Raw genomic sequence first — 72089 nt, forward strand, 5'->3', positions numbered from 1 at the left:
GTGTTCACATATATTGTAACATTAATTCTGCTCAATGGGGCATTGCTTTGGAAATTCCTCCTTTTCCAGATTAGATTAGATTAGATAAAACTTTATTGATCCCTTTGGGAGGATTCTCTCAGGGGAATTAGTAAGATTCCAGTAAGAAATCTAGTTGACAGGTTTTTTTCCCCCCTCCCTTCAGGAGATCATTTAAATGTTAAGGAGAATGTATGTTGATTTCTATAATAAAGAACCTAACAGGTGCGCTGAAGAGAACAGTCCTCCTCATTCACTAACTACCAGTAACCACTTTATCCTGATCTGGGTCTTGGAGGATCTGAAGCTTATCCTGGGAACGTTGCATGAAGCCGGAATACACTCTGGATGGCACACCAGTCTATTGCAAGATGCTGTTCACACACGCTCACACATACTAAGAAGCAATTTCCTTTAGCCAATACACCTAATGGTATTTATGGGAGAAAACCCAGGAACCCAGAAGAAATCCAGGCAAACATGGAGTGAATGTTCACGGAGCCTCCACACAGTCTTAACGCAAGCTTAAACCCAGGATCCTGGAGCTGTGAGGTAGCAGTACTCCCCAATGAGCCACTACCATCGTCTTCCAAATCACTCATCTCATCTCATCTCATTATCTCTAGCCGCTTTATCCTGTTCTACAGGGTCGCAGGCAAGCTGGAGCCTATCCCAGCTGACTACGGGCGAAAGGCGGGGTACACCCTGGACAAGTTGCCAGGTCATCACAGGGCTGACACATAGACACAGACAACCATTCACACTCACATTCACACCTACGGTCAATTTAGAGTCACCAGTTAACCTAACCTGCATGTCTTTGGACTGTGGGGGAAACCGGAGCACCCGGAGGAAACCCACGCGGACACGGGGAGAACATGCAAACTCCGCACAGAAAGGCCCTCGCCGGCCCCGGGGCTCGAACCCAGGACCTTCTTGCTGTGAGGCGACAGCGCTAACCACTACACCACCGTACCGCCCCCTTCCAAATCACTGTTTTTGTAATATGATTTGTCATTATCTGTCTTTGCATTATTTGGAGGATACAGACTGTTCTAAATTTGTTGAGCGTTCCAGTGACACTATACAGCTCAAGATGAAACCTAAAATAAAATTCAATAGTAGTGTTCACGTTGTCAGCAAATTCTCTGCATATCTGTTTTGTTGCCATCAGGATACTAGTTATTTCTTGATGACAAGGCTACTGCCAGAACTCACTCTCAGTTTCCAAAAGTGGAATAAAAGCGCAGGTGTTTAAATGAACTGTCTGTCTCCACCTCGCCCTGTGCTTACTGTAACTATTAGAGCGGGAATTTTTAATGAATCTGCTGAGAGATTTACTGAGCGATGCAGTGCGTATGCATGTGTCTATGTTTAAGTGTGGGAGGTTGGGAGAGAAGCAGGTGCTGCATTGTTGTGGAAGTGCCAGTTCTGTATGTATCTTTATCCAATGTGACGACCTAACCTTTTAGAAACCATGATATCTCTTAGATGACTTGCCAATACACAATACAGGAAAGTGTCATCAGAGAAGCCCCAATTCTCCAGCTGTGTGTGTGCATGCATGTGCGCATGTGTGGTTAAATAACAAAAATCCTTTCTTGTCTCAAGGTCTTAAATGAAGCATGTAGTCTAAAACTGACAGACAAGTGTGTGTGTGTGTGTACATTGGGCAAGTGCTAGTCTGGATATTTCATTCCCAGCAGGATACAAGCTCAGGGGTCATTTACAGTAAATGCAGCCAACAGTCTTTTAATATTTTGGCCATGTGTCAGCAATCCTGCATTTTAAACAGTATGATTTTATATAAGTAACTAAAGGTAAAAGCATTTCTCAACCGTATAACCATACATGTAGACACGGTACTGACATTGAATGCATGGATCTCAATAGTTTTTTTCATTCCAGGTTTCTGTTTATATATTTTCTGACCTTGAGCCATATAAGAGCCCTCACAGCTCTGCAGTTTTATTTGACTTATTATCTAATGAATATTTGCTTTAGCCCTAGGGTAAGAGGGTCTGTCCGTTGTTCATGCAAGTTTTATTTACTTTTATTGCAATTATTTCCTAAATTATAAGGAAACTTAGAAGGTTATTATTAGGATTTTACAGGGGTTTTTTTGTCCCCCCCTCCCTTCTTATTACCTCGAAGGACATGCTTGCTGTGCTGTGTTGATTTCTAAGAGCAGTTCTAGTTATGAGAAGAGATTGTGAACTCATGTCACACCTGTGCTTGTCCGTTCTCTAGGAAGACCTCTTCCTTTTCCGCAGTGGCTTATGTTTATTTTCATTTGGGAAATGTACTGCATGCAGGGGCGAGGCTAGACGTACTGAGCTCCTGAGAAGCTTACAGGCCCTTCCTCATGGCACACTCTTTCGGCTCATGCTGCTGGGCCCTTGATCAAGTCCTATCCCCTTTATGGTATGCTGTCATGTTTGAATAGAAACATTATGACCTTGCCTGTATCATTTGATGCATGTTAGAAGCTCTGTTTCTCACTCGCACACAGTAAAGAAGTGGTGTCATCACTAGCTCTTTTGAAGCTTCTGAGACTCTGAGGGGATAATGATCATATCTTCCAGTCAATGATTTCATATTTCTGTCCTCCTTTGCACAATTTCAGGGCATGCTGCAAATGCACTCATGGGTTTCCGTGATGTGTAAGAAAAGTGGGGGTTGAGAGACATACAGCTCTTGCAACTCCTCATCTAACAGGTGTTTGGGGTTTGGCGGCTACCACCTTGTGTGCTTGATGTTTGCAATGTGTTTTTAGGTGCACTGCAACTTTTCCATGCACATTTTCTTTTTACAATTCTTACAACAGTACCACACAAACTTCTGAAAATGAACTGATACAGTATTACATTAGACCGGGTGTGTTGAGAGCAAACACTGAACAGTGTGAATGCAGTTCACTCGGGCAAACCTTGTGCTCCACCAGCACTCTCGTTTGTTCATTTCTTTCACTCTTCCGTTTCCTTTTGCTTGACAGGTGCATTCAAGTGTGCATGGTTTCGTTCTATGGTGTGTGTGTGTGTGTGTGTGTGTGTGTGTGTGTGTGTGTGTTTATTAGGGAGTGTTGAAAGCTCAGGCGCTTAAAAACGCTGTCGCAAACAGAACAAACTCGGGCAGCTCACTTCCTCAAGCTGTCATTCCCGGTAAGCCCCTCAGCCCTGCAGTGCTCCTGACTCCTGAATCGACACTCTTTCTTCACAAATCCCACACGGTAAGCAAAGTCTGGGTGTTTTCTGAATATTTTGGCTTTTAGTTGATTTGATTGACTGACTGTTCAGATTACATCAAGGAAACATGACATTTTATCTTACGACATTTTAATCCTCATTCACTGAACGGATTCATTAAAATGATGCCAAAGTATGCTACTAATCCCAGATCAGTACCTGATCTCGCTCATATTCAACGTTAGATGACAGAAACAAGCATAACTAATTGGCCATCAGTTTAGATCTTGCGTTTTAATAGATTTCAAGTAGACCTGCTGTTATTATAATCATCATTATATCAGATCAGGAATAAAAAGAGCAATAAATGGTTAATATTTCAGTATTTTTGGATTATTTTCAGGATGCTACACTGATCATAAAGGAGTCTTTTTTTTTCTTTCCACTCTCCTAAAAAGCTCTTGTATTATTCTTTCCTGAGTTGTTGGAAGGTAACTTGAACTGGTGTGTATACAGTAAGTGAAGTGGTCACGTGGGAAAGGAGCTGTGAGTTTATCAGTCACTCTTTTAGTAGTTAAGCTTTCTTCATGAGCCTATCTGTAGATCCAGTTATTTGTTAGTAGTCTGTAAAGTGAGTGAAGTGACTTCACTATGGAGACTGGCTCGTCTTGTGTCCTTGTTAAACAGCAGCTCAGTCAGAGGCCGGGTCTTTGGGTTGCTTTTTACAGCGTGCAGCTGCTCGGCTCCGTGTGCGTCACAGACACACAAATATAGCATGCGCCGGCAGCCAGAAAGCGGAATGTGACTCCATTTCAATTCATTAGCTCCAGTGTGACCGGAGCCGCGGTCCCCAGTCCCGCAGTCCCACAGCCCCCCACCCCACACTGGGCTACACTTCAAACACACCGGTCTGACGGGTCTGTGCGCGGTGTAAACAGTCTCTTCCCTTTTTCTGAGATCACACGTTTGGATGGTGATCATATCTTTCACAAGATCTCTCAGCAAATTCTGCTGGCTGTGGCACCTGTTCACTTCCCAGAGAGAGAGAGAGAGAGAGAGTGGGTATGTTATGAGATATCAGAGACGTAACGGAGGTCAAATTCATTCTCCATATGACTTCCTAGCAGTCCCATGTTAGGTGAGGGGCGAAGAGCTCATCTGTGCTTCTGAGGTTTTTAAAACGAAAAGACAAAACGCAGCATGTTTAGATTTGTGAGATGACTCATTTCAAGTGATGTAGGCTCTTAGGTCTAGAGGTGGACAAGGTACCCAAGTTTATTATTTAAGTCAAAGTACAGATCCCACTGGTTAAATGTTACTCCAATACAAGTGAAAGTTGTCCAGTCAAATTTTTACTCAAGTTAAAGTACTGAAGTACTTGCTTTTAAAAATACTTAAGTATTAAAAGTACATTTTCTGTCAACGCACTGTTGTATTATTGCCACAACGCTTACAAAACCTAATGCTTCTGAAGCAACCGACTGGATTTACTGACTAGTTTGTAGAACCTGTAGAGCTGAAGCTTCACCTGACATGCTACACTGAAAAAAGTAACCTATAGAATTTACCCAATAAATCTGAGGTAACAATTTGCATTGACTTGTTTGGGGTAGATTTAATTCCATATATATTGAGTATAAAATAACTGAAATAAAAAGCTATGAAATACTTAAATAAATTGGGTACAATTTACCTCACATTTATGTATCTATTCAACAGCTACTTTCTTATTGAAATTGGGTACAATTATCTCGTTTGCTAGTACCGTAGGTAATACCGTACCTGATAATTACTAATCAAAGGCCATTAATATCAGTTAGTAACCATTACTTATTCAGAGCAGGTAAGATGTACCCCCCCCCCCCCCCCAAAAAAAAAAAAAAAAAGACTTTCAGATGGTTTATCATCTCCTCAATGTTTTTAATCCATAAAATCATCAAAAAAAAACAACACAGAATAAAGTGCAGTACAACAGCTTCACACAACATTTCAAGTAATCAACCTGTTTTATAACTCACTAACTAACAGCTTCAAATGTTGTTTCTGGACTGACCAAATCTGCAGTCCAGGTGCATTTATACAACAAATAACTGAACCGCCCTGTTTATATGCAGCAGTGATGCACCAAATGATCAAAAAACACAAAATAAAGTGCAGTACAACAGCTTCACACTACATTTCAAGTAATGAACCTGTTTTACGGTATAACTCACTAACTAACAGCCAGAGAGAGGAAGATGGCAGTCCGAGAGTTCCCTGTCCCGCTCACTCAAACGCATGGTCTGACGCATGCGCAATTTGGAGCACAGGCCTCACGGCTTTGGGGTATATTTTACCGTATTTTTCCATGTAACGGTTGTTACTGTTAACGAATAGGTAGCATATGTATAATTTACCCATTACTTTATAATTCCTTGGCTGACTGCAATAATCGAGTACATTTTATATGGTTTGCATAGATTATATTTACCACTCTCCAAAATCACTTCTTACAGTGTAGCAAACTCTTTTCACACTTTGAAATCATACTGGGTAGCTAATGTTACGAGAAAAGAAAGATTTCTACATTCTGTTTATTTGGCAAGATTATGCTAAAGTTAACGTTATTCATGTTAGTGTAACTCAGTGTTTACATGCTAACTAACAGTGTCCAAGTTAACTAGCTATGTGTTAACGTTAGCCATGAACAAGGCTACAGCAACTTGGCGGGCAAATCCATAGAAAGCCATTTGACTAACCAGACTGCATAGCTATTGCAATGTTATCGCTAACACTAAAAGCACAGACAATTTTATTGCAAGCTTTCTCTTGGAATAAAATGTTTGCATACCTCAATATGCTTCCGCAGGTGGTTTGTTTCAGGCAAACAAAGCAAACGTTTAAAACGAAATGAATCTTTAACCATTTCAGAAAACTGAAACATGGGTTCTCATGGGTCACGAGGGCACTCATTCTCCAGAAAAACCGCCTCCTTCCATTCTGCCATCAACTGATCGTGTTCAAATAATACTGCTGAGAAATTGAACTTGATTTTATACAGTCTATGGACGTGACGTGACCCTAGTGATTATTAATAGGCTGTCTCAGTGTCACCTGCGAAAAAACCAATTGTGTTTTTATAAAAGAAAACAAAAAACATCCACTTTCAAAGCCACTTCGTAGTAACGAGGATCTTGATAGAAATGTAGTGGAGTGAAAAGTAGGATATTTGACTTTCAAATGTAGTGAAGTTAGTCACAAGTTTCCAAAAAAATTAATACTCAAGTAAAGTACAGATACTCAAAGTGTACTTAAGTACAGTACACAAGTAAATATACTTCGTTACTGTTCACCTCTGCTTAGGTCAATACAGAACAGTCGGAGTCTCGAAAAGAGGACAGTTAAGCCAAATTTGAGACACATCAGATTGATTTAATGGTTTATGTCAAAAGAGTGAAGTTAACAGAGATTACCTGAGTTTGGAGTCTCTGGACCGCCAGTCTTTGGGCCTCCATGGATCAGAATGAATTGGAAACTCATGCCTTGTTAATTTCAGTCATTTTGGTATTATGTAACACAATCCAGATGATATTTACTTTGAAAATATATATCTTACTAAATTCTCATGTCTTTTCAAAGATGACATATTAGGGCCATTGTAGATTTAAAAACACAGTGGGTGTAATATTCTGAAAAAAATTCAAAGATTAAAGTGTGAAATTTTCAAGATATTCTCTGAGATTATAGTGTCATAAATTTGTGAGAAAAACACTCAAATTCTGAGATGAAAAAATCAGAAATTCCAAAATTTAGAAGTCACAAATTTACAAGAAGAAAAACAAACAACCTCTCCTGCGTCCTAGCTGCAGTGCATTCTGGGAAATGTAGTAGAAAAGTTCTGGTTCCTTGAAAAAAGTACTATTTTCAAGTTTTTGTAACGTTATGACTTTTTAATCTTGGAATTTCACAGTTACCCCCTCCCTCAGCGCTGTATATTTTAACCTACAATGGCCCTAATACACAATCGTACTTTTCTGTCTCTTCAAATTCATAATAACTTTTAGTAGGACCCAAAATGTTCTTTAATAGTCCTTAATAGACTCAAGTTTCAAAAATTCAGCTGGTTTGATGAAGAATATAAGGAAGAAAAGGAGCAAAACATCTCACTGTGAGGGTAGCAAGGGGTTTTGGATGTCTCCTTTGAAATCAGACAAGCTTTGTAACTTGTTGTTCAGTAGGCTACCTGAGCAAGGAAACGCTAATCCATTATTTAATGTATTAATGTACTCGCCTGTGTTCTCAATGCTGGACTGAAAAAAATGTGCACACTAACATAAAGAGAGCAGCTGGGAGATCACTGAAACCTTGACACATTATGTACAGTTTTGTCTTTGAGCAACAATTGTATTTATTCTGTCCACATTCACTGGATATGAGCAATCGCGTGCTCTGATTGGCTACTCCACTACTAGGATATCAGCTCATATACCGTGAGTAGAGAAAAACAAAATGGCAGAGCATGTTACTGAACCAACCGAGGACAAAATAAAAATGCCCTCGAAAGCAACCCCCCCCAAAAAAAATACACAAAAACAATAAAAGTATTTGATGGTAAGAACGTATCTTTTTTTTCAAGAATTATTATTATTTCATTTTTCACAAATTGCTACTGTCATTTTGCTGGTTTGTTTACATTCTAAGCGGAAATGATTTTGTTGGATGTTTTGTATAAAGTTTTTCCCATCTCATCTCATTATCTGTAGCCGCTTTATCCTTCTACAGGGTCGCAGGCAAGCTGGAGCCTATCCCAGCTGACTACGGGCGAAAGGCGGGGTACACCCTGGACAAGTCGCCAGGTCATCACAGGGCTGACACATAGACACAGACAACCATTCACACTCACATTCACACCTACGGTCAATTTAGAGTCACCAGTTAACCTAACCTGCATGTCTTTGGACTGTGGGGGAAACCGGAGCACCCAGAGGAAACCCACGCGGACACGGGGATAACATGCAAACTCTGCACAGAAAGGCCCTCGCCAGCCCCGGGGCTCGAACCCGGACCTTCTTGCTGTGAGGCGACAGCGCTAACCACTACACCACCGTGCCGCCCGTATAAAGTTTTCATTTATTGAATTTGCAAAAAATAAAAATGCTCTATTTCTCAAAATCCAGTGAATGTGGATATAATAAAACAGTTATTCCACTCAATCTCACCGTACAACCCCAATTCCAAAAAAGTTGGGACAAAGTACAAATTGTAAATAAAAATGGAATGCAATAATTTACACATCTCAAAAACTCATATTGTATTCACAATAGAACATAGACGACATATCAAATGTCGAAAGTGAGACATTTTGAAATTTCATGCCAAATTTTGGCTCATTTGAAATTTCATGACAGCAACACATCTCAAAAAAGTTGGGACAGGGGCAATAAGAGGCTGGAAAAGTTAAAGGTACAAAAAAGGAACAGCTGGAGGACCAAATTGCAACTCATTAGGTCAACTGGCAATTGACTGGGTATAAAAAGAGCATCTTGGAGTGGCAGCGGCTCTCAGAAGTAAAGATGGGAAGAGGATCACCAATCCCCCTAATTCTGCGCCAACAAATAGTGGAGCAATATCAGAAAGGAGTTCGACAGTGTAAAATTGCAAAGAGTTTGAACATATCATCATCTACAGTGCATAATATCATCAAAAGATTCAGAGAATCTGGAAGAATTTCTGTGCGTAAGGGTCAAGGCCGGAAAACCATACTGGGTGCCTGTGATCTTCGGGCCCTTAGATGGCACTGCATCACATACAGGCATGCTTCTGTATTGGAAATCACAAAATGGGCTCAGGAATATTTCCAGAGAACATTATCTGTGAACACAATTCACCGTGCCATCCGCCGTTGCCAGCTAAAACTCTATAGTTCAAAGAAGAAGCCGTATCTAAACATGATCCAGAAGCGCAGACGTCTTCTCTGGGCCAAGGCTCATTTAAAATGGACTGTGGCAAAGTGGAAAACTGTTCTGTGGTCAGACGAATCAAAATTTGAAGTTCTTTATGGAAATCAGGGACGCCGTGTCATTCGGACTAAAGAGGAGAAGGACGACCCAAGTTATCAGCGCTCAGTTCAGAAGCCCGCATCTCTGATGGTATGGGGTTGCATTAGTGCGTGTGGCACGGGCAGCTTACACATCTGGAAAGACACCATCAATGCTGAAAGGTATATCCAGATTCTAGAGCAACATATGCTCCCATCCAGACGACGTCTCTTTCAGGGAAGACCTTGCATTTTCCAACATGACAATGCCAAACCACATACTGCATCAATTACAGCATCATGGCTGCGTAGAAGAAGGGTCCGGGTACTGAACTGGCCAGCCTGCAGTCCAGATCTTTCACCCATAGAAAACATTTGGCGCATCATAAAACGGAAGATACGACAAAAAAGACCTAAGACAGTTGAACAACTAGAATCCTACATTAGACAAGAATGGGTTAACATTCCTATCCCTAAACTTGAGCAACTTGTCTCCTCAGTCCCCAGACGTTTACAGACTGTTGTAAAGAGAAAAGGGGATGTCTCACAGTGGTAAACATGGCCTTGTTCCAACTTTTTTGAGATGTGTTGTTGTCGTGAAATTTAAAATCACCGAATTTTTCTCTTTAAATGATACATTTTCTCAGTTTAAACATTTGATATGTCATCTATGTTCTATTCTGAATAAAATATGGAATTTTGAAACTTCCACATCGTTGCATTCCGTTTTTATTTACAGTTTGTACTTTTGTCCCAACTTTTTTGGAATCGGGGTTGTACATGGCTTATAGCCAACTCCGTACCACGCACCTCTTCGGCTATCGGCTCATGTACGACTCAATTTTGTGGAATAGCTTTTAAATATTTGTTTGCTTTGCAACAGGAGTAGTATATTTGTATAGGCTTTTTACACTCATTATTTTGAGTTAGTGTTAGTTTGCTAGCACACTCAGTAGAATGCTGTTGGAAAGTCCCAAAACAGTAATTTAAAAAAAATACATATCAAAACATGCCACCATTTGTTACTTTGTACGGTGAAGAAGTGTTTAGAAGGGTAATATGCAGTCTGGCACGTAGCCTGTGTCTCACGCTGTATGTTAGTTTCAGCCATGGACCATTCATATTAATTTATAATAATGAATCTATTGCATGATGTAAACCAACTGTCATAATATAGTATATGAAATAATATCTCTCTGGGTATGAGTCTCTGTTGATTCAGTATGTCTTTTTATTTCAAAATACCATGCTATCCCAGATGTCTTTTTTCATACAGCTCTGTCAAAGGAAGGTGGGATTCCATTAATTAACTTCTGACTGAGGTGGGCAAACGGATGATGTGATCAAGTTCCACAGTCAGTTATGGGATAAATGACTGTTAGCTTTTAGAATGGGTGAACCTTTAAGTGTCAAGATGTGTGATGTCGAAACCGAAGAGAAAATGGTCCTCTCAGAGTCCATCACAGAGAAGGGGACACCACCTACATGCTGCACTGTGGAAACGAAGGAGGAGGATCGCCATGGCAGCCATTCAGTGGAGGTGCAGGTGACAAGGACTTACTTTGTCCTTATTATCCGGTGTTGTCTCTTAGCGTGGCTTTACCCTCCCTTTTTTATGCTTTCTTTCCTCTTATTAACATTAGTTTCTTCTTCTTCTTTTCTCCTAAACAGCGGAAAACAGATGCACACCAAGGGCAGCTAAAAAGAAATCACAAGGTAGGCCAAAAGTGTGAGAGGTAGTAAAATATATGATAAAATCCAGGCTTGTAGTACCCGAGTCCAGGACTCGGACTCAAGTCCGACTCGTGCCCTAATTTTAAGGACCCGTGACTTGACTGGGGCTTGAACACTGATGACTTGGACTCAGACTCATGCATTCACTGCATTCGGACTCGTAAATTGGAGACGAGGACTCAGATTTTTTCTTTATTTTTTGTAACATGCCATAATAATTTGGCACAAGATATTTATCTCTACATTCATTTTTGTACTAATTTCGTGCAAGAGTGTCACATCTGCACACCTTGGCGCGTGCATCAGATAGACTCTTGGGCGTAAACGGCTCGCATCTGCACAGGATTAAGCCACAATCAGCGCACCTATATAAAAACTGTGAAAACGCACTTACTTTGCGAAGTATTGAGCTGCGTTGCTGACACATTACTGAACCTTATTTCCTTGTTTGGTTTCCTGATCCCTGATTTCCTGTTTCTCGTCTTTGATTCTGCCTCGTCTACGATAGCCTGTTTGTGCCTCGCTGGACATATTGCCTGTTTCACTGTTTTACGATTTTGCCTGCCATTCTGGATTGTTCACCCTCTTCAGTTGTATTAATAAACACACCTTCTGCCCTATATCCGTCTGCCTTACATCCGTCTCCCAACCATCTCTGACAGAATACTTCACACTCCCTGACAAAGAGAATGCATATTCACCTGTTCATACGTCAGAAACAAACTAATGTTAATGGTGCTAAAACAGCCACCGTCAATTGGTGCAGTTGGAGTCTTGTTCTTGGACTCCGCTAGAATCAATAGTGGACTCGACTCAAATTTTTTTTAATGACTTGGACTGGGGCGGCACGGTGGTGTGGTGGTTAGCGCTGTCGCCTCACAGCAAGAAGGTCCGGGTTCGAGCCCTGTGGCCAGCGAGGGCCTTTCTGTGCAGAGTTTGCATGTTCTCCCCGTGTCCGCGTGGGTTTCCTCCGGGTGCTCCGGTTTCCCCCACAGTTCAAAGACATGCAGGTTAGGTTAACTGGTGACTCTAAATTGACCGTAGGTGTGAATGTGAGTGTGAATGGTTGTCTGTGTCTATGTGTCAACCCTGTGATGACCTGGCGACTTGTCCAGGGTGTACCCCGCCTTTCACCCGTAGTCAGCTGGGATAGGCTCCAGCTTGCCTGCGACCCTGTAAAACAGGATAAAGCAGCTAGAGATAATGAGATGAGGTGAGATGAGACTTGGACTTGAACACTGGGGACTTGAGACTGGACTCGAGGTTTAGTGACTCGACTACAGCACTGATAAAATCCTTTAAATAGAAAAGGACGTCAAGCAGAGCATAGTGTATAGCACAAATATTGCATGTTTTTTTGGATGTACAGTATGCTCTACATTTAAAATGATAAAATTGTGTGCGTCTGTGTGTGTGACTTATTGCAGAGGATAATGCTGTAGATATACCGTAATGGTGGTGAACCATCCAAAAACCAAGACCCATTTCAGAGACTTTGCGTTACATTACATTACTGCAGCACAAAATAATTACTAAAAAAAAAGAGCATATTACAATATGTAATAAAATGGTTATATGGTTTAACAACTCCCTGCCTAAGTTATTAAACTCTTCATAATATTGTTCAGGTGTGTTTGGAGTTCGAAAGTCATAAAATCATATAGGGCAGTGAGTCTGTATGAGTGGAGTTGAGAAACTGTCTTGTCAGGATCAGATTACACAAATTCAGCCTGATTTTGATATAGTTTAGTTGTGGCAAACAAATTTCCAGCATCAGGCCTGAATGTGAACGTCAGGAACGTCAGGGCCTTGTAGTGTGACATAATCAAAAAACAGTGATGTGGAGTCTGGGATGCCCCACAACAAAAAGTCTAGCATGTCAGAATTTTCTTGCCTAGTTTGTCAAGTCCTACGACGTGTTCCTTGATAACAGTAACTGACAATTTCTTGACCATCCTCCCTGACGACCTGCAAGGACGCGAACGATGATTGGTCGGGGTCAAACTTGTAGTGTTGCCAGTCTCCTGACCAGGACATGGCAAAAGTTTATGGCACTATGGTTGCCTAATCTGACATGGTGACCATCATGAAAGACAAAAATATCATGTCATCTGATCCCAGCATTAGACAATGCTGAGCACTGTGCAAATTAGTGGTTAACTCAGTTCCAGCGCCACTTTGGTGATTTAATAAATCTGTTACCTGCTGCCTATTAAACTATGCAAGATTGTCTCTGGGATTTTAATGTTTAAGTTTAATGAGTGCTTTACCAATATTACGTTTATAAGTAAACCTAAGAGTACGTAGCACTAAAGCAGTAATGTGTATTATGGAAGGTTATGGTCTTGAATGTCTAGACGTGTGTGTGCCTTATGTGCTGTTTAGTCATTGTAAGTTTTACTTCAGGTCAAAGGGAAACTAATGAGGAGTGCAGCTGTGTGTGAGGATGCTTTACCCACTGAATCAAGCAGCAAGGTAAGAGGGAAAAAAGCAACATCTCCATCACTCAGTCTAGCTTTGTGGTTGTTATGGGGTCTTGCAGGTGTACAGCCCTGACATACCAAGAATGACTGATTCATGTTTTCTGTGAAAGGTTGCACACCAGCAAACCACAAAATCTACAGCAGACAGCTGACATGCTCTCACGTTCTAGTCTTGCTTGAAGAGAAATAACCCAGAAGACTCAATACATAGAAAGTCTGTGTCCCAAATGCTACAGTTTTAAATAGTATGTTAAAATTGTACACAACCTTCCAATATTAGTATTTGTAGTGATATTAAGCAATTATTGGATGAAGCTGAACAACCTATCGTGATTTGTTAGTGGCGAGCAAGCAGCGGTTATTTGCCGATGCCGAAGGCTTGCAAGACACTAACAAATCACAATATTTTGTGAAAACCGACTTCAATAATTGTTTTATCATTTAAAATTTTTTTGGAAATACTGATTATAAAGTTTGCATGACAAGTCAAATGATAAAGAAATCGGATGCAATCACTGTTTTATTTACATCTCGGAGAACATAAAATACAAAAGTGCGAAGTAACTGCACATGCGCAGACCATTATTTGTAGGCAGTTATTTGCAGTTTGCTCAGCCAATCAAAACAGCGTAAAAATAATTTGAACGATAAAATGTCTTATGATCTAAGCTTAGGTTATTGGTCCACCAACATCACACTTGGGTGGCATGGTGGTGTAGTGGTTAGCACTATTGCCCCACAGCAAGAAGGTTTACTGGGTTTGAGCCCAGTAGCCGATGGGGGCCTTTCTGTGTGGAGTTTGCATGTTCTCCCCGTATCTGCATGGGTTTCCTCTGGGTGCTCCAGGTTCCCCCACAGTCCAAAGACATGCAGTTAGGTTAACATGGGGGGGTCTTGGGCTGAAGTGCCCTTGAGCAAGGCATCTAATCCCCAACTGCTCCCTGGATGCTGTAGCATAGCTTCCCACTGCTCTGGGTATGTGTGCTTTCACTGCTTCAGATGGGTTAAATGCAGAGAGGAATTTTACTGTGCTTAAGTGTACGTGTGATAAATAAAGTTGTTGTTGTTCTTTTGGTTTAACATGATCAACTAGTGCTAAAGATGAGTGATACATCAAACTGTGAACAGACCAGATAGTTTCTTCATTTCTGCCAGCTATGATAGTTTTTGTGAGCAGAGTGACAGACTGAATGACAACACTGAGTGTGTGGTTGTGTTCTGTAGGGTTCTGAGGGTGAAAGTTCACTGACAGCCAACACTTCAGAGTGTGAAGAAGAAGAACAAGAGAAATGCAAAGACGGCAACACCACGAAAAAACCAAGCTTATCCAAAGGTCATCAATGTGTGCATGTTTGTGCTCATGTCAGAGAGAGAGAACGGGGGGGTCATTTGGGGCGTATCACCACCAAATGAGTCCAGTGTAGCAAAAGTTTATTCCTAGATATTGCAATTTGAAATGAGAGGACATCAAAAATGACCTAGGTATTGTTTTTCTAATTTTGCTGAAAATACATTCCTTTATCTAAAATGTATCTGTTACCAAAATATTATACTTCAAAACAACTTATACCTACAGTACTGTGCAAAAGTCTTAGTCACATGTAAAGAAATACTGTAGACCAAAAATGGCTTAAAAATAATGAAATGAAATGTTTCAGCATAAAAAAAAAATACTATAAACAGCAGTAAGCCATAATAAATTAAACAAAGTCAATATTTGGTGTGAGACGACCCTTTGCTTTAAAAAAAAAAGTAGTCTCAGGTACAATGAGTGCAGTTTTACAAGGAAATGATCTGTAGGTTTTACTGAGCATCTTGCAGAACCAGCCACAGTTCTCCTGGACACTCTGAATGTCACGCTTGCTTCTTAATTTTGCAGTAAAACCCAGTAGCCTTCATTATGTTTTCTTTTTTAATCTGAAAAGTGCTCTCTTATGTAATATGCTGCTCAGACACTTTTTTTTCCAGTAGCGTTTAATTTTGTGGTGGAAAATCAACATTTGGAATAGAAATCTATAACAAATTTTGTATAAAAAAAACAGGTTGCCTAAGGCTTTTGCACAGTACTGTATAACTTTGTAAACCAAATAAATGTGTGCTATGCATTAATTTCAATTTATACATCACACTTGGACAGCATGGTGGTGTAGTGGTTAGCACCTTTGCCTCACAGCAAGAAGGTTCTGGGTTTGAGCCCAGTGGCTGACTGGGGCCTTTCCTTGTAGAGCAGGGGTGTCCAAACTGATCCATAAAGGGCCGTCTGGCTGCAGGTTTTCATTCCAGCCATGCAGCAGCACACCTGATTTGGCTTATTCAATCAACTGACACACCCACCCTTTAATCAAGGGTGGGTGTGGCTGCAAGTATTTGACTGTGAAGACAGTTCAGTTGATTGAATGAGCCAAGTCAGGTGTGCTGCTGCATGGCTGGAATGAAAACCTGCAGCCACACGGCCCTTTATGGATCAGTTTGGACACCCCTGTTGTAGAGTTTGCATGTTCTCCCCATATCTGTGTGTGTTTCCTCCGGGTGCTCCGGTTTCCCCCACAGTCCAAAGACATGCAGGTTAGGCTAATTGGTGACTCTAAATTGACCGTAGGTGTGAATGGTTGTTTGTCTCTATGTGTCGGTCCTGCTGTGACCTGGCGACTTGTCCAGGGTGTACCCCGCCTTTCGCCTGTAGTCAGCTGGGATAGGCTCCAGCTTGCCTGCAACCATGCACAGGATAAGTGGTTATGGATAATGGATGGACATCAAACTTGATTTTCTGTTAAGATTTACTTTAATTTTGCTAATTTCTCTGCATTGGCTGCACCAAATGTAACAAATGACCCCTCATTTTAAAGATAATTAACTGTAGATTTAGAATATTCAATAAATTAGCATTCTTTTCTCCCTCAACTGGAGTCATTTTGTGGTGACGTGCCCCATTTCTGTTTATTTGGTTTCAGTTAAAAGTGTCTGGATTCAAATGGTGTCACATGAATGTAAATGAATTGTATTTGAATGTTTCAGAATCAAGTCTGGAGTACACGGACTCAACAGGCATCGATCTGGAAGAGTTTCTGATTACTACTCTAAAGAGCAGTCCCAGGTAGTGCGCGCACACGTGTGTGTGTGTGTGTGAGAGAGAGAGAGAAAAAAAATCTCCAGTGAAAGCTGACAAGAGAAGAAGCTTGTGGCTGGCCTCCGTTTTCTTTTTTCTTTTTTTTTTTCTTATTAATAAAAATACATACCTTGTCATGTTGTCTTGTTCTGGCCTACAGGGACAGATTGATGCTACTGAAACTGGAGCAAGACATGACTGACTTTATGACAGACAACTGGTAAGACTGTGCCAGTTTTCCACTAAACACTTTTCTACTAATACAACCCCGATTCCAAAAAAGTTGGGACAAAGTACAAATTGTAAATAAAAACGGAATGCAATAATTTACAAATCTCAAAAACTGGTATTGTATTCACAATAGAACACAGACAACATATCAAATGTCGAAAGTGAGACATTTTGAAATTTCATGCCAAATATTGGCTCATATGAAATTTCATGACAGCAACACATCTCAAAAAAGTTGGGACAGGGGCAATAAGAGGCTGGAAAAGTTAAAGGTACAAAAAAGGAACAGCTGGAGGACCAAATTGCAACTCATTAGGTCAATTGGCAATAGGTCATTAACATGACTGGGTATAAAAAGAGCATCTTGGAGTGGCAGCAGCTCTCAGAAGTAAAGATGGGAAGAGGATCACCAATCCCCCTAATTCTGCACCGACAAATAGTGGAGCAATATCAGAAAGGAGTTCAACAGTGTAAAATTGCAAAGAGTTTGAACATATCATCATCTACAGTGCATAATATCATCAAAAGATTCAAAGAATCTGGAAGAATCTCTGTGCGTAAGGGTCAAGGCCGAAAAACCATACCGGGTGCCCGTGATCTTCGGGCCCTTAGACGGCACTGCATCACATACAGGCATGCTTCTGTATTGGAAATCACAAAACGGGCTCAGAAATATTTCCAGAGAACATTATCTGTGAACACAATTCACCGTGCCATCCGCCGTTGCCAGCTAAAACTCTATAGTTCAAGGAAGAAGCCGTATCTAAACATGATCCAGAAGCGCAGACGTCTTCTCTGGGCCAAGGCTCATTTAAAATGGACTGTGGCAAAGTGGAAAACTGTTCTGTGGTCAGACGAATCAAAATTTGAAGTTCTTTATGGAAATCAGGGACGCCGTGTCATTCGGACTAAAGAGGAGAAGGACGACCCAAGTTGTTATCAGTGCTCAGTTCAGAAGCCTGCATCTCTGATGGTATGGGGTTGCATTAGTGCGTGTGGCATGGGTAGCTTACACATCTGGAAAGACACCATCAATGCTGAAAGGTATATCCAGGTTCTAGAGCAACACATGCTCCCATCCAGACGACGTCTCTTTCAGGGAAGACCTTGCATTTTCCAACATGACAATGCCAAACCACATACTGAATCAATTACAGCATCATGGCTGCGTAGAAGAAGGGTCCGGGTACTGAACTGGCCAGCCTGCAGTCCAGATCTTTCACCCACAGAAAACATTTGGCGCATCATAAAACGGAAGATACGACAAAAAAGACCTAAGACAGTTGAGCAACTAGAATCCTACATTAGACAAGAATGGGTTAACATTCCTATCCCTAAACTTGAGCAACTTGTCTCCTCAGTCCCCAGACGTTTACAGACTGTTGTAAAGAGAAAAGGGGATGTCTCACAGTGGTAAACATGGCCTTGTCCCAACTTTTTTGAGATGTGTTGTTGTCATGAAATTTAAAATCACCTAATTTTTCTCTTTAAATGATACATTTTCTCAGTTTAAACATTTGATATGTCATCTATGTTCTATTCTGAATAAAATATGGAATTTTGAAACTTCCACATCATTGCATTCTGTTTTTATTTACAATTTGTACTTTGTCCCAACTTTTTTGGAATCGGGGTTGTACACAGAACATCTCATCTCATCTCATTATCTCTAGCCGCTTTATCCTTCTACAGGGTCGCAGGCAAGCTGGAGCCTATCCCAGCTGACTACGGGCGAAAGGCGGGGTACACCCTGGACAAATCGCCAGGTCATCGCAGGGCTGACACATAGACACAGACAACCATTCACACTCACATTCACACCTACGGTCAATTTAGAGTCACCAGTTAACCTAACCTGCATGTCTTTGGACTGTGGGGGAAACCGGAGCACCCGGAGGAAACCCACGCGGACACGGGGAGAACATGCAAACTCCACACAGAAAGGCCCTCGCCGGCCCCGGGGCTCGAACCCAGGACCTTCTTGCTGTGAGGCGACAGCGCTAACCACTACGCCACCGTGCCGCCCCTACACAGAACATATTCATTATAAAATGTATATCCTGCTCTTCTCTTGCAGCTCTTATAAGAAGTTTCCTCAGATGTCGTCCTATCACAGGATGCTGGTTCACAGAGTTGCAGCGTATTTTGGGTTAGAACACAACGTGGATCATAGTGGAAAAGCTGTCATTATCAACAAAGCCAGCAACTCCAGGATGTGCGTTTACTACACGTGTTTGTGTTTACCAGTTTATTTTAGGGCATATGTGAGTGGATGTAATGAATGTATTTATTAATGTGTATTTTTTTCAGACCAGAGCAACGGTTTGCTGAACATGTCCAGGAGGAGGGAACTGAAGAAAAAAGGTCAATACTAAAGAGAGACAACAGCCAGGAGAAAGAGGACAGTCAGGTACACGCACGCATGTTCTTTATCAAAATGATCACAAACATTTTGTGAGAGTCCCGTACAGATGTAGAAGAACCTCGCCCCAAACAGTGCTGCCCATGTTGCCTTCTATCAGCTGTGAAAAGTTGTACTTGGACACACCACGAAGCCAGTAGTTGTTTGCTGACATGCAAATCCTGTGTGAAAGGAAATAAGTAAGGAAAAAGAGTGCAGTGCTGTTATAGGAAAACAATAAATGGTGAGGTTTTGTGATGCACCATTTCGAAGCTGATTATAATTTATTCCTTTTTTTCCTTTTATTAATGAATGACACTTCATACTCATGTCATTTTAGATTTACCTGTTGTGAATGTCCACAAACAGGCCTGTTTCAAGCTATTTGGAGGCCCTAGGCAAAGGGGGATCTGGGGCCCATAATTATTTTGTTTACACTGAGTCCCGATGATTTACCTGTGCAATATCAGTTAGAGCTGTGCCTCGTATGCCTTGTAATGTCTGTCATTCATTTGTTATACCAGACAGTTAACGTGGATTATTCAGGCTTATTCGCTGACGTTATGGTAAATCGTGAAATCATTACACAAACGTGGTTGACATGAAGATTTACAAACATGATCATAAGCATTTAAAATCCATGTCGCGGGTGTGGTTGCTTGCTGTCACCTTTCCTTGGCTCAGTTGAATATTCGAAAGGGCTCTGCATCTATGCATTACGTTCACGTTCCAGTTCAGTCATGATGCATGGAATTCTTGCAGAGGTTACTAGAATCAGAGAAAATGGCAAGGGCTGTCCTTCCTTCCCATGGAAGCAAAAACAATACAGAGACACAAGCGAAGCAAACTTGCCATGTCGTAGCCATTAGCCGTGCTGATCGCAGCAGGGCTTCCTTGCAGAAAGTTTGGGTTTCTTAGCTGAATTACTGCATTAATATCCGACCAAGGTCACAAACGTAGCCTATTTATGTAAAAAAGAGCTTTCTTGTGAGCCATCCCCTGTCCTACTCCATTCATGCTACGACACACAAGCTACTTCTGATGAAAGCCATGCAGCTCGCTGAAACTAACTCTGACTATGACATTTTGATAAACACAATAAGTTAATCTGGGAGAAGTTGACAGTCTTTCACCTATTTGTGTGGCACATATTAGAATTTTTAGCCAGTCCTTGCAAGTTTGTAAGCCTGTTGTGCGTGACAACGTTTACATCACTGTTATAAACACTGTCTACAAGATAACTACCATTAACGTAAGCTAGCTACCAAATTTGCTTGTCGACCCGCTTGGTATTAATGAGTGTGTACATTCTCACTTACCAGTGTCTTGTTTTTTTCTGTCTTCCTCTTCCCTTTTCTTCTTTCTCTTCTGGCTCCCTGAGGGGTAATTTCGCTTCATATTTGATTTTTTTTTTTTTTGCCGCGGAGCTCTGCAACCACTTGACTGGACGGAGATGGGCATTGAGGGCTTGACAACAGACTGTCATTGCACTTTTCGGCCAATGCATGTAGGGAGGCGCTGTTGTGCATTAGGGGGCCCCCCCCTTGGAACTAGGGTATTTCAACAAGTGTCATTAGGCGCTGCGCTGCCGCGCTCAAAAAGTTGTCATTGCTATTGAATACATAACCAGTCGTTCGGCAGCTGGGGCCCTAGGCAATTGCCAAGTCTGCCTACCTTGTTGCAACGGGTCTGTCCACAAACAACGTTGTAACAAACCGCAACTGCAAACCCCTCTGTCCTGAAAACTTTCCTGTGGTGGAAAACCTACTGATCGTTACAAAGCGCTGATGTTGAAGCGTCCTTTCATAAATATTAAATAAATTACCGTATCAGTGATCAATGCCAAATATCAACCTGTTTTTAATCCATTTATTATTGGGTTTAGATTGCATTGAGAGTCTACTATACTATACAAGTGCCTGTGTTTTGGGTTGTTACTAAAGAATAATGTTTTGGAACAAGTATAAGTGAGTATTTTGCCTTATTACTCTCAGAGCTGCTGTTATGGAAAAAAATATCAACACCAATCAGAATCAAGAATTTAACAGCACTGTGGTATCATAAAATATAATACCAGGAGGTGTCCGTTTATATCTGTAATAATAACAATAATAAAAAAGACAGTTGTAAAAATCAGTAGGCGGCACGGTGGTGTAGTGGTTAGCGCTGTCGCCTCACAGCAAGAAGGTCCGGGTTCGAGCCCCGTGGCCAGCAAGGGCCTTTCTGTGCGGAGTTTGCATGTTCTCCCCGTGTCCGCGTGGGTTTCCTCCGGGTGCTCCGGTTTCCCCCACAGTCCAAAGACATGCAGGTTAGGTTAACTGGTGACTCTAAATTGACCGTAGGTGTGAATGTGAGTGTGAATGGTTGTCTGTGTCTATGTGTCAGCCCTGTGATGACCTGGCGACTTGTCCAGGGTGTACCCCGCCTTTCGCCCGTAGTCAGCTGGGATAGGCTCCAGCTTGCCTGCGACCCTGTAGAACAGGATAAAGCGGCTAGAGATAATGAGATGAGATGAGAAAAACCAGTATCACAGAAAAGGTGTGCATTTCAAACCACACACAACTTTACTAAATAATGCTAAAAGTGTTTAATTTAGAATCTGTTAAGGTTCCCCAAGATGGACAATCTGAAGGGTTCTAGATTTAGCCTTTTTTATAAATAAGATTATAACATGACCTATAATGATGATTTTTAAAAACATATTTATTGTAGTAGAGTGTGATTAGCAACATAACCAATCAAATAAGCAATTTTCATACCATTGTGAATCTGTTTAGATGTCTGCTCAGAAATGAAACACTGTGCTTGGTCACGCTGTTGCAAAAAAAAAAAGTCATAGCTACAGCAAATAAGCAAATACTTAACGTTGTTCATTTGCTTTGGTTGATTTGGTTTCTTTTCTCCTGATGTGTTTGGCTAAGCAAACAACCACAAAGTTCTTTCTCCTCCTAGTCTTTGACACACTGAATTGATTTATTGGACTAGTACTAATGTGCCAAAATATCACCAGTGTTTGGCCGCCAACACTCAAAAGCATCCAGTGACCAACAGTTAGCTTGGTGTGTCACAAGTTATAGACTCTGATGGTTGTATTTTGGTGTATTTTGTAGCTGAGGATACCACGGCTGAAGGAGCAAATGAGGAGTAAGTCTTTCGAGGAGAGAGAAGAAGAGTATCAGAAGGTCCGAGAGCGAATCTTCTCTCAGGATGTGAGTGAACATAAATGTCAAATACATCCAAATGTCAAAGTGCACGCCATCCTTAAAATATCCTCTCTCCCTTTTAGTCATCCTGTCCTGCTCAGAGTGTTTATATTGAGACCAGGTAAATATTGCTTGGTACCCTCTATAAATGTTTGTTGCCATCATTGTGTTCCCATTTGGAAGAGACACGCTTGTGCCATCATTCAGTGAAATGTTTGCTCCATTATTTACAGGAACTTTATTATTAACAAGGAGGTGAAATGTTAGATGAAACCCTGCAACCGTGTCTCAGACAAAGCACAGATATCTAATGTTACACTCTCACTCTCTTCTGCTCTCGTCCTCTTTGTCTATGTCAATGTCTGCAGAGGTCCAGAGGACTGCTGTAATATGTACAGTGAGACTCAAAGGAGGAGACAGCTCTTCAGGTTAGTGTGAGAGATATAAAAGTCATTTGAACTTATGAGCCATGTTTCACAATCCACACTTTTTGGTGCAAGATGTTCAAGGACATGTGAAGAGAAAGGCATTACATGAAAATACAGTGTTAGGCTCATTTGTGTGACTCATTTGGGTGATCCGGAATAATTATTGATATCCATACACGATATGAATTCATATCCAAATTCCCATTGTGGACATGGCACTTTTGTCCTTTTAAATTTTTAGAAGATGACTTTTCAAATATCAGTATTGGGATATTAGTCTCTAAAAATTCAGGAAGTTGCAAAGTCATTGGCTATCCATGCCTCCAAGTGTACAAACTATTGTGCTCCTGACAGGAAAACAAACTTTTGAACTCTATAATGATGAGCTGTTTTTTTTTTTTTTTTGAGTTTCTGAGGTTCACTGCCTCTGTCTTTTGGATAATTTAAAAGTTTTTTGTTTTCAAGCAAGTTAGTCCTGTAACTACGCTTCTGGCAGAGTATGCGAGACTGATATTATCAGGTTGTTGCATGTTGGGCTCAAGAACCTGGTAGTGATATCAAACTTGAATTAATTGTTTATTTGAATAAATTATTTTTAATGACTCAGTCAAACCAGTTCACAAGTCCATTGGAATTGAACTTTGTGTATTCTATGCGATATTATTTTAAAGTGACCTATCTAAGAGAGTATTGTAGCTTGTATCCGTTTGTGTGCAGGGGTACCAGGGATGGGTCAGGCCGGCTGTCAGGCAGCAGACAGAGCAGCTTTGAGTTAGAGTGTCACTGGAATGACCCTCGACCCTGGAGCAGCACTGACTCGGACAGTTCCACCTGGAGCTCCAAACCCTCACACTCTGACAACAATCCCAAACTCTGCAAGCCAGGTACAAGAAATACTTTATCCACAGTTTGCCCCAATTTTGCATGAACTCTTTCAACATATAGTATTATAATTAAGCATATTTAACAGTTACTCCACGAAATTGAGTCATCCATGAGCTGATGGCGCTGAGTTGGCTATAAGCCATGTACGACGAGATTGAGTGGAATAATGGTTTTATTCTATCCACATTCACTGGATTTTGAGAAACAGCATTTTTATTTTTTGCAAATTCAATAAATAAAAACTTGATACAAAACATCTGACAAAATTATGTCTGCTTAGGCGAACTTCTTAACCTATCGATGGCTGCACGAATTGACCTTTAGTGTTGTTTTTTTGTACAAAGTGCCATCTTGCTGTTGTGCCGAGGTACAAAATAGCTTTAGACTTTTATTTAATTCTTCACTGGACCTTTCAATTATGTAATTTTCAAACTTTTTGGAGCTTTTGAACCAGTCTAAAAAAAATTCAATAAATGTTAATGCTTAAAGATGAAGATTATAAACAAACTGGCAAAATGACAGTAACAATTTATGAAAAATGCTATAATAATTATTGGGGAAAAAAGATATGTTCTTACCATCAAATACTTTTATTCCATATATTGTTGGGTTGTTTTTTTGTTTTGTTTTTTTGTGGTTTTGTTTACGAGTAGAGTTTTTATTTTGCCCTCGGTTGGTTCAGCAACACGCTTTGTTTTTCTCTACTCATGGTATACAGTGGTGCTTGAAAGTTTGTGAGCCCTTTAGAATTTTCTATATTTCTCCATAAATATGACCTAAAGCATCATCAGATTTTCACACAAGTCCTAAAAGTAGATAAAGAGAACCCAGTTAAACAAATGAGACAAAAATATTATACTTGGTCATTTATTTATTGAGAGAATTTATCCAATATTACATATCTGTGAGTGGCAAAAATATGTGAACCTCTAGGATTAGCAGTTAATTTGAAGGTCAAATTAGAGTCAGGTGTTTTCAATCAATGGGATGGCAATCAGGTGTGAGTGGGCACACTGTTTTATTTAAAGAACAGGGATCTATCAAAGTCTGATCTTCACAATACATGTTTGTAGAAGTGTATCATGGCACAAACAAAGGAGATTTCTGAGGACCTCAGAAAAAGCGTTGTTGATGCTCATCAGGCTGGAAAAGGTTACAAAACCATCTCTAAAAAGTTTGGACTCCACCAATCCACAATCAGGCAGATTGCATACAAATGGAGGTAATTCAAGACCATTGTTACCCTCCCCAGGAGTGGTCGACCAACAAAGGTCACTCCAAGAACAAGGCGTGTAATAGTCGGCGAGGCCACAAAGGACCTCAGGGTAACTTCTAAGCAACTGAAGGCCTCTCTCACATTGGCTAATGTTCATGAGTTCATCAGGAGAACACTGAACAACAATGGTGTGCATAGCAGGGTTGCAAGGAGAAAGCCACTGCTGTTCAAAAAGAACATTGCTGCTCATCTGCAGTTTGCTAAAGATCACGTGGACAAGCCAGAAGGCTATTGGAAAAATGTTTTGTGGATGGATGAGACCAAAATAGAACTTTTTGGTTTAAATGAGAAGCATTATGTTTGGAGAAAGGAAAACACTGCATTCCAGCATAAGAACCTTCTCCCATCTGTGAAACATGGTCGTGGTAGTATCATGGTTTGGGCATTTTGCTGCATCTGGGCCAGGACGGCTTGCCATCATTGATGGAACAATGAATTCTGAATTATACCAGCGAATTCTAAAGGAAAATGTCAGGACATCTGTTAGTTGTGCCCTTTATGCCTGACTGGCATGTAGGGCAGCAACAAAAGCCCTCCACTCCTGCCTGCTTTGGGCTATTCTCTGGATGGTACCCCATGTGTGTCCCCATGTTTTCAGTTTTCCCTCCACCGTTCTGCACCAGCTGTTCTTTGGCCTACTCCGTTTTCTCTTTCCCTCAGGTGTCCAATGCAGCGCTGTTTTTGCATTGTAATGCTTTTCCCTTCTGAGGACATGCCCTATCCACTTCCATCTCCTCCTCAAAAGTATAGTCCCCATGCTCTCTTGTTCGCATTTACTCAGTAGTTCTTCATTTGAGATCTTATTTGGCCAATATATTCTCAGGATTCTTCGTAAGTTCTTTGTGTGGAAGATGGATAGTTTAGTCATCTTCTGTCATTCTCCAGCATTCTGATGCATATAGAAGGGTGGAAAGGATGCAGCTCTGATACAGTTTCAGTTTGGTCTTAATACTGTATTGCTGAGACTTCCAGACATTGTTGAGCATATTGAAGGCATATCTAGCTTTACTGAGTCGGTTCTTGATATCTTTACCTGCTCCTCCCTCACTTGTAACAATGATTCCCAGATAGGTAAAGTCCTCCGTTGTTGGTAAAACTTTGCCATTTACCTTGATTGGGGGCAGGTTCTGAGTGTTTAAAGTCATAACTTCTGATTTCTTTTGGCTGATTTGTCAGGCCAATCTGTTGAGCAAAATCAATGAGGCAAGATGATTTCTCCTGCATATGTTGGTAAGTATGGGACAGTAATGCTAGATCGTCTGCAAAATCTAAGTCTTCCAGAAATGAAAAGAGAGTCCATCTTATACCTCTGTTTTGATCTTCTGTTGTTCGTTGCATCACCCAATCAATGGCAAGGTTGAAAAGTAGTGTTGACATCATGCACCCTTGTCTCACACCTGTCATCATTGCAAAACTGTAATCACTGTTCCCCACACAGCATGTAAAGTTGGTAGAAAAACTCTTGATGACAGAAACCAGGTGCTGGGGGATCCCATATGCTCGTAGTATTTGCCATAAGCTGTCCCTGTGGAGGCTGTCGAAGGCCTTCTCAAAGTTGATGAAATTGATGTAAAGTTGCCTCTGCCATTCTGTGCATTGCTCAATGATTTTACGGCGTGCAAATATCTGCTCTATACATCCTCTTCCTTTTCTAAAGCCTGTTTGCTCATTACAAAGCCGTTGGTCCACTGCACATGTTAGTTGTTGGATAATAATTTTCCCTAGTATCTTACTTGGGATTGATAAGAGCATGATTCCATGCCAGTTACTACAGTCCCTCAGGGAGCCTTTTTTCAGGAGCTTCACAATTTTTCCTTTTGTCCAGTCATCAGGAACCTTGGCTTTCTCCCAGATGATGTCAAAGAGTGGCTGTAGAAATCCAGCTGTAAGTATTGGGTTGGCCTTGAACAGCTCAGCATTAGGGTTGTCTTGACCAGGGGCTTTTCCATTCTTCAAGGTCTTTATAGCTGCTATTATCTCTCTTCTGGTTGGTGGGTCAGTACTAATGTCCAGATCAACATCAGCCTCTATTGTTGGTGGTGGTCTATTTAAAATTTCACTGAAGTGTTCTGCCCATCTAGCATCTTGCTCTGCCTCACTTGTAAGAAGTCGTCCTTGTTTGTCTGTGATTGGTGTATTGGTGGTTCCTCTATATTTGCCACACAGTAGTGATCTTATACAATTTTCCTTGTTCGCCTCTTCCAGCTGCATCCTCTGCCTCTCTTGTGAGATTGTCCATAAATGCTTGTTTGTCTGCCCTAACCTTTTTTCCTGACTTCACGGTTTGCCTCCTGGTATTGCAGCTTGTATCATTCTTTCAGACTACTGGATTTTGCATCGTTCATCTGCTTCTTTATAGCTCTTCTTCTTTCAATTAACTGCCAAGTGTCTGTTGTTATCCACTCTTCTTTTCTTCTGCTGAATTCCTAGGCATGCTTCACTTGTCTCCTGGTAGGCAGTTTTTACCTGTTCCTATTTGGTGTTAACTTCATCTATGTCAGGATGTATGTGATCTTCCATGCTTGCCAGTGCTTGAAATCTGTTCTTTAACTGTAGTACAAATGCATTCTTCACTTTTGGATCTCGTAATTTCTCTATATTATATTGTGGCCTGACTGTCTTCTTCACTCCCGTTTTCCTCAATTTCACTTTGAATACTGCTACTACAAGGTGGTGATCACTACCAACATCGGCTCCTCACTTTACCCTCACCTCAAGTAGAGATGGTCTCCAGGTCCCATTGATCAGTAGGTGGTCAATCTGATTTCGGTCTCTTCCATTCAGTGAATACCTTGTCAACTTGTGAATGTCTTTGTGTGGAAAGACAGTCCCTCCAACAACAAAATCATAGGTGGTAAGTTCCAATAGCCTTTCACCATTTTCATTCCTATTACCACAACCCTCTTTTCCCATGGCTCTTTCGTAGGTGATCTTGTTGTTCCCAACTTTTGCATTCAAGTCTCCCATTACAATTTTCAGATCATGTCTTGATACACTTTCCAATTCTGCCTGCAGGTGCTCGTAAAATTCATCTTTGACATCTTCGTCATTGTCGTTTGTTGGACCATAACACTAGATGATCATGGTGTTAACCTGTTTACCTTTCATTCTGATCTTGATGAGTATGCTATTGACTGGTTTCCATTCAATAAGGCCCTTCTCTATGCCTTTCCTCAGTATGATGGTTACTCCCTCGCAATGTTGATCGTCCTTTCCTGAATATAATACTGTTTCGCCTGTGGTGGTTCTCGTTCTTCCTGACCCTGTCCATCTGCTCTCATTTATGCCAAGGATATCCAAGCTATAATGTCTTATCTCAGATGTTACTTGTGCTAACTTCCCAGTATCGTATACTGCAATGAGCAAGGAGCTGGTCATTGACTTTGGGAGGTCCAGACCAAGGTCACGACCAGTTCTGATCGAGGGAGTCAAGGTGGAGGCTGTGGATTCCTACAAGTACCTCGGGCTGTGGCTGGACAGCAAGCTGGATTGGACTTGCAACACCAATCACTTATACAGGAAGGGACAGAGCAGGCTATACTTCCTTAGGAGGCTGCGGTCCTTTAACATCTGCAGGAAACTCCTGTGGATGTTCTATCAGTCTGTGGTCACCAGTGTCCTGTTTTACACCATGGTGTGCTGGAGGGCAGCACATCCAAGAAGGACTCATCCAGGCTGGACAAACTGATCAGGTGGGCTGGCTCTGTGGTCGGCATGAAGCTGGACTCTCTGGTGATGGTGGCAGAGGAGAGGTCTATGGACAAACTATTGAACATCATGGACAATGCCAGTCACCCTCTGCACACAGTCATCAGCAACCAGAGGAGCCTGTTCAGTGACAGAATGCTCCTTCTCAAGTGCAGGACGAACAGACTCAAAAACTCCTTTGTCCCTCACGCCATCAGACTATACAACTCCTCTCTGGGGGGGAGGAGGGGTAACAGGAGGACAGGAAGGAGCAGTAGCCTAGCCTAACAATAAGCAATACCGGACAATGTGCAATATAAAGTGCAATATCTCTCTTGCTGCCCCCCCTTACCCTTTTCCCCCCTCTTCTCTCTCCCCCTTCCTCTCTTCCCCATATCTTATTCTTTTTAAAGATTTTTTTGGGGGCTTTTTCACCTTTATTGGATAGGATAGTGTAGAGACAGGAAATGAGCAGGAGAGAGAGATGGGGAGGGATCGGATTTGTATATGTAAATACTTAATTTAATTTATCTAGAAGTTTTTCTCTATTTCTTTTCTCTGTTTATCTGTAATGATGCTGCTGGAATCTTAATTTCCCTGAAGGAACCCTCCCAAAGGGATCAATAAAGTTTTATCTAATCTAATCTAATTGTCCTTACATTCCAAAAACCAATCTTGGTCTTCATTTTGGCACTCAGAACTCCCATCTCCCTGCTAGTGGCTTCATCATAGCTTTCACCACAAGTAATCATGAGCCTCTTGTGACTCTGGAAGCCCATCGCACCCAGTAGTAGTAGGTCTATTTTTTACTGTTTCCGTAAAGTTTGGGTTTTTATGGGATGGGGTTGTAAGCTAGAGGTCTGTGCGGGACAGAATTTTCAGTCCCGCTCCTGCCCACTCCTGCATTGTGCAGTCCCGCTCCCGCAAAGAATTATGATTTTCAGTCCCGCTCCCGCCCTCACCTGCCATATTTTGTCCCGCTCCCGCCCGCAAATCCCGCATGATGCAGACGTTCGCGTTATTTCTCACGAAAGTTCTTGTCATTGGCTTGGGAAATTAAACATGCTGAGCTTAGCTGAGCTCTCCACTGACTGATCCTTCACCTAGCGCACGTAGCGAGGGTGCGCGTTGCCAGGCGGCATGCACAGCTGAGGCTTTACAGAGATACCCAACACACCTACCAAAATCTACAGTGGATATTAAGAATATTGTACATTGCACATAGCTTATATGTCACTCCTCACATTTACATTCTAGGAAATACAAGTAGGCCTATAAGAAATTAATATAATTTAAAGACACAGCGTGATGGTGCCCCGCCCCCTACTTTGAGTGGATTTGAGCATAAATATCTACAGCTCACGTTCAGGGGTGCGTTTCAAGCAATGTACCTCTTTTTAAAGCAGCACTTACTTCTGAAGCACTGTGAGCTTCACTAGAGGAGCTCTGCTCTTCTGCCATGATCGGAGATCTCAAACACGGAAGAGCGGAAAGGAATCGGAAACGTACGCGAGATTAGACCACATCTGCAAATTTAGGCATCTTAAAATGTTTTTATTAATGCCAAATAAAATATCCAGCACAAATTATATATGATAGACATAAATTAATAATTTATAAATTTTATTTTAAACACGTTTTTAGTTAGCGGGACTGCAGCTTATCACCTCTCCCGCCCGCACCCACAGTGTGCACTCCCCCTCCCGCCCGCGCCCTCAATGAGCTTTCAAAATTTGTCCCGCGCCGCACTGCTTTGTGTTGGGTCCCGCGGGACTCCCACGGGAGTGCAGGGCTCTATTGTAAGCCCTATGCCCAACCTGGAGGACGAAGGATCATCTTAGTCTGATCTCTACCCCTCGACCTGTCTGATATGATTGAATCTACGGCATAGCTCTCAGGGTCATTAAGACGCACAAGCCCCCAAACCACGACAAGGTGATGATCTAGTGGGGGCGGGACATCTGTCCATGAACTGAATCTCAAGAGAAGGTGGGTCATGCAGTAAGACAACGACCCTAAGCACACAAGTCGTTCTACCAAAGAATGATTAAAGAAGAATAATTGGTTTTGGAATGGCCAAGTCAAAGTCCTGACCTTAATCCAATCGAAATGTTGTGGAAGGACCTGAAGCGAGCAGCTCATGTGAGAAAACCAACCAACACCCCAGAGTTGAAGCTGTTCTGTACGGAGGAATGGGCTAAAATTCCTCCAAGCCGGTGTGCAGGACTGATCAACAGTTACCGGAAACGTTTAGCTGCAGTTATTGCTGCACAAGGGGGTCACACCAGATACTGAAAGCAAAGGTTCACATACTTTTGCCACTCACAGATATGTAATATTGGATCATTTCCCTCAATCAATAAATGGCCAAGTATAATAATTTTGTCTCATTTGTTTAATTGGGTTCTCTTTATCTACTTTTAGGACTTGTGGGAAAATCTGATGATGTTTTAGATCATATTTATGCAGAAATATAGAAAATTCTAAAGGGTTCACAAACTTTCAAGCACCAATGTATGAGCTGATATCCTAGTAGTAAAGTAACCAATCAGAGTGCATGATTGCTCGTATCCAGTGAATATGGATATAATAATATTTGTTATTTACTTTATTTTTTATTGTTCCAGTAACAGAGGCAGCAGCTAGTAACAGTTCTGCCTATGTTCTGGTGCCAGCAGAGTCCTCCATACTTCCTGGGACGATCCTACTCAACCCAAACACAGGTATACAGACATATACTATGCAGTATGCACACACTAAAACATATATAACATATCAGTGGTGCTGAAAGACTGTACATGTGCCTGATGTTTTTAGGACAGCCATATTTGAATCCTGATGGAACTCCAGCTGTTTACAATCCACCAATGAGCCAGCAGCCTCTGAGCAATCAGCTAAACACAACACAGCCACAGGCCCCGCCCCCTTCCCAGCCACAGCAGCAACCAGTGATGAGCCATTCTCTTCCACAGGTAGAAAGAGCCACTTTATTAGGACCGCCTGTATGCTTGCTCACTCATGCAATTATCTAATCAGCTAATTATATAGCAGCAGCGCAATTCATACAATTATGCAGATACAGGTGAAGCGCTTCAGTTAATGTTTACAGCAAACATCAGAATGGGGAAAAATGTTGATGTTTAGCTGCACTGCCTGGTCAAAAAAAAATCACTGTTTGCATTTAAATAAGCAAATACTTAAAAGTCTTTGATCGGATCATTACTGCAGTGATTAATGTGTTTCAGCTGGCAACAATTCTTTTAACCCTAACTGATGCAGTGAGTAACTTCTAATTTCTTAAACAATCATGTCAGAAGATGTATCCCGTGCTCATAGAAAATACTGTATTTCAGAAGGTCAAATTATTGGCCTGCAGCAAACAAAGAAAACAACTAAGGAGATTGCTGAAATGACAGGAATTGGGTTATGAACTGTCCAATGCATTATTAAAACCTGGAACTATAGTGGTGAACCATCAGCATCATGGAAGAAATATGGTTTGAAAAAGATCCTCCGCGATCACTAAAACACTTAGTGAAGTTCATCTCATCTCATTATCTCTAGCTGCTTTATCCTGTTCTACAGTGTCGCAGGCAAGCTGGAGCCTATCCCAGCTGACTACGGGCGAAAGGCGGGTTACACCCTGGACAAGTCGCCAGGTCATCACAGGGCTGACACATAGACACAGACAACCATTCACACTCACATTCACACCTACGGTCAATTTAGAGTCACCAGTTAACCTAACCTGCATGTCTTTGGACTGTGGGGGAAACCGGAGCACCCGGAGGAAACCCACACGGACACGGGGAGAACATGGAAACTCCGCACAGAAAGGCCCTCGTCGGCGATGGGGCTCGAACCAGGATCTTCTTGCTGTGAGGCGACAGCGTTAACCACTACACCACCGTGCCGCCACTTAGTGAAGTTGAATCATAAAAAATCGACAATAGAACTCATGTTTAATAGTGAAATTAAGAGCATTTCCATACTCACAATGTGATGAGAACTCGTAGGATTGGGACTAAACAGCTTTGTGGCCATCAGAAAACCACTTGTTAAGGAGACTAATCAGGAGAAAAGACTTCAGTTTGTTAGGGAGCAAAAAGATTGGACTCTGGAGCAATGGAAAAAGGTCATGTGGTTTGATAAGCCCAGATTGACCCTATTCCTGAGTGACTGGTGTGTCAGAGTAAGAAGAGAAGCACATGAAGCGATGCACCCATCATCCATAGTGGCCGCTGTACAAGCCTCTGGATGCAGGGTTATGATCTGGGGTTGCTTCAGTTGGTCAGGTCAAGGCTCAGCAACGTTATGTGGAAATAAAATGAAGTCAGCTGATGACCTGAATGTACTGAATGACCAGATTATCTATTCAATGGATTTTTTCTCACCTGATGGCACAGGCATATTCCAGGATGACAATACCAGGATTCATCAGACTCACATTGTGAAAGAGTGGCTCAGGGATCATGGGGAATCATTTTCACACATGAATTGTTCACCACAAAGTCCTGAACTTAACCCCATTGAAAGTCTTTGGGATGTGCTGGAGAAGACTTTACAGAGTCAAGACTTTACTCTCCCGTCATCAATACAAGGTCTTGGCGAAAAATTAATGCAACTTTGAATGGAAATAAATGTTATGACGTTGCATAAGGTTGTTGAAACAATGCCACAGCAAGTGTGCACCGTAATCAAAGCAAAAGGTGGTCCAATGAAATATTAGAGGATGTGACTTTTTTTTTCTTTTCCTCCAGGCAGTGTATGTAGTTATGAGAGTAAAGAATATATAAGTCTGGAGTCACTCACCTTCTAATTCAATGTTTTTTTTCTTTATTTTTATTAATTAAGTCACTTCATGTCTTAAAGTAATGATGGATGTCATTTCTCTTTACTTAGTTGAGCGGTTCTTGACATAATATGGATTACTACAGTTGTGGAATAGGGCCATTTACGGTATTGTTGTTATTTACTGTTTGATCTCAAACACATTAAGAAGGCAAGAAATTGCACTAATTAACTTTTGATGAGGCACAGCTGTTAATTGAAAAGCATTCCAGGTGACTACCTCATGAAGCTGGTTAAGATAATGCTAATAGTATGCAAAGCGTCATCAGGGTAAATGGTGGATACTTTGAAGAATCTAAAATGTAGAGCAAATTTTTAAAAACGGGGCGGCACGGTGGTGTAGTGGTTAGCGCTGTCGCCTCACAGCAAGAAGGTCTTGGTTCGAGCCCCGTGGCCGGCAAGGGCCTTTCTGTGTGGAGTTTGCATGTTCTCCCCATGTCCACGTGAGTTTCCTCCGGGTGCTCCGGTTTCCCCCACAGTCCAAAGACATGCAGGTTAGGTTAACTGGTGACTCTAAATTGACCATAGGTGTGAATGTGAGTGTGAATGGTTGTCTGTGTCTATGTGTCAGCCCTGTGATGACCTGGTGACTTGTCCAGGGTGTACCCCGCCTTTCACCCGTAGTCAGCTGGGATAGGCTCCAGCTTGCCTGCAACCCTGTAGAAGGATAAAGCGGCTACAGATGATGAGATGAGATATTTTTAAAAAACACTTTATCACACAATTCTGTATATGTCCCATATGTTATTTCATAGTTTTTATGTCTTTGGTATTGTTCTACAATGTAGAAAATAGTCACAATACAGAAAAAACTACAAATGAATGCCAGCCAGCCCAAACTTTTGACTGGTACTGTATGTATTCATGCATTTCCTCATCATTAAGAGTTTGGAGGATGTTGAACATTCCCACTGACACTTGTGACTTGGCGTTAAGGTAAAATCATGTTTTCTTGAATGAAGTAGCAAAAGGGATAAACAGTTTTACTTGTCTGAACATAAACTCCATCCCACTCTGTCCCACAGGTTCAGTACTCTTCTATGACATACCTTCCTCCACAGCAAGTTTTAACGGTCTCTCCTTCACAGTTCCACACCCCTGAGCCGAGTGTAAGTACCTCAGCCTTTGAGGCTAGATTTGTACATATTTACAATAAATATTATGAACCCTGATATTTACACTGATCACTGAAATATTATAATGAACAGAAAAGATTTTTCCTTCCACAGAGAGAGGACCTTTCATCTCAGTTCAGTCACATGACATTAAGCCATCAGTCTTTAGGAGAAACATTGGACATGTCTACATACTACCTGAATGGAGCTCCATCCACACACAGCTATTCACAACCTCAACAGAATTATGCTCCACACTATTCTGCAGAAAACTATATGAGCTCAGGAATGACACTGGCTATGCCTGCAGCCCTGCCCACACAAACCTGTGGCCAACAGAGCAGTCAGGTGCTCATCATATTGGAATGCATGTCTTCCATATTTTAAATACACTGAATTTCCAATTTAAAAAAAAAAAAAAAAAAAAAAAATATATATATATATATATATATATATATATATATATATATATATATATATATATATATATATCTTTGTATCTACAATCGTTCACCTTGTTGTTATTAAGTACAGCTAGCATATACAGTAGGTGTACTGTAGGTGTTCAGTTATTGATTGTAAACTGTTGCTATGCACATTTCGTCAGCCCCCCTAAAATCAGCCATCAGTGCAAAGGTGCCACGACTGAGCAGAAAGTATTTGGGTGGATGATCATGCTCAGCAACACTGACATAATAACATTTTTGTAGGTGTAACAGTGGTGGTATGAGTATATCTGATGCAGGAGTATTGCTGAGGTTTGTAAATACTTTAAACACTTTTAAACTTCTACTCATTCATAGGTTTTTCTGTATTTTGACTGTATTCTGTATTTGAATACTGAAGACATCAAAACTATGAAATAACACAATGAAACGTATGAAATTATGTGGTAAAGAAACAAGTGTTTAAAAAAATCCAAAATATCTCATATTTTAGATTCTTCAAAGTAGCCAGTGTTTACCTCGATGACGCTTTGCACACTACTGGCATTATCTTAACCAGCTTCATGAGGCAGTCACCTGGAATGCTTTTCAGTTAACAGGCGTGCCTCATCAAAAGTGAATTAGTGCAATTTCTTGCCTTTTTAATGCGTTTGAGACCATCAAAACCTAAATAGTAAATAATAAAAATACAGTAAATAGCCTGATTCCACAACTGTAGTAATCCTATATTATTGTCAAGAACCGCTCAACTAAGTAAAATGACATCCATCATTAAGGCATGAAGTGTCTTTTAATTAATAAAAATAAATAAAAAAGAATTATTAAATGAATTAGAAGGTGCGTCCAAACTTTTGTCTGTTACTATAATGTGACCAGTAAGTCTACACGGTGCTAAAAATCAAATTTCCATCAATTGAAGAGTTATAACATCAACAAAACTGACTTCATGTTAAAACTGTTAATGTTATAGTCATGTTGTCTGTTGTCGCTCAAATGGGGATGGGTTCCCTTTTGAGTCTGGTTCCTCTTGAAGTTTCTTCCTCATATTGTCTGAGGGAGTTTTCCCTTGCCACCGTCGCCACAGGCTCGCTCATTGGGGATAGATTAGGGATAAAATTAGCTCATGTTTAAAGTCATTCAAATTCTGTAAAGCTGCTTTGTTACAATGTCTATTGTTAAAAGCGCTATACAAATAAACTTGACTTGCTAAAAATCATTGTTACCCTCATACCAGTATAATACCAAGTGTCACTATGGTGAGAATGGTCCACCATCCACATAATATGTAGATAATGGTGTTCTTGTGGTGATCTGTTGATGCAGGTGGTAAAGAGTATCTGACAGATTGTGCATAGCAACAGATGGTATTTATTAATCTACAGTTAGTAATTAAAAATACCTACAAAGTGGACATATACTAGTATAGTAGCTTTACCTGGGAAAATGGTCAATGAGTGTAGCAACAAGGCAAGTGCACCTTAAAAAAAAATTGCCTATTCAATGCATATCAAGTGTTATCTTTTATATTCTTCTTTCTTCAAGGCCCCCATGTACAGTTATCCTGGTCAGTGTACCAACACATCTCAACAGTATGGACCAGCCAGTTACAACGCACAGACAGGTACAGGTAGGAAAATATGTTTGTTACAGAAGGCAGGAGTTTCAGTAAACCATACTATTAAGATCGTATGATATGATATGTAATACACTTTAATAATTCTTAAAGGAGTCCTTAATAATTTTGCTAGTTCTATAACCACAGTTATAACCATAGTGGTCAGGCCTTTTTAGATTCACTTGTTTATAAATTAAAAAAAAATCTTCTGATTCTTTTCTGTGAAAGATACGAGACGCATAACAGCACTAATTATCAGTAGTTCTGGTAATTTTCGTACATCTGCAGCAATATAGACAGTGCAAGCAAACCCCTTGCCAGAGGAGGGCAGTATACAGCCACTGTTTTAATGACTAAATCAGCTTTGCCCCTCTCTTAGGATACGCTACTCTCTTAACCAGTCAGCAACAAGCTTACTCAAACATGATGGGAGCTCCAGTGTTACCACAAACACAGAAGGGCATCATCGGCTCCTACCCTTCCACATCATCCTATCAGGTGAGGATATATGAACATCAAGTGGGAGTGCAATTACATCGGAACCACCAGATATTACACAAAAAGTTACACATACTAATAATGTGTCTCATTTTCTCTTTCCAAGGTGGCCCCACAGTTGCAGTCCTACCCATCTACAGTGTTGGTCTCCAGGCAGGCTGGGCAGAATCAAAGTACAGGGCCTCCAGCTGGAGTGTCGGTTTACTGCAACCCTCTGAATCATTCTCCACCCCCACCTCTCAGTGTGGGCATCACCTGCCAATCAGGCAGCTGCAGAAATATATGCAATAGAACCCAGAACCAGTGTTGGTATTAACACACACACACACACACACACACACACACACACACACACACACACACAGAGTAGCACAATGTAGGCGAGGGTCTGAGAACCATGATGTCGGAGAACTGCAGCCCTAGTATTTTACCAGTGAAATGTCTCTCCCTCTGTTTGTCTCACAAACAGACAGAAATATAAGAGCCAGGAAGAACCAGTATTTTTACTCACCAACTAGTACACACTATGGTGTTTGTTTCAGTGTCAATCACACTGTAGCACAACCTACATTCAGAGCAGCAGCACAGTGCAGGCACGTCCAGCCTTTTCTGTTTTTCGCATGCTGTTTTATTGGAAAATTTATTTTACCGACAATGACGTGTGAATGATATTTTGTGCCAATTGTGTCAGAACTGCTGTGTTTATTTGCATTACGTGTACTACTGCAATGTATAATAATCAGTGTATTAATATTATAATAAAATAGTTATTACATATCATGAATAAAACTCATTTTTACATCCATGTTAAATACGATTTCCCACGTTATTTGTCAATGTGCACTTTAACACTAAACCATCTACCCGTCACCTTGTCATAAATAAGTGAATTCTGTACACTCCAGCACCGGTCTGATGGGTTGCAAAGTAAAGAAAGGCTTCTGCTGACCCCACCGACAGTCCCAGTCATTCAGAGATAACATTCAATATGCAAATCCAGAATAAACACCAAATCACAAAACCAGAGACCTGGATGGAAGTTCAACTCTCAGATCATATGATTGACCACATAATCTCCCAAAACAGGTTCGAAATGAACCAGCATTCAAATGCAATTACAGCTATAACACAGTACTCAAAATTAGTAATAAGTGAAACCATACACAAATTAAAATACAGCTTTACTAAAGATTTGGGAAAGAGCTGCCAAATTAGGTCTTTACAAAAAAACATAGCTTTTAACTCAACACAGCTAAACAAGAAAATCTTAAATGTTTCTTTCTCTGATACCTCTTTTCAGAGTAATCATAATTTAGCTGAAATAATTTTTGATTTTTTTTCCAAATAAAGTGGCCCGTGTCCCACAGATTGAAAACTATTGTACTAATCAGTCTTATAGGAAGCATCTTTAAGACTAAAGAGGCGCCGCACACTTAAATGTGTTTTTGAGCTGTAAATTAAATATGACTGTACTGTGATGAAACGCATCAATGCTGGTGTTAATACTGACAAAATTATCATTTGTATAAAAGTCAGAAGTTTATAGGATGAAAATGAGTCAAAACACCAGCTACTGGTTAAAATCATCATGAACCTTGCAAGGCAGATGCTGATGTAGAGTTATGGGTTTGGTGCTTCTTTATGTCATTTAAATTTTTTATTTAAAAAAAAAAATCTTAATGCCCTCTAATCAGAGGTGGGCGGTCCACCTTCCCCAGCCCCTGCCCTTGAGTGGGAGAATCTGTCACTGAGCAACTCCCGCCACACATATCCATACAACCCACCCTGCTCCTTAGCCCCTCCCTGCCCCACCCAGTTTCTCAGTGCCCCTCCCTCAGCATCTTGCTCACTTTTTAGAATTTTTCAAAATGTTGCACTCTGTGCAGATAGGCTCAGTGCTGGGAGTGAAGTTACACTTTAATTCTGTATATTATTATATAGACACCTCAATATTATCATCTTAATAGTTAGCAGTCTTGTGGTGCTTGAAAGTTTGTGAATCCTTTAGAATTTTCTGTATTTCTGTATAAATATGACCTAAACCATCATCAGATTTTCACACAAGTCCTAAAAGTAGGTAAAGAGAACCCAGTTAAACAAATGAGACAAAAATATTATACTTGGTCATTTATTTATTGAGGAAAATGATCCAATATTACATATCTGTGAGTGAAAAAAGTATGTGAGCCTCTAGGATTAGCAGTTAATTTGAAGGTGAAATTAGAGTCAGGTGTTTTCAATCAATGGGATGACAATCAGGTGTGAGTGGGCAACCTGTTTTATTTAAAGAATAAAATAAAAATTTTTTTGTCTGAGCTTCACAACACGTTTGTGGAAGTGTATCATGGCATGAACAAAGGAGATTTCTGAGGACCTCAGAAAAAGCGTTGTTGATGCTCATCAGGCTGGAAAAGGTTACAAAACCATCTCTAAAGAGTTTGGACTCCACCAATCCACAGTCAGACAGATTGTGTACAAATGGAGGTAATTCAAGACCATTGTTACCCTCCCCAGGAGTGGTCGACCAACAAAGGTCACTCCAAGAACAAAGCGTGTAATAGTCAGTGAGGCCACAAAGGACCCCAGGGTAACTTCTAAGCAACTGAAGGCCTCTCTCACATTGGCTAATGTTAATGTTCATGAGTCCACCATCAGGAGAACACTGAACAACAGTGGTGTGCATGGCAGGGTTGCAAGGAGAAAGCCACTGCTCTCCAAAAAGAACATTTGCTGCTCATCTGCAGTTTGCTAACGATCACATGGACAAGCCAGAAGGCTATTAGAAAAATGTTTTGTGGATGGATGAGACCAAAATAGAACTTTTTGGTTTAAATGAGAAGGGTTATGTTTGGAGAAAAGAAAACACTGCATTCCAGCATAAGAACCTTCTCCCATCTGTGAAACATGGTCGTGGTAGTATCATGGTTTGGGCCTGTTTTGCTGCATCTGGGCCAGGACGGCTTGCCATCATTGATGGAACAATTAATTCTGAATTATATCAGTGAATTCTAAAGGAAAATGTCAGGACATCTGTCCATGAACTGAATCTCAAGAGAAGGCGGGGCATGCAGTAAGACAACAACCCTAAGCACACAAGTCATTCTACCAAAGAATGGTTAAAGAAAAATAAAGTTAATGTTTTGGAATGGCCAAGTCAAATTTCTGACCTTAATCCCATTGAAATGTTGTGGAAGGACCTGAAGCGAGCAGTTCATGTGAGGAAACCCACCAACATCCCAGAGTTGAAGCTGTTCTGTACGGAGGAATGGGCTAAAATTCCTCCAAGCCGGTGTGCAGGACTGATCAACAGTTACCGGAAACGTTTAGTTGCAGTTATTGCTGCACAAGGGGGTCACACCAGATACTGAAAGCAAAGGTTCACATACTTTTGCCACTCACAGATATGTAATATTGGATCATTTTCCTCAATAAATAAATGACCAAGTATAATATTTTTGTCTCATTTGTTTAACTGGGTTCTCTTTATCTACTTTTAGGACTTGTGTGAAAATCTGATGATGTTTTAGGTCATATTTATGCAGAAGTATAGAAATTTCTAAAGGGTTCACAAACTTTCAAGCACCACTGTGTGTGTGTATCTCATCTCATCTCATTATCTCTAGCCGCTTTATCCATCTACAGGGTCGCAGGCAAGCTGGAGCCTATCCCAGCTGACTACGGGCGAAAGGCGGGGTACACCCTGGACAAGTCGCCAGGTCATCACAGGGCTGACACATAGACACAGACAACCATTCACACTCACATTCACACCTACGGTCAATTTAGAGTCACCAGTTAACCTAACCTGCATGTCTTTGGACTGTGGGGGAAACCGGAGCACCCGGAGGAAACCCACGCGGACACGGGGAGAACATGCAAACTCCACACAGAAAGGCCCTCGCCGGCCCCGGGGCTCGAACCCAGGACCTTCTTGCTGTGAGGCGACAGCGCTAACCACTACGTGTGTGTGTATATATAGTCTAATTAAAGCTACAACATTTGCATTATAGCATTTAGTCCTTTCCTCAAAATGTCTTCCAACTGCAATGAAAGTTGTCTTAGAATAGGAGCCAGTTCAGGTTCTTGCGAATTAAGTGATGCGAACACTACAGGCCTGGTGTTTGTTTCACCTCTGAACCCTTTCACATCCATTTCATTTCTTCATTCATCCTGGGAAAACTGGGCATGAGACAGGATAGACACTGAATGGGACACTAGTCCATCACACGATTCTTCAAACCAAGTAGAGTTTAGGATTTGAGAAATATATCCTGCTTTTAGATTTTCTAAAAACATCCTTACAGATCAGGAATTCACTGAATGTGTACTCAAGGTGGGTGCAGCTATGATTTGTGATACTTCAGCTTCTACCCTCTCACACATTTACACAGGTGTATTCATGTTTTGTAAAATTGGTGGTATGTTTAAGTTACTGGAACAGAAGTGAAAGCCGTTATTGTTTGACGAAATCAGTGCACAGACTTTGTTTCGATGAGCTTTAATAGAAAGGCACAAATACAGGCAGAGTGTAATGTGAGAATTGAAAGCTTTTTCAATACAGAAACAGGTTCAAACTAGACTCTTCGATATCGAGCACACCGTCTAGCTTCACTAGTCCTCTCCCCTGCAAGAATTCAAGTATGTCAAAACGGATCAGTTACAGTCAAGTTCAGTACCAGAGGGATGTGATTAGGCCCTGGTCTGGCTCGCTCACTCTGTGTGTGTGTGTGTGTGTGTGTGTGTGTAGGGGCAGTCTGTTTCTATGGTGAGATTATTTGTTGCTAACTGTAATGCATTCGGGTTAAAATAAAGTAAGAATGATTGATTAGCTGGTGCCATTAAAGGCTGTACAGAAAGGTGTGACTGTGTGTGTGAGAATTAAGTGAGGAAAATATGAAATGACAACTCAAACTCTAAATAAGATATAAAGTTTCACAGATTTTTAAATAGCAATTGTGTTAAAAATATCGAACTTAAGTTAGTTTACAAGACTATAATGCTACTGGGATAAACGTGTGCGCTCCTAAGAACACACCAAGGAAAAACTAAAAACATGCAAACTCCACTCTTCTGCATTCGGAGGGGTCAGCAGCCATTTTGTTCAGGCTGCCTGACCTGCTGTACCTCAAGTAAAATGTCTCCCTTCACTTACAAAAATACATTTAAAGCAGGTGCAGCCTATTTTCTGCTGAGATTCTGTGTGTGTATGTATGCGTGTGTGTGTAAGCCTTGAGAGGAGGGTTCTAAGAAGGAGAGAACCACTGCATGGACACACACACACACACATACACGTACAGTACCACAGGATGTCTTAAGTAACACTGCCTAAACTGCAGGCTGTTTAAAAACATTAAATCCAGTACATCGTGGATTACATCTCCAACAAGCCTGTCTGTCTCACAGTCACAAGAGAATCTATGCATACTCTCACACACACGCGTACGCACGCACGCACACGCACTCATGCTGAGATAGTCAACTTGTCTGTAGTGCTTTGATTAGGTTATCTTGCGCATTCACACTCATTCATACTTACATGCAAGCACACACTCCCACACATACAATATGAAGGTGGTGTCCAATCAGGACTGTCCTGGGTTTTTTTTTTTAACTAGCGACAGATCAGTAGGGTCAGATCATTGATGAACAGACACTCATTTTGGACCATATAGGATCAGAAAACATTTCCATTAACCACATAGAGGAACACACAAACAAACACAGGCGACTGCAGGTTGTATAGGCCATCTCTAAATAGCTTGCGCTCTCATCCTTGTTCTTATCGAGGTATGTGTGGTTCAGTGTCACTTCTTCACCTTTCCTCTCCTTCCCTGCCTCCTTTTGCTTCCTCCGCTCCTCCATTCTCCACCTATTTCTGGATCTGAAAGATGAAGAGGCGCAGGTTGATGTTTTTGGCAGCCAGCAGCTTGTTGCACTCAACGCTGTCGCTGATGGGCAGAGGCGCGTACTCCGTCTCGTTGGCGTCGTTGGAGAACACGTGGTGCTGGATAACGGGTTTGATCTTCACGTCGTCGTACGGACCCTTGAGCAGCAGGAAGGAACACTCCAGCGTCGAGTTTACTTTGCTCTTCAGGATCAGCTGGAAGGAGAGTGTGCGCTTACAGGAAAGGTTGGGGTTGCGCTCTGAGTCGTTGACACGTGCCTTCAGCACCCATGTCTGGTTGAGCACGGTGAAGCGCGGCGTCTCGTAGTACAGCCGGGTGATGAAGTCGTCCGTGCGGTACGGCCGAAACTGCACCTCTACAATCAGAAAAAGTGAAGAGAGAATTTTCAGTATTCAGTATTATTATGCTTATAAGGTGTGTATCTGATGCTGTTATAAATGAGCTTTCTGAAATGTTCTTAATCCAAAGCAGGCTGTTTAGTAGATTAGCTTTAATATGCCGCTTTTCCACTACAAACGCGGCTGAGTCGGGCTGAGCCGTGCCGTGCTGAGTCGGGCTGTTGGAGTTGCATTTCGACTACAACCGCACTGAACCGTGCTGGCTGGAAGTGGGTGGACACATTGGGTGGAGTTAGCGAAAGTGGGTGGACGTCAGGTGATGTCGTTAAGCAGCACAAACAGTGACATCAGTGAGCTTTTAAGCGGTAGTCTCACGACCCGGATAGTAAACAATAAACATAGAGGACATGGAGTCGTTAGTGTTGCTGGTCTTGGTGTTGTGGCTTGTTGTCACCGATAACGCCAACAGATACTGGCAAGAGCGTATAGATGAGGCGAGGCGCATAAGGCTTCAGAAATTCTCGTAATTCGTAATTATTCTTCTTCCGGGTTTGCGGTGTTTACAGATCCCAGCGCGCTCGCGGGACGTGTGTGGGCATGTGAGGACACTCCTCCTCACCAATCAGTGCACAGGGGAGTGTCTGCTCACGCCCCCAGCCTCACTCGGCTCGCTTTGGCTCGCTTCAGCCCCACTCCAAAACCGTGCGAGTTTTAGGGGCTAAGCAGGGCTGAAGCGAGCTGAGTCGTGCTGGTTTTTGGTAGTCGAAACGCGAGCCGTGTCGGGCTGAAGTGAGCTGAAGCGAGCTGAAAAAGGGTAGTGGAAAAGGGCCATTAGTGCTAGGCTGATAATCCCAAAACATTAGGTTAATAAAGGTGCAGTATGTAATGTTTAACAGCTTTTTTTTATACATATAATAATCCTAGCATTCAAAATATATGATAGAAAAATTGTCACTGTCATGCAATGCATATCCTTTATTTCATGTTTCTGTTTACAAGGGACCATGCTTCTCTAACCATGGCCTAATTGTTAGAGAAGCAGCTCTGGGACCAAAAGGTTGCTGGTTCGATTCCTAGGACCAGCAGGACTGGCTGACGTGCCCCTGAGCAAGGCACCTAACCCCCCAATTGCTCTGGCAAGAGTGGTGGCATACCTTCTCTGATTAACCAAAGAAAAACTGATGATATGATTATCAGTTTGGGTGGTGCTTAGCCAAAATTAAATTCTGTTTACATTTTTCCAACCCAAAGCAAAGATCACCACCACCAGATGAAACAGCTGCTCAGCTCTGCCCTAAAAGGAAACCTATAAGGTTTATGTCATTTTCCAAGGAGGGATGGAGGTGGGATGGGAGAGAAGAGGTGAGCTTGTCAATGTTTTAACTGCAACTGCAATTCACCTTCTCTCAAACATTTCATACATTTATTATAATGTACAATACAGACATCATCTGTGCAAAAAGTATAAGTCATTTAAGTGGAACTGCAAATGCATGTGTGATTCAACGGAGTAAGCGGTCAATTCTACCAATTTAAATGTGAAAATGTAAATGTCATATACTTTATTCTATCCACAGTCACTGGATATGAGCAATCGCGCACTCTGATTGGCTAGTCTACTGCTAGGATATCAGCTCATATGCCATGAGTAGAGAAAAACAAAATGGCAGCGCATGTTGCTTACACAACTGAGGACAAAATAAAAACTCTACTCAAAAACAAACCCCCCCAAATACAAAAAAAGCACAACAAAATATGGAATAAAAGTATTTGTTGGTAGGCGGCATGGTGGTGTAGTGGTTAGCGCTGTCGCCTCACAACAAGAAGGTCCGGGTTCGAGCCCCGTGGCCGGCGAGGGCCTTTCTGTGTGGAGTTTGCATGTTGTCCGCGTGGGTTTCCTCCGGGTGCTCCGGTTTCCCCCACAGTCCAAAGACATGCAGGTTAGGTTAACTGGTGACTCTAAATTGACCGTAGGTGTGAATGTGAGTGTGAATGGTTGTCTGTGTCTATGTGTCAGCCCTGTGATGACCTGGCGACTTGTCCAGGGTGTACCCCGCCTTTCGCCCATAGTCAGCTGGGATAGGCTCCAGCTTGCCTGCGACCCTGTAGAACAGGATAAAGTGGCTACAGATAATGAGATGAGATTAGTATTTGTTGGTAAGAACATATCTTTTTTTATTTTTCAAAAATTATTATAGCATTTTTCACAAATTGCTACTGTCATTTCGCCAGTTTGTTTACATTCTAAGCGGAAATTATTTTGTCAGACGTTTTGTATAAAGTTTTTATTTATCAAATTTGCAAAAAGGCGGCACGGTGGTGTAGTGGTTAGCGCTGTCGCCTCACAGCAAGAAGGTCCTGGGTTCGAGCCCCAGGGCCGGCGAGGGCCTTTCTGTGTGGAGTTTGCATGTTCTCCCTGTGTCCGCGTGGGTTTCCTCCGGGTGCTCCGGTTTCCCCCACAGTCCAAAGACATGCAGGTTAGGTTAACTGGTGACTCTAAATTGACCGTAGGTGTGAATGTGAGTGTGAATGGTTGTCTGTGTCTATGTGTCAGCCCTGTGATGACCTGGCGACTTGTCCAGGGTGTACCCCGCCTTTCGCCCGTAGTCAGCTGGGATAGGCTCCAGCTTGCCTGCGACCCTGTAGAAGGATAAAGCGGCTAGAGATAATGAGAGAGATGAAATTTGCAAAAAATAAAAATGCCTTGTTTCTCAAACTCCGGTGAATGTGGATAGAATATATATATTTATCTTTTTCGCAGTGCGGTTTTCATCAAATCCTGCACTCTGATTGGCTGGCGAGCGGGTCCGTATCCTATGATACGGATCCCAGTTACGGACCCCGGTTATGGACCTCTGGCGACTCGCTCGTTCACAACAACAACAAACATAGTAGCAATTTTTGTCAAGGTTTATCTTTTTTATAAGATTTATTTATAAGATTTTTATCAAAAATCTTATACATTTTTGCCAGCATTTGTCAGCATAATAGCATTAATTTTACATCATGGATAGCGATAACGACAGTCTTCACAGCGAAAGCGAGTTTTACTGCCCTGAGGAAGAAGAAATAAAAGAAAACATTTCAGGAGAAAGCTAAAAACCTCTAACTGTTGCTGACGCCGAGCAAAAACATGGCTGAATCCTGAATGACTCAATTTTGTATAAATAGGGGACTACATAGGCGGCAAAATGTAGTTTTTTTCCTGCCATGGAAGTGCACTTGTATACTGAGGAGGAAGCAATTTGCATTACAGCCGTGAATGAGGGTTCAAAATGGCGGCTCAGCTCGGCTCGGTTTTCCCTTTCGGGCGCTCTCGTTTTCTGTTAGAATTTGGTAAAGAAAAAAATTAATATATTATTTACAGGCTTAAGGTCGGTCCGTATGGTGAAATACTGTGACCTCGGCCTTGAATACTGAACTCGGCCCAGAGGGCCTCGGTCAGTACTTTCAAGACCTCGGTCACGGTATTTCACGATACGGACCTCCCAGCTGGTAAACAACATATATGTATTTTAAATCCTGAATCCAAAGCAAATGTGATGAGCATTTCGTAGTATTGATAAAGAAAGGTCTTTAGTAAAAATGGAGTGGTGTAATGTGGCCCTCCATGAAGCCACCATGATATTAGTTATTTTTCAATAACAGCACATTCTGACGTTTTATTCCTCTTAGACCACAGCAATTTGCCAATGATTACAATTTTCAGTGTATCAATGAACAACACGCGTTTATAAATATTCATAGTTAAATTGAATATTGTGCAACACTGTCATTACTCATGTTATAGCATGTATAAACAGTCGTTCCCTCTCTGCCTCTCTTTTTTTTGTCTGTTTAAGTTAATAAGACTAAGAAATGCAGCTTGTCATGTTACTGAGAAAAAAAGAAAAGTCTTAAAGACTCTCCTGTGGCAGAAACATATTAAATAAATGCCTCCTTGCAGAAAACGTTACCATATCAAAGACTATACACTGTTTTTAATCCACTTATTATTATATTTAGATTATGTGACGTGTCCACCATACAAGTCCCTGTGAACAAGCTATTACTATTAAAAAAAATTACATTTTAGAACAAGAACACCAATTATTTGAATTACATTTGGCACTACAGTCAGAGGCTGTGCTGTTATAGGAAATGAATCAACAGTCTCTGGCCCATCAAACAGCACTGCCCTACAAACTACATTAAAGGATAATAGTACTGTATTTAGGAAGACAAATGTTCTTATAATTGCATGATTTGCTGTAAGTGCTGCCACTCTGTGTGCTGCGTTTGTACATGTGTACCTGTGAAGCCAATCTTCTCAAAGCTCAGCAGGCTGAAGATGCTGTTATAGAGCTGTAGCTCTCTACGATGGCTCTGATCCATCTCATCCAGGATGCCCATCAGCTCGATGCCAGTCTTAGATGGGTGGCAGCATTCGACCTCATGAGCAGTGAGCTCATGGAATGGCCCCTGCCACGGACAGCCGATCCGCTTGTATTTACATTGCGTAAGCCTATCCAGAGCCCACAAGCAGAAATCAGAGATGCCAAACTAACAACGCTAAACATGATTCACATGATTCAGAGGCACTGTAATTAGAGGACGGCTTGGTGGGGTGCTGAAGCATGTGTTTCTGAGTGAGATACACCTGAGTGAGGATGTGTTTGTGTGTACCTGTCCTGGCACTCTTCTGACTGGTGGTGGTCCAGGCTGGAGCGGGGGAACTGTTTGAGGCAGTAGCTGCAGTCCGAGGGCAGTTCGCTTACAGCTTTCTCTACTGCCAAATTCCTGCAACACAGGCTCTTGCTGATCTCACAGCGGCAGTTCGGGCATGTGGCCTGCTCTTCCTTCAGCCGTGCGTCTGCCAGCAGGTGGATGAAGCAGCCAGCACACATCAAGTGCCCGTTTGTACACTGACACGAAAACATGCTTTAATCAAAAATCTGCAAACAGCAACCAACCTTTTCAGCTCTGATATGTAAAAGAATAAAATTAGTACATTTTCTTATTTAACCATTTCGCAGAGGCTACACATAACTTGACTCCACATAATGTGATTTTACACAAATTACTGCTTAAAAGTATAAAATATATTAGCCTGGGCCCGCCCATCCTAAGCGTGACGCAACACGAGGGCCTGTTGCGAGCTTAGTCTGGCCAGGCAAGCTATCTACAGCTCTTCCAAGCTCCCGAAAAATCGGGAGCCAATCAACTTTGAGCATCTCCAACGGCCCTGGGTAGAGGCGTGTTCAAGGCAGTGAAGTAGTAGAACTGCGACCGGAAGCCATAGATTGTTTACAGCAGTGTTTCTTAACTGGTGGGTCGCGACCCAAAAGTGGGTCGCGGAGGGGTCCCGGGTGGGTCGCGGAGCTGTGGTGTAAAAAAAATGCTAATTCATTGATTCACTAAAAAAAAGTGCAACTTTTTTCTGCGACAATTTACAACTCTTATTTTGATAGACGATTCCAGCTCCGTGTCATCTGTTGCCATAGACGCAGAATGTTTATGCGACATAACGTGCGTGCTAGTCATTTGAGCGGTGAACGACATGTCGAAATGATGGTACGACCCCGAATATTTGAAATATGGATTTAGTTGTGTTGAGGACAAAATGGTACAGAAACCCATCTGTGTGGTATGTGGTGAGACACTTGCACATGAGAGCATGAAGCTGTTGAAACTGAAACGTCACCTGGACACAAAACACCCAACGGTCAAAGATAAACCAGTTGAGTATTTTGAAAGACGGCGCCAAGAACTGAGGGCTTCGCAAATGCGGCTAACAGCAACATGCTTCACATAAGTGCAGGCACTCCATGCGTCTTACCACGTAGCTCATCGGATAGCGAAGGCCAAGAAACCTCACACCATAGCAGAAGACCTCATCTTACCTGCTGCTATGGATATGGTCAGGGAGATGGTCAATGAAGCAGCGGCAAATAAGTTGAAGACAATACCGCTATCGAATGATACTATAATTATACAGCATATAATGGCCATGCAGATGCAAACACAGGTATAATAATAATAATAATGTTATTATTACATATTATGGTTATATTTTGAGAATTACATTAAATTGACTTGAACGCTAAAAAAATTGGGTCGCGACCTAATGACCATGGAAAATTGTGGGTCCCAAGACTGTTCCAGTTAAGAACCACTGGTTTACAGAATCTATGCCGGAAGCGCTTCATTCACTAGAAACATTACGAACATGGAGCAAGTTCTCATTGAAAATGGAGCAAAGAGCAGCCCTGGAGGTATTTATTGAAAGGAAGGACGTTTTCGCCTTGCTCCCGACCGGCTTCGGTAAGAGTTTAATCTACCAGTTAGCCCCGTCGCGTCACATACATCAGAGGAAAGAGTGATGTGATTGGTTTAAGCTTCGTCACAGCCTTTTCTGGCTTCGACCAGTAGCAAACTGAGGCATTTCAGGGAGGCGGGTCAACCACGGGCTCTGGGAAACGGTTGGGCTTAATATCTTTGCCAGACCAAATGCTCGCAGAGCTTTGAAGTCGCGTTAGCCAGACTAAAAATATATAAAGTTGAAAGGGTATAGCTGCTTGGTCTGAGCACCCCAATTTAAAATCACAGAATTGAGAGAACTGTCATAAATCCATGAAGGAAACAGCCAGGGCCCTGAACATCAAGGAGACCCCTGAAGGATGATTTCTTATAGTTCAAAATGCCAGAATATCACTAAAAGCTCTCGTTGGGCACCATGCAGAAACATCTCAGGAAACCCCAATAAAGACACCCAAACTTGTTAGCATGCCTGTGAGACATGATGACAGGAAGTCAAATGAGGAACAGCGTAAACAGGACAGAGTAAGTGGTGGAAATGACATAACAATACAGAAGCTAGAGGAATTGTAGTTAAGTTAGGAGCATAATAACAATCATTTAGTTCTCCTTGTAGATTTTTTTTATTTTCACAGCAGTTCCTCAAATTACTAACAGCTCAGCTTTTTAGGCTATATACTGTGCAGGTAGCTAAACATTCACCAAGTTGTTGTGTTTGATTCTATGTCGCAATTTCTACCAGCAATTTAATTCAATATAAGAACTTTTTTGCAGCAGTTTTGTAATTGGTAAGCTTGCTCATCATTTTTGGAGGTTAACAGCCTTCAGCATGGGTTATTCGCTTTTGCGGGGTTGTCTGGACTAGCCATAACTAAAGTTTAAATACATACAAGTTAAGATACACGTGAAGAGTTCAAAAGCAAACACTGACAAGTGCCAGTCTGGAGAAAATTGAACCAATACCACTAACAGATTGATGGTAGTGCCGTCTTTCTCTTCAACATGTTTGGTTTTTCACAAAATCAGACATCTGCATTGTAAAATCCCGCTACAATCGAGGTTTTGTTTCAGAAACCGACATCTGCCATGTCCCATTTTTCACACATGCCAACAACTCCCTTTCAGCAAATCAGCGCTTCTAAGCTAGTGACGTCATCCATCACGGCTGCACCCATCATTTTTTTTACCTTTCTTGGTTTGCTCTCTAAATTGCCATTTATTTCACCAAATAATACATTAAAACATGGAAAACGTCAATGATATTGATGGGCAGGTTACTGTATTGCTGGTTGGGTGTAAAATGAACCCTAATCTGGCCAATTCAGTTCACTCACAGCTTAAAAAAAAAGCACACTATAAAGGTGCAGGAAAAATCAATTTCAAAAACGTCTTTTTAGTTTTGTTTTAATAAAGTTTGTTTTTTTAGATCATGACAATTACTAGCATGTAATCATGATAGTTACTTGTAGTAATTACATGTAATAATCAAGATAATTACTTCTTGCATATCAGTTCAGATTGAAGCTGTATGAAATGTCCGGTTCCATCAGGGAACTTAGACAAAAAACTGTATGTACTGAAAACAAGAAAAAAACAGTTGTCTGCTTTTGCCCCGACCTCTTCAAATATTACTGTTATTAATTACAACACATGTATAATTGTTAATCAAACAAATACTGTTAATAACTAAGTAATTATAATGTAATTTTTATTAACACAATTTACCAAAATAGCATCGAATTTTTGAATTTATTTTTTTATTTTTGCAGGCCCTCCACAGCATGACCTCTGCATTGTTGACATCGTCACAATATAGACATGTCCTTGACTTGAACTAATATCAGTCACAAGGCACAAACAGGATCATCTTTATCGTTCTTGGTTATTTTAGGCTACATCCACACGACAACGGCAACGAGATTTTTTTTTTTAAATATCGCGTCCACATGGGCAACGGATCAGTAAAATTTCAGGTCCATATGACGCGGTACGCGGTGGTCCGGACTACCGTTGTGGTCCGGACCACGCCGTTTTCAGGTGTGGTCCGGACCACCAAGTTCAGAAGACAAATAAATTTTAAATTTTCAGCTACTTCTTCCCCTAATTTAGAATAAATTCTTTCCTTTGCCCTTTCTTCTGTTGCTTTGTAGTCTCTAGCACATTTTTTCTTATTCCTTAGAAGCTGTTCATAACCACCCTGAGACATAATGACGAAAGTTGGTAAAATTATTTTTCACTTCCCTCGTGGCAGCTCCCGCTTTTTTACATGCGTTAGAACTGGTATCTTTTATTGCGCGTGTGTTTTACGCATGCATTTCTCTTCCGGTTTGAGAAAAAATAACAAATGATGTACGACTTTGTAAAAAAACTCGTATTAAATGACAAACACAGTATGATTTTGGTAAGTTTTTATTTATATCGTAATATAATACAGCATACGGTGAACCGGACCACAATCCAGGAAAAATAATTAATTAATGCCCTCGTTTTGTATGGAAAATACGGTGATCCGGACCACCGCGTACCGCGTCATATGGCAACGCAACGCTTGCTGAAAACGATGCAATACACATGCCACACCACTACGTGCGCTGTAAGACGGTCCCATCGGAGACACCAGAACAATAGAAGAAGTAGACGCATGCGCATAAACCCCTTCTTCTGTAGCATTAGCCACATAAAGTTTTGATTATTATTCAGTAGCGTAAAACGAAAGACGCGGAAAGAGGAATGAATGGGGGTAGATGGAAGCCGGTACGCCAACATTCTGAGATCCTCCAGAATTCTTTAATGGTCCGGAATAAATTGAATGCTACACGTTGATGGATTACTTTGTTCTTCTACGCCCTTTTTGAGGAATGTATTGTCAGACTTAAACCAACATCTGAAGAGGTGAGATCGCTCCTTTTTTTTTCCTATGTTTGCTGGCGGGATTGTTTTTGTTTTTGGAAAGCGCATGGGCGGTGCGCGGTTTGGTACTGCTTCCGCAGTGTTTGGACTAAAGACTCTGCCCTAAGGGCTATTCTCTCACTCTCTCTCTCTCTCTCTCTCTCTCTCTCTCACTTTGCACCATTACACAATAAATATTCACAGTGAAAATATTTTGTAAGCACGTTTCATGAACCAAGTTATAGGATTTGTTGACAACTCGCATCGAGTTCGTTACACTTCTACCCGGCGTGAAGCACTCACAGTCATGTGGTTGTGACGTCATCGTAAACAAATCCGTTCTACTCATCCAGACGACTTTGCAATGGCGCCATTGCCAGATTTTTTTTCACTCTGGAACCCGTTCTCAAAAGATTTCGTTTTGGGGCACCCAAAACACCGGTGCCGTGTGGACGCCAGGCCGAAACGATAAACAATTTTATCAGATTCACCTGAATCCGTTGCCGTGTGGACAGGGCCTTAGTTTTCTCAACAATGTGTGAGTCCGTATAAAGATTTTTAAAACTTTTTACTGCACAAATTTTGTGCAGTAAAAAGTTTTTTTTAATCTTTATATGGAATTGATCACAGCATAGATGAAAATCTTCAATGGAGTGTATCATAGTGTTTGTTAAGAACTGAGTAGATTCGTGATGAATGGTACAAGAGCAGTGAACTAATTCATTCAATCACTGTTCAAATATAAAACTAGAAGAGCACTCGGTAGAGTGCAGACCTCCGCCAAGCCACATATTTGAATTTGCATCAAAATCTAATCAAATGTTCCTTGGCCCATGGCCTATCTTTCCTCAAAATTTCAATACAATCTGTTCCCTACTTTTTGAGTTACGCCGGGAAAAGACAAACAAACAAACAAACGGACGCAAAAAAAAGAATATTTTTTAGAACTTCTTAAACACCCCAAAATACACAAATTCAACCTAAATATTTACGACACTGCATATATTTTTACATTTTTTTTTTCTTTTTTTTACTTATCAAAAAACAGGTTTTGTGCTTTTATTAGGAAAATAATATCACGGAAGCACTACCAAGTTCATCTGAGTAGATAAGCTCGAAATCATAAAAAGGCTGCCTTTTTTTAAAAATACAAAGAACCTACAAATTTCTGTTATTATACATGTTTAATTGTAAAAATAAATAAGAAAAGAAGTTGTGATAAAACATTTACTTAGACAAATAATAAAATCAGTCTAAAATACAAACGATGTATTTTGTTTAATCATATTACAACCGCGAACCTTGGCGTGTAGTGTACTGTTGCACATAGTTTACAGAGAATAAAAGCACACATGAGTGCTTTAAACCAACACTGCATTTTGAAAACTTTGGGCCTCTCAGAGCTAAACAGTGTTGTAAAGTGGATCACTGACGTCAGTTGCTTGGAAGAAAGGCCCACTGTGGCGTTAGTAGGTGTGCAGTAATGTGTAAAGAGTTTCACGCCTGTGTTTTTGAGTTGTTTTGTTAAGAATGTCCTAATTTAAATGAATCCAGGAGGAACATTCTTGGGGGAGGGGTACTTAAGACCTCCTCGCTGATTGGCTTAAGGGAATCATGTGAAACTGAATTACCATGTTTACCCCTGGGCTGAACAGCTGGTCAGGTCACAGCAGTGCTGCCAGGTTCTCGATTTTCCTCCTCATTTGGTCTACATGTAAACTGCTCTCATGGGATGATTTTTTTTTTTTTTTGGTCTACTGTTTTGGGGTGTAAATTAATTCACATTCTTGGACCTAATCCCCTAAATTTCCCAGTAATTTGAATTCCCATTAAAAGCTTTCCACAGGATTATGAGTTTTGAAACTGGGTCATTTTTGGGATGGGATTCAACAGCACATTGGGTCGCTTTCATCACCCAGACCTACCAACCTGTTATAACCTTGTTACAACCCTGTGACAGTTACACATTTTCAGGTAGGCCAAATCAAAGCGATCACCAAACTACATCAACAAATTGAACAAAGCATTGTGTGTGTGTGTGTGTGAGAGAATTACATCAGCAGGTCAGGCGACCCTAAAAATCACGACCTTTCCCTTCCTGATTGTTTTAGTCACCACATATACACACAATCAACTACGATCATTTATGTAACGCTAAAACCCCCCAACAACCTATAACCTATAGGGATCTGGATGCTCTGTGTAGTTCAAAAATACTACTACGATTATAGAAACCACCTTTTACGTATTGAGGTATTGCCTTATAAAGTAGAAAATAACTGCAGTAGGCAGGAGGCATAAGAGGGCCCTATCAATGGAAATCTGTCCAGGAGAATGAAAACTGTCCTTGGTAGAGAGCCCCGTGCAGTAACCTATTACAGGGCCCAGAACTCCTCCTGGACACAGCAGGCAAATATCATGTGAACATGGAATAATAATAATAATAATGATAATAATAATAATAATAATGGTATAGCTGTGTCAGCAGCAGTAATCACCTGGTAAACCGAGGCTTTGGGGAGGTCCAGGCACACGGTGCAGCACAGGACGGAGTAGAGTCGCTCCTCCAGCTTACCCGCTTCACCCTCCTGCAGCCTCACGCGCTTTTTGGGCGGCGCGTCCGAATCTGTCTCCGGACCAGAACCGGAACCGGAACCCTCTCTCAAACTCCGCATGCCCGATTCTTCCTGAATCCCGGATAAACCCGCACCTGCAACCACGGCCTCCGGCCCGACACCCAAGCCGGCTGAGGACGAGCCTGGAGCGGCCGCCACCTCGCCTCGCTCTTCCATGGAAGACATCCGACCGAGACCAGGCGCACAGCACACGCTATTATTATTATTATTACTATTCACTGTGGAAATGTGGACTTACAGCCACAGCCTACAACGCGTCCAACTGTGTGTGTACCAACTCTTTCGTAATAATAAGCTCCGATTCATATGTGAGCCCCTGACAAAAAACACTTCTGAGGGAAGTAAACACCACCGCAGACTATATTAAATATATCAAATATGTCGGGCTGTGAAGTGAAGTGAAGTGCAGATGTGATGGCTGCTTACTGAAGTTCCCCCTGAATATGAATATGCGAAAATGTAGCTAGCCTGGAGGCACTGCTCTCCCCAGCACCGACAAAACAAGTCTTGTTGTTGGTGCTCTCCAGCTGGTGACTCCGTTATTCGGCTGTGACAGTGCGACCTGCCCCGGCTAGCCTAGCCGAACTTAGCCTAGCCTAGCCGCGTCCTCTCCGCCTAACAACACAAACACACTCCGGTCTCACCTGAAATCCTTAAACCTGCTATTTTTTGCTATCGTCGTCTCGATAGTTCGTCCCTAGCTCTCTACACTGCCATCTTTGTTTTTTTTTTTCCCCCGACACCCCCTCCCCTCTTCTCCGCTGTCCCCGCTCCTCGTCCCGTCCTGATTCCACCAATCAGAGTTGAGTTTACACAAACCGAGCGGTATTAATAGCCAATCCCGTGTCCGGTTAATACTTGGTCACGGAGTGTTTTGCCCATAGGTGTCATGGTTGGTGTCTGCCAGTCCTTTGCCTCTTTCCTGATTGGCTGCGGCACAGATACCCCGTGTTTCATCAGATGACTGTCAATATTACAGCAGCTACACTGTGGGGGTATTTTAAAGAGGACTTGTTCGCGCATGCGCAGCGGCCTCCTGCAGGTCAGCTTCACTAAGGTGACCACAGACCAGAAACCAGCCGAGATGTAGCTATGCGACAAAATGGCAGAGTCAACGACCTTTTTGATCTGATCTGATCTGATCTGCTATTAAAGAAAACATCTTGAGAAAAACGAGCTGCTTTTCTGTAAGACAGGGGTATTCAAACGTTTTTCTCCAGCCAGAGACCCCTTCCAGGGTTAAAAAAAATTGCCTTAACATAATACTACAAATATATACAGTATAATTTTATTTATTTATTATAGCCTGGAGAGGGTTTTTTGTATTTTTTTAACCAAACTTTTCACTTATAGAACCTGAACCCAAACCAGTTATACTCTGTTAAAATTTGAAACATATTAAAAACATTTTTCTTCTACTACTACTATTACTACTACTATTATTATTATTATCAGGCGGCACGGTGGTGTAGTGGTTAGCGCTGTCACCTCACAGCAAGAAGGTCCGGGTTCGAGCCCCGGGGCCGGCGAGGGCCTTTCTGTGTGGAGTTTGCATGTTCTCCCCGTGTCCGCGTGGGTTTCCTCCGGGTGCTCCGGTTTCCCCCACAGTCCAAAGACATGCAGGTTAGGTTAACTGGTGACTCTAAATTGACCGTAGGTGTGAATGTGAGTGTGAATGGTTGTCTATGTGTCAGCCCTGTGATGACCTGGCGACTTGTCCAGGGTGTACCCCGCCTTTCGCCCGTAGTCAGCTGGGATAGGCTCCAGCTTGCCTGCGACCCTGTAGAAGGATAAAGCGGCTAGAGATAATGAGATGAGATGAGATGAGACTACTATTACTACTACTATTATTATTATTATCAGGCGGCACGGTGGTGGAGTGGTTAGCACTGTCACCTCACAGCAAGAAGGTCCTGGGTTCGAGCCCAGTGGCCGACGAGGGCCTTTCTGCGTGGAGTTTGCATGTTCTCCGTGTGGGTGCTCCGGTTTCCCCCACAGTCCAGAGGCATGCAGGTTAGGCTAATTGGTGGCTCTAAATTGACCGTAGGTGTGAATGGTTGTCTGTGCCTATGTGTCAGTCCTGCGATGATCTGTTGACTTGTCCAGGGTGTACCACACCTCTCGCCCATAGTCAGCTGGGATAGGCTCCAGCTTGCCTGTGACCCTGTAGGACAGGATAAGCGGCTACAGATGATGGATGGGTTATTATTATTATTATAATTATTACTACTTAGCTTTGCCACAGCAAGATATTTAGCAGTTATTCCATGAAATCAAGTCATACATGAGCTGATAGCTGAAGAGGCGTGTAGCACTGAGTTGGCTATAAGCCATGTATGATGAGATTGAGTGGAATAACTCTTAAATATATTGAATAACTGTTTTATTATATTACTATGGAATAACTGTTTTATTATATCCACATTCACTGGATTTTGGCAAACAGAGCATTTCGACTTTTATTTTTTGCAAATTCGATAAATAAAAACTTTATACAAAATGTCTGACAAAATAATTTCCGCTTAGAATTCTGAACAAACTGGCAAAATGACAGTAGCATTTTGTGAAAAATGCTATAATAATAATTCTTGAAAAATAAAAAAGATATGTTCTTACCATCAAATACTTTTATTCTATATTTTGTTGCTTTTTTGTATTTTTTTTGAGTAAAGTTTTATTTTGTCCTCAGTTGGTTCAGCAACACACATCGCCATTTTATTTTTCTCTACTCCAGTATACGAGCTGATATCCTAGTAGTAGAGTAGCCAATCAAAGCATGCGATTACTCATATCCAGTGAATGTGGATAGAATAATAGTATTTATTTATTTATTTATTTAAGCCAGGAAATATTTTTATTACCAAACTTTTCACCGACAGAACATGAACCCAAACCAGTTATACTCTGTTAAAATTTGAAACATATTTAAAATTTTTCCATTATTATTATTATTATTTAGCTTTGCCAAAGCAAGATATATATGTACATACATTATGGCTGGGCAATCACTACAGATTGGACAAATTACAATGGCCCCATTTTTACCTAATCTGTATGTCTTTGGACTGTGGGAGAAACCAGAGCAAACCCACGCAGACACGGGGAGAACATGCAAACTCTACACAGAAAGACCCCCGTCGGCCATGAGGTTCAAACCCAGAACCTTCTTGCTGTGAGGCGACGGTACTAACCACTACCCCACCATTTACCACCGCCAATTAAAATTGTGACATTAAACTATATAACATGGATATATTTAACTTTAACGCGCAACCAGGAGCCAGTCCTCTCACTTATTCGAGAGAGGAGCTGCTGGCCCTGAAAACAATGGGATGAGCCGGGATACGACACCCCATCCCGGCCAAGCTGAGGAGGAAACCCAGGGGCTGCAAGGCTGGAGCTAAGCTAAAGGCTAGGCTAGCGGACAACCGTCGGCGCTACAAACCATCCATTCCCTCCGTTATCATGGGGAATGTGAACTCACTGCCGAATAAAGTCGATGGGCTTTCCGCTCTGAACAACCAGCGGATTTACCGGGAGAGCAGCTTATTTATCTTTACGGAGACATGGCTAATACACCTTGTACCAGATGCTAACGTGGACCTGCAGGGATTCACTGCTGTGAGAACCGACAGAGACACTAACACATGCGGGAAAAGCAAAGGTGGGGGACTCATCATTTATGTTAACAACCGCTGGTGTAACCTGGGACATATCTCCATAAAGACAATTTTATGTTGTCTGGACTTGGAGCTGCTAGCTGTTAGCCTGCGGCTATATTATCTGCCGAGGGAGTTCAGTCACATGATTATCATCTGTGTTTACATCCCTCCGAGGGCAGACGCAGCTGCTGCATGTGAGAGGATTCACTCTGTCACAGCAAGGCTGCAGACACAGCACCCTGAGGTCTGTGTATCATCATTTCTGGGGACTTTAATCACGCTACTTTGGGCTCTACTTTGGCTGCTCTTTACCAGGGTGTGGATTGTCCAACAAGGAACAACAAGACAATTGACTTGCTGTATGCTGATGTAAGGGATGCATACAGAGTCACACCCCTCCCCCCACTAGGGAAGTCTGACCACAACCTGGTTCTTCTACAGCCAAAGTACACCCCCCTGGTTCAAAGGCAGCCTGCAACAACTAGCTCCATCAGGGGGTGGTCCCCTGAAATGGAAGATGCCCTCAGAGACTGTTATGACATCACGGACTGGGATGTGCTGCTTAGCCCACACTGTGAGGACATAGAGGGGCTGACACACTGTCTGACAGATTACCTCAACTTCTGTGCAGACGTGGTCTCCCCCGCTAAGACTGTATGGTGTTACCCTAATAACAAGCCATGGGTAACACAGGAAGTCAAAGCTGTCCTCAACAGGAAGAAGGCTGCCTTCAGGAGCAGGGATAAAGAAGTGATGAAAGCAGCACAGCAGGAGGTGAAACGCTGCATGAGAGAAGCTAAGGACAGCTACAGGAGAAAGGTGGAGCAGAAGCTGAAGGAGAACAGCATGAGGGAGGTCTGGGAAGGTGTGAAAACCATCACAGGCCACAATACAAAGACCAGAGTCGTTGAGGGGACAGTGGAGAGGGCGAACGAGTTGAATGACTTCTTCAATCGGTTCAACCAGCCCACATCCCCCCCACCCTCTCCTTCACTGCAGCCATCTCTCCTTCTTCCCTCAACACACCTCCTCCCAGTCATCACAGCAGCCCCCTCCTCCCCCAGCTCAACACAGACTCCTCTATGCATTACTGCAGACCAGGTCAGAGGTCAACTGAGGAAGCTTCACCCCAGGAAAGCAGCAGGCCCGGACAAGGTGTGTCCACGTCTACTGAAGACCTGTGCTGCTGAACTGGGTGAACCACTCCAACGCATCTTCAACCTCAGCCTGCAGCTGGGGAGAGTGCCAACCCTCTGGAAGACATCATGTATCATTCCAGTTCCCAAAAAGAATCGGCCCAGCAAGCTGAACGACTTCCGATCGGTGGCGCTCACTTCACATCTGATGAAGATGTTGGAGCGGCTCTTTCTCAGCCTCCTCAGACCCCAGGTACAACATCCCCAGGACTATCTGCAGTTTGCGTACCGGGCAGGTGTTGGTGTGGAAGACGCCATCCTCTACCTGCTACACCTAGCCCACTCGCATCTGGATAAGGGAAATGGCACAGTGAGGATCCTCTTCTTGGACTTCTTGAGTGCCTTCAACACCATCCAGCCCCTACTGCTTCAGGACAAACTGAACAGGATGCGAGTGGACCCCTGCCTGGTCACCTGGATCTACAGCTACCTCACTGACAGGCCGCAGTACGTCAGGCTGAAGGACATCACATCTGACACTGTAATTAGCAGCACTGGAGCACCCCAGGGCACGGTGCTGGCCCCTCTTCTCTTCACCCTGTACACCACGGACTTCTGATATAACTCGGAGCTGAGTCACATTCAGAAGTTTGCTGATGACACAGCCATCATTGGGTGTATCAGTGACGATAGAGAGGAGGAGTATAGGAGCCTGGTGAGGGACTTTGCTGTGTGGTGCAACAGACACCATCTGTAGCTCAACACCTCGAAGACCAAGGAGCTGGTCATTGACTTTGGGAGGTCCAGACCAAGGTCACGACCAGTTCTGATTGAGGGAGTTGAGGTGGAGGCTGTGGATTCCTACAAGTACCTCGGGCTGTGGCTGGACAGCAAGCTGGACTGGACTTGAAACACCAATCACTTATACAGGAAGGGAGAGAGCAGGCTATACTTCCTTAGGAGGCTGCGGTCCTTTAACATCTGCAGGAAACTCCTGTGGATGTTCTATCAGTCTGTGGTCGCCAGTGTCCTGTTTTACACCGTGGTGTGCTGGGGGGGGGCAGCACATCCAAGAAGGACACATCCAGGCTGGACAAACTGATCAGGCGGGTTGGCTCTGTGGTGGGCATGAAGCCGGACTCTCTGGTAACGGTGGCAGAGAAGAGGTCTATGGACAAACTATTGAACATCATGGATGATGCCAGTCAACCTCTGCACACCGTCATCAGCAACCAGAGGAGCCTGTTCAGTGACAGAATGCTCCTTCCCAAGTGCAGCACGAACAGACTCAAAAATTCCTTTGTCCCTCATGCCATCAGACTGTACAACTCCTCTCTGGGGGGAGGAGGGGTAACAGGAGGACAGAGGACGGGAAGGAGCAGTAGCCTAGCCTAACAATAAGCAATACCGGACAATGTGCAATATAATGTGCAATATAAAGTGCAATATCTTTCCTGCTCCCCCCCCACGCACACACTTACCCTAACCCCACTTCTCCCCCTTCCCCCCCTCCTCTCTTCCCCATATCTTATTCTTTTATATTTGTATATGTAAATACTTAATTTATTTTAATTTATCTAGAAGTTTTTCTCTATTTCTTTTCTCTGTTTATCTGTAATGATGCTGCTGGAATCTTAATTTCCCTGAGGGAACCCTCCCAAAGGGATCAGTAAAGTTTTATTTAATCTAATCTAAGTTGACAGAATTTATTCGTTTCTTTAGATTAAAACCATACAATTCAAGTGATCAATCAATTAGACAACTTTGAAATGAGTTCAGGGAAGCACTGTGGTGTAGTGGTTAGTTAGTACTGTCACTGCACAGCAAGCAGATTCTGGGTTCAAACCTGCCTGTTGAATGGGGCCTTTCTATGTGGAGTTTTCATGTTCTCCCCATGCCTGCGTAGTTTCCTCTGGGTTCTCTGGTTTCCTCCTGCAGTCCAAAGATGTGCAGATTAGGCCAACTAGCTACTCTAAATTGCCAGTGAATGTGAGTATGAATATCAGTCTGTCTCTCTGTTAGCTCTGCGATAGATTGGTGACCTGGCCAGGGTGTACGCTGCCTCTCGTCCAGAGTCAGCTGGGATTGACTCCAGCTCACCCGTGACCCACAATGGACAAGTGTATTATTATTATTATTATTATTATTATTATTATATTGAAAATAAATGAAAAGCATTTTCCTTGTTACATTAAAATTGTGGTTAGATTCAAGTTGATGTCATTTATAATTGTTTCTTTAAATTAAAACCATGCAATTGATGTGACTAATTATTTAGACAACTTTGAAATTAGTTTATAGTAATCTTCATCACCTAGTGTCCTAAAAAATAAAATCACACCTAGATTTGTTATCCTCATTATGAGAACCAAAGATAAGCATAAAAGGATAGTAAAAGTAAATGTAGCACACCTTCTCTCATTTGATCTCTTTAAATCATATAAAATATATTACAAAACAAGTGTGAGGGTGTATCTTTACAATAACAGCATTATTTCGACAGCTTACTCATTTCAGTCATTAGTTGTTTGTAATGGAATGAAACATGAGAGTGTCACAATGAGTAATTGCCTCTGTCCAAAGACATGGTCTAACAAGCTCAACTAGCTTAGGCATAACATCTGACAGTCTATACTGTATATCCTGTAGCCTCTATGATTTGCGTGTGTGTGTGTGTGTGTGTGTGTGTGTGTGTGAGAGAGAGAGAGAGAGAGAGAGAGAGAGAGAGACATAACACAATAGGGTAGTTTAGAGTTCCTGGGTGTAACTGAAAATGTCTTTAGTTAAATTACAACTTCTCAGATGTTGCAAAAAGTGTATCTGGATTTCGGTAAAGCTGTTTTCTGGCAATGCTTATTGTTAAAAGTGTTGAACAAGTAAAATTTTATTGAAAGGGAAGTGAATTGAATGAATGCATTAGCAGCAGGCTTTTCAGCTCAAAAATTAACCATGAAATACTCATTACAGTTAAATTTGAAACAATATATCCATCCATCCATTATCTGTAGCCGCTTATCCTGTTCTACAGGGTCGCAGGCAAGCTGGAGCCTATCCCAGCTGACTACGGGCGAAAGGCGGGGTACACCCTGGACAAGTCGCCAGGTCATCACAGGGCTGACACATAGACACACACAACCATTCACACCTATGGTCAATTTAGAGCCACCAATTAACCTAACCTGCATGTCTTTGGACTGTGGGGGAAACCGGAGCACCCAGAGGAAACCCACGCAGACACGGGGAGAACATGCAAACTCCACACAGAAAGGCCCTCGCCAGCCGCTGGGCTCGAACCCAGGACCTTCTTGCTGTGAGGTGACAGACCACTAGACCATGAAACAATATATGTTGAAGACAATTGACAGAAAGGACTATTATAAGTACATTTACAGTTTATTGCACTATTTTGTGAATTAGTGTTAGACACTTTGAACTTGTTGGTAGTTTAATAATAGTCTAATAGTCTAATAGCGTACTAAGATGGTAATAAGAAATTAATTTTAAAAACTGGATATGTGTAGAAATATGAGTAAAAAGCTTTCTTATCAGCCTGGAGCTTTATAGAAAATACATTTTAATACACATATTAAAATACTTTAAATCAAGAATTACAGACCTACAGTCTGAAAAATCTGTTATTAATTATTGAAGTTATTGATAGTATTAAACACACTGAATGCATTTGAATACACATTATTCCAATTAAATGAGAAATCAGCTGCTTGTTTATTTGTACCCTCTGCAGTTTGCTTACCAAGCTTTGCTGTGTATGATTTTTCAAATGATCCGATTGCTACACTGGAGAACAGGGACATATTTTTGCATAAAATTGCTTTAAAAATATTTTCTGGTTGATCAAATAGATATCAAGGAAAATTCTTGGGAAGTACCACTGATTATAATATTATGTGAAAGCAGAACAAGAGGCAGAGCAATGATGCTGTTTCTTAGTTTTTGCAACAAAACATGTACTTCTTTGGTTAGTGTGGTGTTTGTCAAGAACTTACCTTACAGCAAATGCCTTCAAGACATGATATAATTTAAAAGGCAAATTCTACCAAGTTCCATTAGATGGTTATGACTTCATTTTCGGGGTGGCACGATGGTGTAGTGGTTAGCGCTGTCGCCTCACAGCAAGAAGGTCCGGGTTCGAGCCCCGTGGCCGACGAGGGCCTTTCTGTGCGGAGTTTGCATGTTCTCCCCGTGTCCGCGTGGGTTTCCTCTGGGTGCTCTGTTTTTCCCCCACAGTCCAAAGACATGCAGGTTAGGTTAACTGGTAACTCTAAATTGACCGTAGGTGTGAATGTGAGTGTGAATGGTTGTCTGTCTCTATGTGTCAGCCCTGTGATGACCTGGCGACTTGTTCAGGGTGTACCCCGCCTTTCGCCCGTAGTCAGCTGGGATAGGCTCCAGCTTGCCTGCGACCCTGTAGAACAGGATAAAGCGGCTACAGATAATGAGATGAGACTTCATTCATGTAAAACATCCACTGTTATGTAAAACATCCACTGCCATAACTTCTGCAGCAGCACATTTTCTTTGTCGTTTTTAAAAGTTCTTTACATATTAAAGATTAATTAAAATGATCCCATTAATTATACCAAATTGTAGCAAGCAATACTAGTAACTAAATGTAATATTCAAGCCAGTAGTACAAAATGTCTCGCTTGTTATTTTCACAGAACTCTTATGACCTTTATTAATACAAAATAACAGATATACAGAAAACTACCATTTGTTATACATATGCAATATCACAATACTGATTTGGAAGAAGGAAAGAGGAATCCCAGAGTTCAGTTATAGGGATACAGGTCATTTGTTCTCACTAGCCAGGCAGCTGAAGTGCCTAAAATGGCTGCCTTTTGTCCACACAGTCATTGGCACTCAAGTTACACACACCAAGCCCCACCTCACTATCTGGATTCAAAAGTAGTGGCTTTAATATGCTTCTTACCTTTTGAGGGACTTTCACAATCTTTTGTAGCTTTATGTACATTCATGAAAAGGAAATAGAGAGAGATTAAAGGGTCTACAATGGAGTGGAGGACCACCAGAATGGTTTGCCTCAGAGCTAGTGAAGTATTCCCATTTTCTCATTTCTTTGCACAGTACCAATAGCAAAGTGCTCACCTCGTGACTGTGACCTCATGTGGGTAGCCTATGCTATGAATGAGAATCACTAGTGTTGTTACTGCTCTATATTGAAAGATAAGAATTACTGATACTACCCTTTAGGCTATCAGTAATGAGAATCACTTACTGTGCTGAGACTGTTTTCAGCTGAGGATAAAAATGATTAAAATTTTGATACTGTTGTCCACTGAGGATAACAACCGCTCAAGGTGTGGATACAGTTCTTTATTGATGATAAGAATTGCATAACATTCTGATACCGCACTCTATTCAGGGTGAGACTCATTCAAATATACAACAGAGCACAAAGGGTACAATTACGGAACACTTAATTTGTAGCATCTGGTGAAGAACTCCACAGCGGCGTCACTAGGCCTTTTTTACTGGGGCACGTGCCCCAGTAAAAATCAGCTGTGCCCCAGTAAGAAAATGTTGAAAGATTTTCATAACAAACTAGTTTCTTTGGCAGATCATTTATCTACTGTAAGTTGTAGGACAGAGTGTGTTTCAAACTTCTATTGCCTCTTCTTTCTAACTAATTTTTTGATTGGTCTGGGAGATTCTCACTGTAAACATAGCGTGCGTGCGGCGTGCGATGAGTCCATTTAGCCTACTGGAGAGATGAGTCTACTCTTTGGATGAGTCAGAGAACGGGCTCTGGATGAGTTAAGGTAGCGCGAAGTTTTTGCAACAAAACTAAGCAAACCATATTCTAACAAACCCATTAAACTACATCGAATTAAACGATATTAAATTACTTCTCCAGATGAATATCAGACAATTCTTCTCACGAAGCAGAGACAGGGGCAGGGAAACAGTGACAGAGGAGGAGGAGGGTGAGAGAGGTAAGATTAAGGTTGTAGGCTATGTGCTAGTCAGTCATAACTAACCAGCTAAGTTCGTGAATTGTGAGAGTTGAGGTGACACGTTTAGCATCAGCATGCATTAAAAGCCCAAATGCCAACAATAAATTTTTTGGGGACTGGGATGTGTTTTCCGTCTCGTTGACCTATTCCTTGCATAACTTCATCCACGAGAGCATGAGAATTATCCACTTTGCATAGGTTGGGGACAGGAACGTTAAGGTGCATTGTGCGGGGGGCAGTGCCCCAGTAAAGCTTAAGTCCTAGTGACGCCCCTGGAACTCCATGTCATTGCTTCACGTATTTAATGGAAGAAGGCACTTCCTGACCTTTATTGAAGTATACTTGCACAAAAACTTTCTTTACACAATGGGCTAGAGCTCCTTTATGGTGCTCCCTTAACTTGCCAGCTATCAGTCATTTCTATATAATGCTGGAAACACTGGACACAAGGCTGACGTGGGCACATTCTCATCTTCAAGAGCATGCATGCTGAAATCTGACCGAAATCACATGTAATTCGCAAATCAGCATGGATTTAGTAGTGATCTCTCTCTCTTTCTCTCTCTCTCTGTTTTGGCATATCACTACAGTGACATGGCCACTCTGACAGCTTTTTCTTCCAGCCTTCAGAGTTTCTAGGGAAGAATTACACTCATGGTTTCCCATTGCCTTCTACTGGATTATTATAGAGGTTTTCTCCTCTCAACCATTCACACACATTCACACCTTCACATGCTATAGAGATCTTGCAGTCACGTGACCGGAAAGTACACAACCCCCATCTTGTCGGTCAAAAACACAGCTGAATACTGCTGCACTCGTGTACAGAATGGATCAATTTCAACCGACGGACTACACGGCTCAATTTTCTAATGAACAGATAACTAGATATATGTCTAAAATAAACAATCTACAGATTTGTGACCCTTATGGCTTACCGGACGTAGTTTTCATGACCGTGTCAGTGGATATTGAACTGCCAGCGGAATACCCAGATGTGTATAATTACCTCATTAACTTTCCCTCGCTGTTCAGTGGTGAAGCACTGCATGCTTATAAATCTCTGGACAGTTTTCTTTACAGAAATTCAGGATTTGTCAGCGACTCAGATGTGGCATCTTGTAAACAAGAAAATGATCCTCACTGGATGGGTAAGTCACTTAAGTATTGAGTATAGCACTGACCAGCCGATTATAGAATAGAATAAGGTAATTCCAAATCGTCCGTCTTGTTTACATGGATCTGGCATTGGAGAGGTAGAGGCTTAGCAGTGGAGGTTTGAGTAGCTGTTTTCTGAGCTTAGTCAACAGGCCGGCTCTGCCTGTAGCCTCGCTTTTGCTTCTGCTCCCGGCGCCGCCTCCTTCGCTTTGCTTCCAATAACAATCCACGGAGACCTCGCTGTCTCGTCCGGAATGTTATTATTATTTTTTTTTCTTGTCCGGAATGTTGTGCATGCGATGGAAATCGCTACAAACCGTCATTTTCTGCTGGAAACCAATGTCCAGTAAGTCCATACGGTTGTAGTGGATATTGAAGTCCGGTACAGACGAACAACACGCAAAAATACACACAAAAAACATAAAAAACGTGCACAGGTAGGGAGAGCTTGTAGCCGCAGCCGTTGTAGTAGAATTGTATATAGTAGGGTTTTCCAGAAGAAAAGGTAAAAGCAGAAGTAGAACCAGAAGTAGAAGGCGGAATATGGCGTTTGACCGACACGATGGCGTCTGTCACAATCTGGATCGGCTGTGACGTCACATGCAAGTGCTCCATAGGCAATTTAGAGTAGCCAGTTAACCTAACCACATGTCTTTGAAGCACCTGAAGGAAACGCATGCAGACACGGGGAGAACGTAAGATGTAGTGATATAGTTGGCTAAAAAAAGCTGTCTTGAGGAAAACCCACTTTATATGTGTAAAAACCACTCACTCATTTCTTCCAGCTTGTCCCACTTATACATGTGGGTTCGGGGTCCATGTGGACCCTATTGATCCACATCATATTAATTGGAGCATAGTTTTACACCAGCTGCCCTTCCTGCCTCAACCCTCCTATTTCTGGGCTTGGGAAGCAACCATTCTCTCTCTCTCTCTCTCTCTCTCTCTCTCTCTCTCACACACACACACACACACACACACACACACCTATGGACAATTTAGAGTAGCCAGTTAAAGGATATGGGACATGAAACATAAAAGCACGCTATATCAGTTTCTTTCCATTAAAAATATGAATTAATTGCATCAACAAATACAAAATCATCTATTAAATTCAGCAAGATCGTTATATTCGTGATGATTATATGGCATTTCTGCTCGACTTCCGATATGCATTTTTTGCAACCGGAAGAGCCGCTGTCACGTGATCATACATAACAAAAACTTTCGGGCACAGCACAAGCGGGTAGATGAATGGAGAAGTGGATGACAAGAAAATTGTTTTTATAGTCTTTAAAGTACATTGGACATCATACATTGGACATCATGGTGTATTGTGCTGCTTATGGTTGCAATAATTCCAATGGGAAATGCCCTGGAGTAAGTTTTTTTGCATTCCCCAAGGACCCGAAGCTGAGGAAAGTGTGGGCTCACCTGCGCATGCGCAGTAGGCTTGGTAGGACAAATCCAAGAGGTAGGATAACTTTACAGAACACCTGTTGAAAAAACTTTGCACCTACTGTTTCCCACAAACTGTGTTCGGACCATTTCACTGAGGATTCTTTCAACATTAATACTCAGGTACTGAGCGATATTAAGGCCCGGTCCCACTGCACTTACGGATGCAAAGAGGATGTAAAACGTAAAAAAATCTTTGCCATCCGTTGGAAAACGCTATGCATCCGTTGTGTACTCATTGCATACGTGCTTCATACGCTCTATCCATCGAGCATCCGTCCTCTGTGATTTCATCCGCGCAAAAAGTTTTGAGCTGCACAAAACTTTTAGAACGGACGAACTTTCCGCCGTGTACGATGTAAATCCGCGACATATACGAGCAACAAACGTTCTATGTCCGTTATCATCCGTTAAACATCTGCTGTATCCTCTCTGCATCCTCTGGGCATCCTCGCAACTCACATCCGCTGCAGCTGAAAACGGAAAGAGGGAGGAAAGATAAGGTACATGAAACGTCTATTCGTCGTTAGTAGCACGGAAATAGAAAGGATGTAAGCGTATGCATCTCGTATATAAAGTATTCAAAACGGACAAAGCGTTTATATCTGGGATGTATCTCGTATATTTAGGATGTCTGGAGTATGTCTAGAGTATGTAGAAGGACACCTAGCGCAGTGAACGGTCTGCATCCGATATACATCCACGCAACATCCCCTTTGTTTCCGTTAGGCGTACGTGATGCAGCCCCTTCACCCGCTATGCATCCGCTCTTTCTGCTATGCGTCCGCTTCTCAGTTATCACCGGTAACCCCTTCGGAGCTGTCATCCACTTCCATCCGCTTTCATCCGCTAGGCTTCCTATGAACATGCGTTTAACATCCCCGCTATATACTACCCACGTCCGTTCTTTTCCGTTCTGTTTTCGCCAATTTTGTCCATTTCTGGAGCGGATGAAAACGGATAGAGCCACCCCCGAAATTTTGCTCGTCCGCTGTGTCCTTTTTGCATACGTTTTGTGTCCATCGGCCAGTGGGACCGGGCCTTTAATTCATGAAACATGAAACAGGAAGTATAAGGATGAGAAAAAAAAACAGTTTAAATCGGGAAGCTGCGCACATCTGCGCCAGGCTGCACAAATGTGCACAGCTTCCTGATTTAAACTGTTTTTTTCTCATCCTTATACTTCATGTTTCATGAATTAATATCGCTACTTTTTTTTAAAAAATCGGATCTGCGCGATTCAGCCGTGAAAAAGGCGGCATCCGCCGAAAGGCGCGCTGTTTGCATCCCTGCACGGAGGCCAGGGGACAGGGCAGGAATATTTTTGTTGATATGAGTGATCCGGTGCGATTTTGCGACCCCCCTGTTGAAGACCTCTGCGCTAAGCGACTGAAAGCCGAGGTAAGGATTAGTATTATAATTTTGGGTGTATCAGTTATTGATTATCATAATTCTGACTCGTTTCACCATTTTGAATGTTTTCATCTCGGACTCTGGAAGCATTGTATCTCAATCAATCTCGAAAAATATCAGCAAAAAAAAACTAGCTTGCAACGGACTTTAGCTAGATCTATGATGAACTTTCAATGTATGATACAAAAATAATACTTCTTTCAACAGATCATTAGCCTTTGAGCAGAATTGTTTTTAACTTACCAGGAAGTGTTATCGAGCCGACCGCTTTCAGTTTCATGAGGGCTGAATGAACTCTCACTCTCAGAATCATCTGACCCGTCAGAGTAAAGACAAGATCTATGTTCATGTGAATTTCCAGCTATCGGTTCGAATTGATAGGGTCTAACTTCACATCTCTGTGAAACATCGGGAATATCACTGTCAATGGTGTCCATTTCGGTAACCTGTTTACATTAGATTCCCAAGAGCTGGCTCCTTGGAAAGTTTTTGTTGCGTCACGGGTCACGTGACCACCTAGCTCATTAACGAATCCTTGTTTTATGCTGATGTATAAAAAAACTTGAATAATGTGATGATTTTCACATTTTTGACGCCCTGCAGTGATTTAGATGGCATTTCTTATGTCCTTTATACATAATTATGCCCAGGTAAAAATCCATGTCCCATATCCTTTAACCTAACTGCATGTCTTTGGGGGAAACTGGAGCACCCTGAGGAAAGCCACACAGATTTGGGGAGAACATACAAACTCCACACAAGCCCGCTGGTCACTGGGCTTGAACCCAGAACCTTCTTGCTGTGAGGTGACTGTTAACTGCTGCACCACCGTGCCGCACAAATGTGTGTCCAACATTGGTTCATATGGCAAGCTGCAGAAACTACTTTGCACCATGTCCAAGTCTCACTGTAGAATCACTGTTTTACCATCATGTTTGGAGATGTCCTGCATCTTTAAAGCCAAATCACACCGAAAAAAATAAATGCTATTTGCCCATCACAGCAAGTGCCCTGGTGTGCACCCTATTCATGGCTGATGGAAAACACCACCATGGTGTTGTCGGTTTCCAACAGTATGTGACCACCTTCGAGGTTCCTGAAAATGTCCTGAAAATTTTGCCTCCTTTTTTGGTATATGGTGGACTATTTACATTTACATTTACCTCATTTCACTATCATTACTCTCTGCCAAGGTGGGTTAAGTTTTCAATGTTAGAGAATGAGAAACTGCTCGGAGAAATACATCAGTCTCTCTTTATGCAAGGCAGTTAGTACTTGTAGTAGTTCCTTTGAATTCTACACTTTATTACACTGTTGCATTGCCACTAATGGATCTTGCATTTGTCTTATGCCCAATGCCAACTTTTATTCCATTCTTTCCCGTCCAGAGGGCTTCTGTTCCTATTGCAATAATGCAACAATGGATAGTTTATCACAGCCATGTCTGCTATTCATTTCACTCCCTGCTGTTATCATACATCAGCAGAGGAAGGCTGAATTGAGGTTTTTCACCTGACGTCACAGGGTCACGTGACGCCCCGGTGTCCGCCATTTTGAAGGTCAAGCTAGCTAATGTCAACAACAGTAGCTAGTATGTTACTGTAGCAATGTTTACGTTCAGTCATTTGGATGACTGTTAAAACCTTTCAGTCTCAAGTTTTTCCTTTACTGTATTTACTAGTTTACTGTAATTATGATCCGGCAGCTATTTACACCGGATCCAGTGTAAATAGCTGCCGGAGCCGACGTCCCAGCTTGCCCGAGCGCGCTAGCTCCCAGCCTGCCCGAGCGCACTAGCTCCGGCAAGCTCGGACGTCGGCTCCGGCAGCTATTTACACTGGATCCGGTGTAAATAGCTGCCGGATCATAATTACAGTAAACTAGTAAATACAGTAAAGGAAAAACTTGAGACTGAAAGGTTTTAACAGTCATCCAAATGACTGAACGTAAACATTGCTACAGTAACATACTAGCTACTGTTGTTGACATTAGCTAGTGCTAACAGCTAGCTGCTAG

General features: G+C 42.0%; 2 protein-coding genes across 8 annotated transcripts; one reads left to right on the forward strand and one right to left on the reverse strand.

Annotated features, from left to right (window-relative positions):
• Positions 1–3095: 3095 nt before the first annotated feature.
• Positions 3096–37916, forward strand: arpp21 (cAMP-regulated phosphoprotein, 21). 7 transcript variants are annotated; one of them, XM_060942084.1, is made up of 20 exons: positions 3096–3247; positions 10496–10765; positions 10891–10935; positions 13360–13428; positions 14661–14769; positions 16452–16530; positions 16703–16762; positions 18851–18988; positions 19084–19183; positions 22285–22383; positions 22461–22498; positions 22746–22805; positions 23523–23689; positions 31281–31376; positions 31471–31625; positions 34530–34613; positions 34734–34967; positions 36608–36692; positions 37060–37178; positions 37285–37916. In XM_060942084.1, exons 2-20 carry the CDS (start codon positions 10610–10612, stop codon positions 37492–37494), a joined length of 2103 nt encoding a protein of 700 aa, XP_060798067.1. In that variant the 5' UTR covers positions 3096–3247; positions 10496–10609; the 3' UTR covers positions 37495–37916. The 7 variants fall into 7 exon arrangements, with proteins under 7 accessions (XP_060798067.1, XP_060798068.1, XP_060798070.1 ...); XM_060942085.1 differs by having other exon boundaries at positions 36608–36686; XM_060942087.1 differs by having other exon boundaries at positions 31287–31376.
• Positions 37917–41660: 3744 nt separating this feature from the next.
• zftraf1 (zinc finger TRAF-type containing 1) lies at positions 41661–55976 on the reverse strand. The gene is made up of 4 exons (XM_060942910.1): positions 55107–55976; positions 48088–48326; positions 47715–47926; positions 41661–43439 (listed from the first exon to the last, which is right to left on the reverse strand). The coding sequence occupies exons 1-4, from the start codon at positions 55407–55409 to the stop codon at positions 43048–43050; spliced, it is 1146 nt and encodes a 381-aa protein (XP_060798893.1). The 5' UTR covers positions 55410–55976; the 3' UTR covers positions 41661–43047.
• Between the last annotated feature and the right edge of the window lie 16113 nt (positions 55977–72089).

This window comes from Neoarius graeffei, chromosome 16 (genome assembly GCF_027579695.1).
Source record: "Neoarius graeffei isolate fNeoGra1 chromosome 16, fNeoGra1.pri, whole genome shotgun sequence".
Taxonomy (NCBI): domain Eukaryota; kingdom Metazoa; phylum Chordata; class Actinopteri; order Siluriformes; family Ariidae; genus Neoarius; species Neoarius graeffei.

What these genes read in the sequence shown, in the direction of transcription:
- arpp21 (XM_060942084.1), top strand. Translation starts at nt 10,610, where the DNA reads ATGGGTGAACCTTTAAGTGTCAAGATGTGTGATGTCGAAACCGAAGAG. An exon ending in AAAACCAAGCTTATCCAAAG is followed by an intron (nt 14,770 to 16,451) that starts GTCATCAATGTG and finishes TGAATGTTTCAG; the next exon opens with AATCAAGTCTGGAGTACACG. An exon ending in AGTGTTTATATTGAGACCAG is followed by an intron (nt 22,499 to 22,745) that starts GTAAATATTGCT and finishes CAATGTCTGCAG; the next exon opens with AGGTCCAGAGGACTGCTGTA.
- zftraf1 (XM_060942910.1), bottom strand. Translation starts at nt 55,409, where the DNA reads ATGTCTTCCATGGAAGAGCGAGGCGAGGTGGCGGCCGCTCCAGGCTCG. An exon ending in CCAAAGCCTCGGTTTACCAG is followed by an intron (nt 48,327 to 55,106) that starts GTGATTACTGCT and finishes TTTTCGTGTCAG; the next exon opens with TGTACAAACGGGCACTTGAT. An exon ending in TGAGAAGATTGGCTTCACAG is followed by an intron (nt 43,440 to 47,714) that starts GTACACATGTAC and finishes TTCTGATTGTAG; the next exon opens with AGGTGCAGTTTCGGCCGTAC.